This window comes from Dendropsophus ebraccatus, chromosome 13 (genome assembly GCF_027789765.1).
Source record: "Dendropsophus ebraccatus isolate aDenEbr1 chromosome 13, aDenEbr1.pat, whole genome shotgun sequence".
Taxonomy (NCBI): Eukaryota; Metazoa; Chordata; class Amphibia; order Anura; family Hylidae; genus Dendropsophus; species Dendropsophus ebraccatus.
The window spans coordinates 17,665,016-17,737,104 of record NC_091466.1 but is presented as its reverse complement, the minus strand read 5'-3'; the positions used below and the strand labels follow the sequence as shown (position 1 = coordinate 17,737,104).

The following is a 72,089-nucleotide window of genomic DNA, read 5'->3' as shown; positions in this document are numbered from 1 at the left end:
GGTCCCCCTATACAGGGCCGATTCAAGGGTTTCTGCCGCCTGAGGCAAACCTCAGGCGGCCGCCCCGAGTGATAGCCGGCATCTCCCCGGACCAAACCGCCCCCCCCCCCCAAACCGCCGCCGCCGCAGCGGCAGCAGCCATCTACTCACCTGTCCCACACCGCAGCCGGCCCGCGATCTCTGCTGTCTCCACATCCCGTCAGGTCCCACGATGTCACCCTGCAGCTGTCACGGACCTCCAGGCTGTGGTGAGTGAGTGGGGTGATCGGGTCGCGCGGGGCGGTCCCGCGCGACCCGATCACCCCAGCGCGTCCCCCACCGACCCCCGGCACTCACCACAGCCTGGAGGTCCGTGACAGCTGCAGGGTGACATCGCGGGACCTGACGGGATGTGGAGAGCGCGGGCGATGGGACAGGTGAGCGGCCGCTGTCATTTTTTGTTAAGTGATACTTAACAAAAATGACAGCAGGGGGGACATAATGCCGCCCCCTGCCGGACCGCAAATTCTGCCGCCTGAGGCGGAATGCTCATTCCGCCTCATGGCAGAAGCGGGCCTGCCCCTATACAGTATGTGCACCAGGCTAGTCAGACAGCAGAGCAGTCAAGCAAGATACTGGTGCACTGCTTCACCAGTAAGTATTAAAGGAGAATTCCGTCCAAATTAATAATTGGAGGGTCGGCAGATGTAGGGGGAACATGATAGATAACCTATACTAAGCGGTCCCTGGGCCTCATCCCAGACCTCTGGGACCCTGTTGGATGTCATTATCTCTCTATTCCTGACTACATGACGACCCGGAGGGAAAGGGTAGGAGTCGGGGAGTCAAAAACTTAGGGGGAGATTTATCAAACATGGTGTAAAGTGAAACTGGCTCAGTTGTCCCTAGCAAAAACTCAGAGTCCACCTTTCATTTTCCAAAGAGTCCGTGAGGAATGAGAAGTGGACTCTGATTGGTTGCTGGGGGCAACTGAGCCAGTTTCACTTTACACCTTGTTTGATAAATGTCCCCCTAAGTTTTCAGGTTAGGAGAGATCTTTCTTATTTCTTAGACATCTTGGGACAGACTCTGCTTGCTATGAAGTTAGAAACTTCCAACCAGATGGTATCCTCCCCCCAAATAAAATAAAAAAAACAAACATAAAGAAAATAGAAATAGATTAGAAAAAGTTCAGTATCTGACTCTAATCAGTAAAAAACTATCTAGGTGATACCTTCTCTTTAATGTCCATATTTCATCTTCATATAAGTCCAGAGAGATAGGGCATCAGGGCACGTATAGGCATAATAACGCATCAAGTCTTGAACCAGACCCCTGGTTTTCCATAAAACATCTCCAGTGTCTTTACTCAGGGCTGGCTATTGAGCTCTGCTCCTTGCAAGCCTTTATATCTGTCTTCTGCCTATCTACCTGCCTTGTCTCTCAAACCTAGCCTGTTACTTTGACTACTATTGTTTGCCACCTGCCCCAAGCTACTTGCCTGTCTCTGGTTCTGCTTCTGATGAAGATTTTATACTTTTGCTGCCAACATTGTGACCCGGACTGTTCACCCCACTTTATTGTGTTTGTTTGTTTTGTCTGTATTTTATGTGCCACTAACATCAGGGACCGTCACTGTGGTTGTCCGCAGCCGCTTAGGGCTGATAGTGGCAAGTAGGCATGGACAGTGGGCAGGGACTAGCACACATGTCTTTCCCATATCTTCCCTGACTGAGTGTTATTACTATCCTTACATACATTTTACATCACATCTTTCTCACATCTTTCTAATTTGCTCCTGCTGGAAGTGTCTGAGAAGATCAGAAAGGAACCGGGTTGTGGAGAAAACACTTTATATCCCCCCCCCCCATAAATCTGGCCTTGGCTCCATTTCATTGCGTTTGTGTAAACAAGTCTGGGGTCGTAAACTTTGGTTGCGGTCATTGTTTTCAACCGAACGGGGATCAGAGGCACAAAAAAGAAAAAGCGCGAGTGACAGTATGTTTCGGGTGTATTCCAGCATGAGTCGTTGCGTGCATATTTATTGTTACAGTGTCTCAGTTATGATGTTTCATTCAATTTCCTTATAGAAAAGCTTCTCCTGGGTAAATGAGGCATAAACTATTGCAAAACAACATGCATTGTTAAACTGGCCCCAAACATGTTGCTTCTGTGTGTCCTCATTCTTTCCATCCATGTTTACTGATCCAGAATTAGAGTTTGGCACAAGTCAGTGCAGTTTGCTTGTCGCACAGATGTTAGTGGTATGTTACTTAATTGGTAGATGTGCACCAAACAATTCCTTGGAAATTTTCCTTTTTTTTTTCTTCATCCGCCACTTACAACTTCTCCAATCTCTAAAACTGATCCTATTGTTTACTCTTCACTTTTGGAAAACATGACGCTGTTTAGCTAACAAGTATCAACTGTTGATGTGGTTAGAATCACAGATAAGGGCGTCAAAGCTCCACGCTCCATTTCTTCTTTCTTTTCTGTTAAATAAAAGGGTCACAGAACTGAAAACATTGGCTTATTGGAGAGAGTAGCGTCTCATACATATGGCTGTGTTAGCATACAGTCAGTTCTATTGCAGAAAAAGAAGCATGTGCTTCCCGCCAAAAACAATCCACTGAGATTAATGGAACTGATTTTCACCTGATTATCACCTTGCTGTACACTGCAAATTGCTGGAGTGATGTAGACCTGCAAAAAGAAGTGAATTTTTTCCCATATTTACTCCATATAATTTTTATTTCAAATGATCTAAACGTCAAAGAAAATTATAAAAAAAAAATCTTATCCTAGGAATATGTTATCGGGAGCCAGAAAACATAAGGGGTTCAAAATACATTAGTTCTCAACATATACCTAGGATAGGATTTTTTACAATGTATTTGGTTAAATCCAAATAAATTGTAAAAAATCCTATCCTAGGTATATGTTGAGAACCAATGTTGAAAAAAAAATAAAAAGTTGTTGAGTGTGAGGCTTTGTTCCCTCTCAGTATTTTTGCTCAGTATTTGGTCAGTATTTTTCAACCAAAAAGAGGAGTGGATTAAAAACACAGGCTATGTTCACACACTGTTGAAATGTGACTATTAAGTCGATGGCCGTCATTTAATGGCAAATAATTGCTGTTTTAAAACAATGGCCGTTGTTTTGAAATAACGGATGTCCACTATATTTTAATTTCAGTGTGTAAACATAGCCTTTCTGGGTTTTCAATCCACTACTGGTTTAGGTGGAAAAATACTGACCAAAATAAAGACCAAAAATACTAGAAGACTAGACCAGTAAAGATCTATGCGGCCCTGTACATGCAATTTTAAAGGAAAAAAACTCTCCATTGTACAATTTTTTTTAAATAGAATATTATAAATAGATAAATAGAAAAAAAAGGGCAAATCACAGTAAGGTTGGGTTCACACTGCATTTTTGCAGTCCGTTTAACATATACATGTTATGAAAAAAAGGGATGAAAAAATGGGTGCAAAAATAGATGCAATTGTGTGTAATCCGTTTGGATCCATTTTTTCATTAAGGGTGGGTCCACATTGAGGAATTCTCGCGGAAAAACTCCGCGGAATTCCGCCAGCTGTACGCGCTCACAGATGTGCGCCTTTTTGTCGGCTCCATAGACACCATTCTATGGGCCGGCTGATTCCGCCGAAAGAACTGACATGTCTGACTAAGGTCTGAATAGACCGAAACATGTCAGCGATTGTCAAGATTTTATTGTTTGTTGTTTTTTTTGCTATGCTACAATAAAGGAATTGGATTTGGACGACTGAGTGCTGGAACTATCCTTGCTGCCTGTATTGATATAACCCCGGTTATTTAGGCTTATTGGGGTACCCTTTAGCTTACTATGTGAGTATTGATGTGGCCTTTTCTGTATACTGTATAATGGTATACAAGGTGTGGTTTGTTCAGGGGTGTACACAGACTGTGTGCCGCCCCCACTTATGGACCGCCACTCTGTACTTTACGTGTATTGTTTGTATACCTAAATAACAGTGGAATCTCCTTTGAGAATATTATTATTTGTAAAAAAGGAAAAAATTAATAAGAAATATTAACAAAAATAAATTGAGGTCCATACAGAGTCTTTCCACGGTTTTTAGCGCTTGCTCTATAATGAATATTTCAGGAGTGTTGACATTCCTGCAGATAAAGTCATGTTCTGGCTGACTGAGGCGGGCTACATAATACTACCCCGCTCCAAGGTCAATATTTTCATGTCTCCTCCTGTACTAACTCTCCTGCTGGAGACAACTCAAATGTCATTTGTCAAGAATAGTGATCACATCTTTGTTACTGAACCCTGGGTGGATCAGAAGGAGAATTAGCTTCTTTCAGGCTCCTGTTCACCTTACCAAGGCCTTTAATAATCATGGCTTAGAAGGCTTAATGTTGGGAGCATGCTGTTTATAGCTGTTCATAGCTAAAGGACTACAGCACTCAGTGAATGTATGATTCTTATCCTGCCATGAAATTTATAGACCTATCTTATTACCAGAGCAATGAAGGTTGCCATTGAGTCTTGCATGCCTTATGAAAATATTACTCTTGTGCTATGTTGACTAAGTTATACTTTGTTTTTTCCAACCCTTTAAGAACATGGTCTAGTTCAATCCTTAAGCTGGGTTCACACTATGTATATTTGAGGCTGTATTTGTGAGGCTGTATAGCAACCAAAACCAGGAGTGGATTGAAAACACAGAAAGGCTATGTTCACATAATGTTGTAATTGAGTGGATGGCCGTCATTTAATGGCAAATTTTTGCTGTTATTTTAAAACAACGGCTGTTATATTGAAATAATGGCAGTTATTTACCGTTATATGACGGCCATCCACTCAATTTCAACATTGTGTGAACAGAGCCTTTCTGTGTTTTCAATCCACTCCTGGTTTTGGTTGCTATGAGGACCTGACTTGAGGACCAAATACTGCCTGAAGTATACAGTGTGTGAACCCAGCTTAAAGTGTATCTCTAGTTTCATAATGATTTTGAAAAAACTGCATGGATCTGTTAAATTAACCCTTCAGGGTGGCTCCCTTACGTCTCTTGTTGAAAGGGTTATCCAGTGCTACAAAAACATGGCCACTTTTCCCCCTCTCTTGTCTCCAGATTGGGTGGGGTTTCAAACTCAGTTCCATTAAAGTAAATGGAGCTTCATTGCAAACCGCACCTGAACTGGAGACAAGAAAGGGGAAAAGTGGCCATGTTTTTGTAGCGCTGGATAACCCCTTTAACCCATAGCTGCACCAGGACGTTATTGAACGTCCTCGTGCCGCTATGGGAGTTCAGAGGGGGGTCACGCGGCGACCACCCTCTGAACTGCCGCGATCCCGGGTGCCGCGTGTAGCCCGGGCTCGCGGCTGTTAGCAGGCACGGTCCGATCGCCGTGCCCGCTAATTAAGTACTTAGAAGCAGCTGTCAAAGTTGACAGCTGCTTCTAAATACTTGCTGTTATACATCCCTGGTGGTCTAGTGGGGGGATCGCCCCCCTGCGGCGCGATTGCGGGGGGGCGATCCCTGCATCCATCCCGGGCCGGGGTCTGCTCCGTAATGGCGCTGATCCCGGCTCGGCATTCTATTGCTTTTGGCTGCAGCAGCCAAAAGTAATAGAACACCGATCTCATGGATTCATGCAGTATAACTATACTGCATGGATCTCTATGAGAGATCAGAGTACATATACTAGAAGTCCCCCAGGGGGGCTTCTAGTATATGTGTAAAGTAAAAGACAAATGTATTTTTAATAACACAAAACCCCCTCCCCTAATAAAAGTCTGAATCACCCCCCTTTCCCCATTTTATAAATAAAAATAAATTAATTAATTAATAAACAAACATGTTTGCTATCGCCGCGTACGTAATCGCCCAAACTATTAATTAATCACATTCCTGATCTCACACGGTAAACGGCGTCAGCGCAAAAAAATCCCAAAGTGCAAAATTGCGCAATTTCTGTCGCATCAAATCCAGAATAATTGTAATAAAAAGCGATCAAAAAGTCATATATGCGCAATCAAGGTACCGATAGAAACACCTCACACAGACCCATAGACCAAAGGATAAAAGCGCTATAAGCCTGGGAATGGAGCCATTTTAAGTGACGTATATTTGTTAACAACGGTTTGAATTTTTTACAGGCCATCAGATACAATATAAGTTATACATGTTACATATCGTTTTAATCGTAACAACTTGAGGAACATGCATAACAAGTCAGTTTTACCCCAGGGTGAATGGCGTAAAAACACATTTCCCCCAAATAAAAGAAATGCGTTTTTTTTTTCAATTTCACCACACTTTGAATTTTTTTCTGGTTTCCCGGCACATTTTAGGCAAAAATTACATCTGCCATAGCAAAGTACAATTAGTTGCGCAAAAAATAAGGGCTCACTTGGGTCTCTAGGTGGAAAAATGCAGGCGCTATGGCCTTATATACACGAGGAGGGAAAAACGAAAACGCAAAAATGAAAACTGGCTGTGTCCCCTAAGGGTTAATGAAAGGACAGCACCTACTTAATTTTTTTTAAATTTTTTACTATTGTATGGCATAGTGCTGGGGAAAGTGCACTGGACTGAACTGGCTGCATTGTGCTGGGGAATGATTTGCACACTGCACTACTAAGAACTGCATGTAGAGAGAAAATTAGGTATTGATGCACTGGCTTGGAAGGGTTAGTATAAATGGGATGGGAGTAGAGAGGGGAAACGAACAACAACAGGATCTAAGCAAGTAACTGCATTTCAGTAGCAGTGACCTGCTGATAATGATAATAAATAAAGAGATAAGGGATTACTTTCAGGAGGCAGCATTGTGTACGCAGTATATACACAGGTATTTACACAAGGGACAGCTGCTCAGAACTTTATAGGTAACTTTAGGTAAAAGTAAGAGGGAAGCCTTGATTTACCTTTCAGGCACAGCTGCTCAGAACTTTATAGGTAAAAGAGGGAAGCCTTGATTTACCTTTCAGGCACAGAGTGGACTCAGTGTCTCTCTCTCGCATTGTATCCATATACTAAGACATAATGACAAAGGAGGAATATAAGAACCAGGCACAGAACAGAGAGTCCACATACAAACAACCAGAAAAAAAAGAAAAAGAAAAAAAAAAAAAAAAAGGTCTAAAGTGCAGACTAATGGAGCAATGGTACCAGCAATGGGTAAATGGGTTTATGGGATCTATCGTCACACTACTGCTTCTTCCAATGGAATTTGGGGTTCACATAGTGGTATATTATTCTATGACACCCCACTGAGCTCAACAATTCACTGCTAAACAAAGATCTATTTTCCAAAAATGAAAGCAGACATAAACTTGATACAAAGTATACATAGAAAACAATGGGACTGTCCGGACATGGGCTGTGAGTGATGGCTGAGATCATTACATAGATAATTAGAAACCTTGGATAATGTTACCAATGCTGTAATTGTAACCTGTAACCCAATTAATATTGGCACTATATCCGTTTCATTGGATATATGAGTGTATTTCTCCTCCAGGCCTTTTTATACAATACACCTTTGTCTAGCAGACTCTTGCTGACTTCTTACTTACTCCTTATTGGTCTCCACATGTCTGTGCTATTCTGGGCATAAAACAAGAAAAATTTATTTTTTTCCATAGACCTGAATTAATTTTTTTTTTTTTGTTTTAAAAAAGTCTATTGTTTATTCAAGCTATTATTCATTGGTGCATTAAGTCAGGAAATGAATAATTTCCTATTCAAGTATGTACCATGGGTTCAGGTCATGTCACTACTATGGGACCCCCAGAAGAGAGGGTCTTGTCTAGTGGGTCCTATATATAATGGGTGGTATGATCCAGTGCGCCAGGGGTGTGGTAGCGTTAATAGAAGATAATTCCAGCACACGCCAAAGAAAAATTTAAAATTTCAAAGCTTTATTAGCATTGTAGTGTTGAGCAAGGCTAAAAGAGATCCCTGTTTGCTATGGTGAACCCTCACCTCTGTTTACAGCCCTGTCTTTATTGTTTATAAGCAAAGGCATACATAACATAGAAGCAGACCATGCGGTTACTCGATGGTCCTTAGGGGGCTATTACACGGGCAGATGATGGCCCAATCAATACTCTGCTAGATCGGCGCTCGTTTACTGGGCCTATTACACGGCCCGATAATCGCTTAGCAAAGTTAGCAACGTCCATGCAGCCTTTGCTTAAACAGTTTATGTGTAATGCGTGGACATATATTGCTCAGTGGTTGGTCCCATTTCTTTTGCTACTAGTTTTGGGATACAATTTTTAAGAACTGCATTGTCATCAAATAAAGGAAAGGGGGTATTGACCCAAGGAATGGAAAGGGGAAAAAACACCAGGCCATCCTGCCATGAGGCAAAATAAAATAGGAGGCCTATTTTAGTCTTTTTGGGCCCCTTTTTTTTCTTTGTACATTACTGATTTTTTTAAATTTATTATATTTATTTATTCCAAACAACAGTCGGTAACATTTTCAATAATTTTCAATAATTTACATTATTCTCATTTATACTTCTATTAAAATAGTATTTTTCCGCTGTCTCCACATCCCGTCAGGTCCCGCGACGTCACCCTGCAGCTGTCATGGACCTCCAGGCTGTGGTGAGTGAGTGGGGCGATTGGGTCGCGTGGGGCCACTGGGACGGGGTTTGTGGTTTGATGCGCCACCCGCAGCGCATCAAACCGCAACAACCCCCCGGAGGCCCCGAGTGACCCGATCGCCCCAGCGCGTCCCCCACCAACCCTGGGCACTCACTACAGCCTGAAGGTCGATGACAGCTGCAGGGTAACGTCGCGGGACCTGATGGGATGTGGAGAGCGCGGGCGAAGTGACAGGTGAGCAGCCACTGTCATTTTTGTTAAGTGATACTTAACTAAAATGACAGCAGGGGGGGGGGGGCATAATGCCGCCCCCTGCCGGACCGCAAAATCTGCCGCCTGAGGCGGAACCCTCATTCCGCCTCATGGCAGAAGCGGGCCTGTCCTTAGGGGTTTGCCGTGATAACCAATTTCGAACAATTTCGAGCCACCTATTGAGTCTGGTCTTTTTCTCTCTCCCATCTATTTCCAAGTTTGCATCTTCCCCCAGGATACAAATCCACAGGCTACTGGGCAGCCTAACTTCTAGACACTTTGTTGTTTCCTTTCTAACTCCTTCCCAGAAATCTCGTGAATACGGCCAGGCCCACATCATATGTTCCCAATGTAATCGCGATTACAAAAATGGAGGACTTGTGACCTTCATCCCCTATAAATCATGGTAGAGGGAAGAGTGAACTGGAGAAAAGACTGAGGGTACTGTATGTGAGACATACTCCATTGTAGCCTTTAGGAGTCCCTTAGACTAAAGTATTGCATGTTATGCACATAATTTATTAACTTATTAAACAATAATTAGTTAAAAATAAAATGATTTTTTTTGAGTATTTGCATGACACTAGCGGAAATGGGAAGGCTCAAACTCAATCTGGGAATCGAGAGATTAGGCACAAAAATATCAGATTGGAATTTCGGGGCCAAACGAGTTTACAAAATGCGTCCTTTATCAAATGTTCATGTGCTTAGTAATGGAAAAGCCCCATCCATCAATTCATTTTGTTTAGTGACTCATACTGTTAATATAGAGCGGTTACTCTCATATGACATCATCCGAGTCTTGTTACTATTGTCTGTGACATTGCACAGGGCAAGCCAGGAAAAAAGAAGCCCTTTCATACATTATCACCCCTGCCAACCGCTAGTTCCCTGGCATCCTTTGTCTTATTTACTCTTGTGTCAGAAATGTACAGTGATATAATTGATCCCGCAACATCACAAATGATGGGAAGAAAGTCCTGAGGACTAATAGTTCCATTACCACCCACAGTCATGAGCAGTATACAAGGATGTTGCTAGAATTCATGAGGCTCCATAGCAAAAAAAACTGTACGGGGCCCCATGAATCCTGAAGGCCCCTCCCCCCACATACTCACCTGGCCCTGCACAGTGCCTGCATTTTATTAGCTTCCTCCCACACAAGTGACATCACTCGTGTGCCGGTGAGCTGGGAGAATGAACACCAGGCAAGGTGAGTATGTGTATGGGAAAGGGGGGGGGCTCTTATGGCTAAAGGCAAGAACGCTCACAGTTAAAGTGCCAGTGTCTGGCTCTATGGTAGCTATGCCACTGGCATTCATAGTCCTTGGAAAGCTGAGTTACAGCTCATCTGCTCTTAACGCATTGCGTAACTAGACTGATATTTTATTTAGGATCATTTTAGAGCTGAGGGCATGTCACTAGACAAAAAAATTGTGAATAAAATCAAGAATTGTCTCAATTGGGGGTAAAAAATTGGGATTTTATTGTTAAGCCATATTGCCCAGCCTTCTGTACAAATACACATACAATTTTGGACATGGACTTCCTAGACCTACATCCGCGAGACATGAAGGCAACACCTGAAGACCACTGGAAGATGGCCGGTGCTCGTGCTTTACTGCAGGTCAGCGTATTTGTGGGATGGACCCAGGAACCAGAGGCCCCTTTGTAGCTGCTAATGGGAGGAGATCGGGGAATCTCCACCATCACCAGAGTCACAATCCTCCAGTTCCAGTTCCAGTTCTGCCCAGAAGATCGGAAAGAGCAAGCCTTCTCTGCGACTGCCTGCATGAAGATATCATCTTCCCTCATCCCTCTTGAGTGAGATTCAACCTGAAGAAGAAGACTGCCAGCGCTGAAGGATCCCCTGGTAATGAATAATATCTGCACCTGCACTACATACCTACTAATGCACTACATGTTACCTACCCCAACACTACATGATACCTGCCCCTACACTACATATCTGCCCCCACACTACATGATACCTACCTCTACACTACATATCTGCCCCCACACTACATGATACCTACCTCTACACTACATGATACCTGCCTCTACACTACATGATACCTGCCCCCACACTACATGATACCTTCCCCCACACTACATGATACCTGCACCCACACTACATGATATCTGCCCCCACACTACATGATACCTGCCCCCACACTACATGATATCTGCCCCCACACTACATGATACTTGCCCCTACACTAAATGATACCTGCCCCTACACTACTATCAGCCCCCAGCTAGTTATACACATTGGCAGCTTTGTTCCAGAGTCTTCGGACCAATCATCTTTTTTTGGGGTCAAGAAGGAATTTTCCCCATGACAAAATTTGACCCTGATGTGCAGAGGTTTTCACCTTCTTTTGGATCAATAGCTTAGGGATCCCATAACAGTAACATAATACTGTGCCAATAAAATTCTGCATTATACCCCTATCTTATGTGTCGTCTCGTTTTTTTCTCCCTAAAATTATTAAAATTTTAACACACTGACATGTTTCCTATACAGTTATGGGAATCGGAATCAACAAGTTAGATGAATCCCTATAGCGCACAGGCACTGAGGAGAAGAGTACGTATTTTACCTTCATCCTCGGCACTGTTCCTGTGCTGTTTGTTGTGAAATCTGCTGACCAATGTGTCCATTAGGAGCAGTGGGGGCTGGGCAACTGCCCCACCCTCCGTAAGCCGCCCCACCTCTTGTAATCATTATCAATTAAGCAAGCTGGCCGGGGAAAGCCGGATCGGTGCTCAGGGCAGTAGCCTGGCCCCGAGTTCTCCTAATGGACTTACCAGGCAGCAGATTTTACAACAAACAGCACAAGAGTGGCGCCGAGGATGAAGGTAGGAGACATACCTACCTCCTTGGCGCCCCATGCGCTATAGGGGGATATCAGCAAGTTAGATTTGTCTGACCTGCTGATAGTTCCCCTTTAAAGGGACAGAACAGGATAAGAATAAATGTCTCTCTTCTCCCAAAAACAACACCGCACCTGTCTTGGCTATTCATACTGTTCACAACAGGGGTGGTGTTATTTCTAGAAGAAAGCCACCATGTCTTATAATCCTGTACAGCCCCTTTAAGAATTCACATTTTTGTCTATGGGATCTATAAGAGTTTCTTTTCCTTTACCCATAGGATAGGGGATAACAAGCTGATCGCTGGGGATCCAATCCAGTGGGGACGCAATCATCCCTGCAATGAATGGAGCGCTGACCGTGCCTGTGCGGCTTGTGCTCCATCCATTCTCTACAGGGCCACTGAACGCTTCCAAGAACTCAGAAGTGTTTGGTGTCCCCATAAAGAATGAATGGAGTGAAGGACAAAATGATTCTCCTACATACATATCTCTCCACCATGAGCTCCCTCTAGTGGTCGCTCTAAGCAGACAGAATGTTATGGTTTTCCAGGATTTTTGATGGATGATTCATCCTTCCTTAGTTATCATTGTATAATAGCAGAAAGCAGCGGCACCCCCTTCGTGATAATGTATGAGGGGTACACGTAATAAAACACACTTGGAAGACCCTCTCTAAACTACATAAGGGTCACACAGTGGTACACAGTGGGGCTGGAATGGAACTGATAACGTATAATAAAGGCACCAGTGGGAGAACTAAGTGTGCTGCAGTGTAAAGCATGGAGGAGTCTAATATAAAGAGGAAAAACAATACATGGGAATGATTGTTTAAAGGGTTAATTCTGATATGCACAGATCCTTACTCACAACTGTGACAGCTATAGCCCCCCACAATACACACAGCTATAGGCCACAACAATGAAACCAATAACCCTCCAAGAGACAAGTATAGACCCCAAAAACACACACACACAGCTAGACCACTATAACAGTGAGGGCCAATGATCCATCTCCATAAGAATAACAGCTATAGCTTCTCTATACAGCATCTCCTACATAGAGAGTGACAGGACCCCCAGTAGTGTAGCAGGGTCCCCATAACATGGCGGCAGTATCAGGGAGCACATACAGTATATCACCTATAGCAGCCTTTCCCAACCGGGGTGCCGCGGCACACTGGTGTGCCGGGAGAACCCGCCAGTGGTGCCGCGGGATCCCAGTCGGAAATGTGCGCTGTCTCTTTAAGCATCCCGAGAAGCTGCGGGCGCGCAGCTTCTCGGGATGCACGGATCACTTTCATGTTCCGCCCGCATTATGAGCACTATGAGCGGAACATTAAAGCGAGCAGAATATAGGAGCAGGAAGTGTCAGCGTCCTGCTCCTATATTCACTCCCATACAGCCCATTCACTTCATACCAGCAGCCTATGGGAGGCCGGGACGTGACCTCTCCGGCAGGCGTGATGATGTGATGTCATCACGCCTGCCGGAAGTCCCGTCCCCGCGGCTCGCAAGATGGAGCCCGAAGAGGAGGAAGAGCTGCTGCCTGCAGCCACAGCTCGGATTAGGTGAGTAGGATGTTTTTTTTTTTTTTAGGGGCAAAGCAGGGGGCATTATTAGTTCATGGGGGCACCTCTGGGGGCATTATTAGTTCATGGGGGCACCTCTGGGGGCATTATTAGTATATGGGGGCACCTCTGGGGGCATTATTAGTTCATGAGAGAACCTCTGGGGGCATTATTAGTATATGGGGGCACCACTGGGGGCATTATTAGTATATGGGGGCACCCCTGGGGGCATTATTAGTATATGGGGGCACCTCTGGGGGCATTATTAGTTCATGGGGGCACCTCTGGGGGCATTATTAGTTCATGGGGGCACCTCTGGGGGCATTATTAGTATATGGGGGCACCTCTGGGGGCATTATTAGTATATGGGGGCACCTCTGGGGGCATTATTAGTATATGGGGGCACCTCTGGGGGCATTATTAGTTCATGGGAGAACCTCTGGGGGCATTATTAGTATATAGGGGCACCACTGGGGGCATTATTAGTATAAGGGGGCACCTCTGGGGGCATTATTAGTATATGGGGGCACCTCTGGGGGCATTATTAGTATATGGGGGCACCTCTGGGGGCATTATTAGGATATGGGGGCACCTCTGGAGGCATTATTAGTTCATGGGGGCCACCTCTAGGGGCATTATTAGCTCATGGGGGCACAGCAGGGAATCCTACATACAGGGGGCACAGCGGGGGATCCTACATACAGGGGGCACAGCAGGGAATCCTACATACAGGGGGCACAGCGGGGGATCCTACATACAGGGGGCACAGCAGGGGATCCTACATACAGGGGGCACAGCGGGGGATCCTACATACAGGGGGCACAGCAGGGGATCCTACATACAGGGGGCATCCCACATTCCTATTCGCTTTACTGCACATAACACCAAACAGTGCAGTTACTTTGGGAGCCGACAGGAGGGAGAAAGGGAAGGAAGTTGCTAGAAATGTGCGGAGCCTAAATTGTTTGTCTCGCAGGTTCTAAAGAGATGACAAGTAGCTGGAAGGAATCATCATGGAGGATGGAGAGGAAAAGGGAAAGTGACTCCTCAGATCAAAGAAGACGTCACCTGTGAGTCACTGTATGACGGTTTTCTTATTTTGTAAAACATTATTTAGTAGGGGTGCCCCGAGCTAATTTTTTTTTCCAAGGTGTGCCCGGAGGTGGAAAAGGTTGTGAAGCACTGACCTATAGGATCCACTCTGAGGAGGAGGGAGCATCACCACATGTGGTAGGTGTGTGTTTGTGTGTGTGATACTGCCACCTGCTGGCCACCCCAGTCACACCTCCATCAGCCTGTAGGTGTATATTAGAATAAACAAACACGAGATCAAAACCCGACAGACCCTATTGAAGTCCATAGGCTCTCTCAGGATTTTATTTTTTCCATTTTACTATATACTCAAAATTTTTTATTGATCTTTAAAGCTTACCTGTCATTAGAACAAACTTCTGACATGTATAGTAACATGGGAGCCGAGTGCTGAGACCCCCACCGATTGCTAGAACAAAGGGGCAGGTGCACTTAGCAGCATGTGCACTGTTGTAATTGACGGAACCTTCGCGTTTACCAGAATTTCCATAGGCTCCATTATAATTCTGTCAATTGCCAACCATCATTTATCATAGGAACCACATACACGCTAGACTGGCGTTTGGTTTGGCCGATAATAAAGTGTACAGGGACATTTAAGTAAACCCCTAACAGTGTAGGACCATAATAGAAAATCTAGGATCTGCCCACTTGGCGAACATGGCCCAGATTGGCAAAAAGTTGCAACATTTTTGAGCAAACCAGGCACAGACTTTATTAAATTCTCCAAATGTGAAAATGGAAATATTTAATAGTCATGATAGAAACCCAGAGAGAATAAATCCCGTCAATTATATAAAACCTTAGAACAGGGGTCCTCAACTGGCGGACGCCCGGACCCAGGTGAGTATAAGTGTTTGTTTTTTTGTTATATGCTTTACGGGAGGGGGAAGCACACAGGGGGTCTCTATACAAACGGGGGGAGCACACAGGGGGTCTCTATACAAACGGGGGGAGCGCACAGGGGGTCTCTATACAAACGGGGGGAGCACACAGGGGGTCTCTATACAAACGGGGGGAGCACACAGGGGGTCTCTATACAAACGGGGGGAGCACACAGGGGGTCTCTATACAAACGGGAGGAGCACACAGGGGGTCTCTATTCAAATGGGGGAGCACACAGGGGGTCTCTATATACACGGGGGGAGCACACAGGGGGTCTCTATACAAACGGGAGGAGCACACAGGGGGTCTCTATACAAATGGGGGGAGCACACAGGGGGTCTCAATACAAACGGCGGGAAGCAGACAGGGGGTCTATTTACTACTGGGGGAGGGCACAGGGGGGCTATATGGGAGGGGGTGTACATACTACTGGGGAACACAAAGCGGCGCCTATATACTAATGGGGGAGTGCACAGGGGGCTATATACTACTGGGAGAGGGCACCAGGGGGCTATATACTACTGGGAGAGCGCACCGGGGGCTATATACTACTGGGGGAGCACAGGGGGGCTATATACTACTGAGGGAGCGCACAGGGGGGGCTATATACAACTGGGGAAGCACAAAGGGGAGCTATATACTACTGGGGGAGTGCACAGAGGGGCTATATACCACTGAGGGCGCACACAGGGGGGCTATATACTACTGGGGAAACACACAGGGGGACTTTATAAGGGCTGGTGATAGAAAAAAAAAATTCCAGTTTTCCCACTAAAAAGCATCAATTCTGTATGTAAATAGTTCAACAACGTTTGGAAAACGTTAACAAAATAACACATTTACTACTGATGTTCAGCTCGGACCTTCACCTGACAATAGACCCCGGTAAGTGGACCTTCACTAAAAGTTCTTGAGTACCCCTGCCTTAGAATAACCAGAATAAGAGATGTCTATATACTGGCCGTACCATGTCAGCTTTTTATCTTGCACTTTTCCCCCGTCCATTCAGACATGAAGTCACCTTCTGTCTGACTTTTTTCAGCGGGATATCAGTTCCTTTTTTCCATTTGCTGTACGATATTGAATGGATACGCTTGTCCGCCCTCTTGTGATATGGAGGCTATATTTAACTTATATGATGGCCACTAAGTGTCTGGTGACACTAGAAAGTACTGTATGTACCAATAAGGCTGATTTCCTTTCTTATGTCTGCAGTTCAGGCCAGGTTTAGTACATCCCGTTATTTCATGTGACTATTTCTTCCTGTTCAGCAAGATTTCATGATGAAATGTCTACACTTTTATCGTTCATAATCATCAGGGACAACAATATTTTATTCTAAAATCTCTTGAATTTACAATTTAGGTAAAGTCCGGTCAAGATGCAATGATTCTGCTTTAATTTGAAAAAGGTAAAAAAAAACCTTCTAGAAAAATGTAACAGTATATGAAAAAAGTTTTTCAAAAATTTTCTTCACATTTTAAATGGCTGGCTTCTACATGTGCTTCCAGTGCCAGCCAACTAAGACTGTCTCCTCCCCGTGGGACCAGCCACAAATACCAACCAATCACAGGGCTCACCAGTCACATGCTTCTGGACTCACTAATCACAGGCTTGAGGAGTCACCATACACAGGCATTAGGATGTACCAATAACAGGCCTCGGAGCTCAAAAATCACAGGGCTCACCAATAACAGGCTTTAGGGCTCGCCAATCATAGGCCAGAGTGTGCACCACCAAACACAAGCATTACATCATACCAACCACAGGCCTCAGGGCTCACCAATCACAGGCCTCAGGTTTTCCCAATCACAGGCATCAGGGTGTACCAATCACAAGCCTTAGGGCTCATGAACCACTGGCCTCAGGGTTCACCAATAACAGGCCTCCAGGCTCATCACTCACTAGCCTCAGGGTGCACCAATCACAGGCATCAGGTCTCAACAAGAAAAGGCCTTGGGGCGCACCAACCACAGGCATCAGGGTGTATCAGCCACAGGCCTCAGGAAACACCAGTTACAGGCCCCAGAGTTCACCAATCACAGGCTTCAGAACTATCCAATCTCAGAGCACACCAATCACAGGCTTCAGAACTCATTAATCACAGGCCTCAGGGCTCATCAATCACAGGCCTCAGAACTTACCAATCACAGGCCTCAGTACTCACCAATCACAGGCTTCAGAACTTACCACTCACAGGCCTCAGGGCTCACCAGTCACAGGCCTCAGAACTTACCAATCACAGGCCTCAGTACTCACCAATCACAGGCTTCAGAACTTACCAATCACAGGCCTCAGGGCTCACCAGTCACAGGCCTCAGAACTTACCAATCACAGGCCTTAGGGCTCACCAGTCACAGGCCTCAGAACTTACCAATCACAGGCCTCAGTACTCACCAATCACAGGCCTCAGAGCTCACCAATCACAGACCTCAGAGTTCACCAATCACAGGCCTCAGGGATCACCAATCATAGGCCTCAGGGATCACCAATCACACGCCTCAGTAGTCACCAATCACAGGCCTCAGAGCTCATCAATCACAGGCCGCAGAGCTCACCAATCACAGGCCTCAGAGCTCACCAATCACAGGCCTCAGGAATCACCAATCATAGGCCTCAAGGCTCACCAATCACAGGTCAAGGTACTCACCAATAACAGGTCTCAGGACTCACCAATCACAGGCTTCAGAATTTACGATCACTGGCCTCAGGGATCACCAATCATAGGCCTCAGGGATCACCAATCACAGGCCTCAGGGATCACCAATCATAGGCCTCAGGGATCACCAATCACACGCCTCAGTAGTCACCAATCACAGGCCTCAGAGCTCACCAATCACAGGCCTCAGATATCACCAATCATAGGCCTCAGGGATCACCAATCACAGGCCTCAGGGATCACCAATCATAGGCCTCAGGGATCACCAATCATAGGCCTCAGGGATCACCAATCACAGGCCTCAGGGATCACCAATCATAGGCCTCAGAACTCACCACTCACAGGCCTCAGAGCTAATCAATCATAGACCTCAGAGCTCACCAATCACAGGCCTTAGGGCTCATCAATCAAACGCTTCAGAGCTCACCAATCACAGGCCTCTTCTCCAGCTCATGTGGGGTGTCAGTCCAGGGATCATGGTCACTTCCTTCCTCCTGAGAGCAGTAGTTCAACTCACAAATCATCCATACATAGGTCTAAGGCAGAACATTAAGAAATGATGCCCAAATATGAAAGGGGTACCAATGAATCTACTAGGTCGCTATGACAAATGCCCTAGTAGGGAATCGTGATAAATGGACAAAACATATTCCGCCAAGTAAAATCGCCTAGAGTGAAATAGAAAGTCATGTATTGTAGATGCATTCCTCATCGCTGCAAGTCTGGAAAATTATAATATTATCCCAGGTGTTGAACTTAGATTCACTGCGCAGCACATTCGATTTACTGCGGGGAAAATACTTTGTACGTGAAGTTCTGTGGTTTGCTTGAGCCCTGAGAGAAAATACAACCATGTGCATTATACAGAACCACCTTGAACCAAACAGAACTCACATTAAGGCCAATCCCCCAAATGGATACAAGTCTTTCTTGTCCCCCGAAGGTGAAATTCTACATTCTACATTATCACATATAATCTAATAGAAAAAAAAAACGGAATGGAAAGAAGTAGGTCATGGCGTGTCCTGTATCGGGTGGGAACATTTTCTTTCCAGGTCTTATTTTATACCATGAAAAACTTCACTTATTTCAGATGTGCCCACCCCAACTTTTTATGTTATACAACCTAATATAATCTTGCGCCATCCAGTAAAAATGTAGATCTTTACTGTATTCATTTTGTTAACTTGGAAGCCTATGGCTAACAGATGGCTGACAGATGACATCTATCTAAGGTATCCATCACGACCATCCATTATAAATCATATACATTAACATAGAAATATTTTCAACCTGGCAGCTTATAGGTGAGGAATAGCTGGCTGATGGCATCTATATTTCTTGGAACAGCAGCCTTCAGCCTCTGTGATGACACATTGAACATCCCCTTGAAGCAGCCAAAGACTTCTTTACAATTTTGTGCTTTATAATAAAAGCTCTATATATGAGCTATACCTGTTTGAGGGTTTTTTTTTCCAGAACTTTCTGGGTGAGCAGTTGCTCAATACTACAACTGCATTGCTTTCCCTTATCTGCTCATCAGAGTCTGTCTACCTTTCTTACCTGATTCCTGCTAGTTTCTTGCCCAAACATCTAATTTCACTGTAGGCTTTTGCCCAATCAGTGAAGTTGCAGCACCTGCTGCATTTACTCCCGGTCTGATCTTTCTATAGCATCATTCATCACAAGGCAGCATGCTATAATCACACCACACTCTCTCTAAATGTCCCAATAAAGATATATATATGTATCTTTAAGATCTAAAGTATCTAAAGATATATATGTATATGACAGGGGGACGGTGATGTAGGCTGGAGGGGCTGGTCGGAGATGGTGAAAATCACCCAGGGAGGTAGGGATGAGACATGACAGTGAGCCCTAGGCCTGAACCCGCCCACTGTCCCTACCTACTTGCCTCAAATGGCCCTAGGCAGCCACGGACAACCACGAAGGCGGTCCCTGCTCTGTTATAAGTGTAACACAGAACGAGACAGACAAACAAACACAAAAGGAGACTCAACAAGCCAAAGTCAAAACCAAATGAAGTACAAAATCAGGAAACAATCGGATAGTCAAAGGTCAGGCGGGAGGTCAGGTAACAGGTCAAGCAATCAGAGGAATTTAGGAACAGGGATCACAGGAATAGATAGGGGGAGCTGGAATCAGGGTATGAACCTTAATAGCCAGCAGAGAAGGACTGTCTCAGCTTTCTTTTATGAGGATCAAGAGCCTGCTTCCGGATCCCCATTGGACCGGCGCTCTGATCTTCAAGGTTCCAGGCAGGCAGAGGAATATGCCAATCAAAAGACTTGCTCAGCTGCAGCAATCAAGTCTAGCAGAGCTCAGTGTAACTCCTGCATTTCTGGAAGCTGAGAAGCAAGCGAGTGTGTAAAAACAGGCTCAGTTCACACCAGGCTACTGCACATTCCTAACAAACACTATATTAGTACGGGAGTTAGTATGGTACATGGGTATATAAGCACTATTTATATACAGGAGGGAGAAATGCATACAGTGGCCTAAGTAGAATTCATAGGGGGAGTAAGGAGTGCATCTTCACCTGGTTGACATTAAAACGAACTATGGTAATAAAAGTGTAGCTACTTTACGCGAGCAGCAACCAAAGGTAGCCAGTGTCTTATATACATCTCCTCATAAAATGGAACAACATGCACCTGAGAGGGCCCCACACAACCTCTGAAGTGATGCCCATTGATCTCTATGAGACCTCTCTCCCCTGTGATGTGATGTCCTGTACTGGAGAACGGTATATTCTAAGAGGCCCCCAGTGTGTAACAGAGAACAGACAGATCTGGTAAAATCCAGATACAAGTAGAGAAAATGAAAAATTTATTCAACTGGAAAAATAACGCTAAGAATGTAATGCAAAGGTAAGAGTAACCAAATAAAGAACAGACACCGCATATTCAGTATGTACAAGCAAGGTAACAGATGGCTACACAGACATGATACCCTCACAAGAATTAAAAGCTGCAGAAGAAAATGATATTTAGATTATATTTAATCAGTGAAAAGTTATTATCCTATGGTGATAGTACCAAGAGAGGTGGACATATTGCATATTGTAATCTGTGGTGTTCCTATAGGGGGTGACTAGTGGAGAGCATCATAACCTGTTTCATTGTCTATACCTATCTATCTGATTCCCTTCCTCGGTTATCCCGGCCTAGAAAATCGTGGCAACTTTCTTCCAGAAACAGCACAACTCTTGTTCTCAGTTTGGGTGTGGTATAGCAGCTCAGTTCCATTGAAGTGACTGGAGATGACTTCCCCAACATCACTGAAAGAACATAGACTGTAACCTTGGATATATCAATGGTGATAGTCGGCCTTATCAGTTGTCTCCAGCATCCATAGGAATTACCAGCCTGAGGATCATCTCTCAGTTCTGGCTCCTTCATTATACTACCACAGATAAGTGGTCTACTTATCTGTATATAACACTTACTACACATTGTGTATCTGTCTTTTTGATGTAGTTAACTTCCTATGATGCATGGGGACAATAGGTGACAACCATCATACTGTATATACCCCTTTGGGCTACTCACGTGGGGGGCTTTACATTGATACTTTTTATCATCTGCCTTTCTACCATCATGACCTAAGTTAGGTGTTGTGTATATACATTTTGGCTGACTATATATCAATTTATCAGGTATTGATTATTTTTACTTTTCTTTTTGGGTTACGCTTCCACCCTGAAGCACGTGTGCCAAATACGCTCTGACAGCTTTATCATAGCACAATAAGGTATATGTTCCCTGATGAACCTGTGACATTCCCTCCAGGGGAAACGCGTTGGAACAATGTGATATTTCATTTGAATATAGTGTAATTATGGTAAATGGACATATTACCCATCAGGGGTGGATTAACTTTACCATAGGCCCCGGGCTGTTCACCAAGCCTGGGCCCCCCCACCCAGTAGTGGATTATAATAGGGGCGTTTCGGGCGGCAGCCCGGGGCCCTGAGCTCCTGGGGGGCCCATGACCACCCAAAAAGACTTATACTTTCAGTGGTGTACTGTCTCCTGGCTACACTTCTGCCATGATTTGCAAAAAAATCTGTTTTTTTATGGCAATTTTGCACAAATCAGGACATCATGACATTATCTATACTGTACTATGAAAGCCAGGCTAGTGCCACCATAGTTACAGTGGGGTGGGGGGGCCCAGGCTTGGTGAACAGCCCGGGGCCTATGGTAAAGTTAATCCGCCCCTGCCCCCACCCCACTGTAACTATGGCGGCACTAGCCTGGCGTTCATAGTACAGTATAGATAAGGTCATGATGTCCTGATTCGTGCAAAATTGCACAAAACTGTGCAAAAGACAGTGATTTTTTTGCAAATCATGGCGGAAGTGTAGCCAGGAGACAGTACACCACTGAAAGTATAAGTCTTTTTGGGTGGTCATGGCTCCCCCAGGAGCTGCCGCCTGGAACGCCCTATTATAATCCACTACTGTTACCCATTCATTTTCATGTGTATATATGTATATAGAGTTTAGATTGTAATTCGTCATTTGGAGCACTTATTAAAGAATAGGGACTGACACCGTGGTTGGGGCCACCCTTTCAAGGAGGTGGGTTCCCCAAAAGGCAGGGAAAGATTATATGTACATCAGAGCAGGGTACACTCCCCCTGTGTCTTTTCCCTCCTGTATAATCCACTAATCTTCATCTGAGATATACTCCCCCTATTCTCTGTCTTTTGTTGTATAGTACCGTTATTCATGATTTACATACGTGGATTATGTGAGGTGTATACGTATTTTAACTGTATCATTATAAAGGTTATGCCTTAGTGTTATTTGACCTACAGTGATCTTTCTGCTACGGTGATTATTCTTCTCCAACATCACATAAAGAACACAGACTGTAACCTTGGATATAACAAAAAGATTATTATATATAGTATATAGTGGTAATGTTCACCCAAGGCCACCCAATGGACACCACTCCCGAGCCTGGGACTTGACATTTTCACGGGACCAGTCACTTCATGACATTTCCACAGGACCAGTAACTTTGTGATATTTTCACAGGACCAGTAACTTCATGACATTTTCACGGGACCAGTCACTTCATGACATTTCCACAGGACCAGTAACTTTGTGATATTTTCACAGGACCAGTAACTTCATGACATTTTCACGGGACCAGTAACTTCATAACATTTTCACGGGAAGAGTCACTTCATGACATTTTCACAGGACCAGTAACTTTGTGACATTTTCACGGGACCAGTCCACAATCTTGCTCATGGTTTCCTTTTAATTAAATATTAGATATCAAAGGAAACACTTAGGGTCCTTTCAGATGGACCGTTGAAGGCCCGATCAATATTGTAAATGAGCACTGATCTGCTAGATCGATACTCGTTTACTGGGCCTAATACAAGGCCCGATAAGCCTTTGGCAAGGGCTGCACGGACATCATTAGCAATTTCCGTGCAGCCCTTGCCCAAACGGGTAGTACTTTACCTGTTCACCCTCCAGGCCTTCTCCTGCGCTCTGTTTGCCCCCCAAGACATACCTGTTAGGGCAATCAACAGCTGTCGGCTGCACATCGGTATTACACGCAGCAATGCACGCTCAGCATGATTTTAGGTCTGGGCCTAAAGAAACCATCAGCACATGATAGTTTCATCGTCCGATTGTTGTCTCTATTGCACGGAGTAATAATCAGCCGATTCGGCCAATTAACGCTCCATGTAATAGGGCCCTTAGTACCATTGGTTGTACAATATTTTATACATAAGGCCCATTGTTCCCAATAGAAAGAATCAACTGGGAAATCACCCTAGTTATTTCCCATCTCTGCGGATGAAATAACCATGGACTCTGTGGAGGTAGACGGGTCATGTTAGGAGAAAGTACATCTTTATCTGCCCGTGGATTGTGAAATGTATTGTACATTATGTTTATGCTAAGCTAATAAATGAACATTCTCGATTCTCAATAATATCCCTCCCTAACCTTATAGAGCTTTTACAGAATTCCATAAATCACCTTAAAAGAGCTGAAGTAGAAAATACGAATGGGAAAAAACTCACCGTCTCCTTTTCTCCTCACTATTTATTTACCGAGCGTCAGATATATTACCGTTCACTCCTCGGCTGCCAGGACGTCAGTTTTTTTATATTTATAGATCGAATTTAAAAATATTCCCAAACCCACGTATTTATTTTACCTTTCTTGACTGCTCTTTTTGGAAAAATCTAAATAAATATCCCGGGTAACCATGGAGACGACCTTACCCTACAGACCTGGCTTGTTGGATTCACCAAGTTACTATGGAAGCGCATGATAAACAAAAACAAACCAACCAGAAGATACCGGGGACCTTGTGACTGAAACTTGTTCAGGAAAGAAGACAGTCCTAACTCTTTTTTTTTTACTATTTATTTATTTTTTCTTGTATTTTTGTAATTTTTTTCTTAGTTCACCCATATTTATTGCCAGTGTGCTTGTTGATTTTCCTCCTTCCAAAGGCGTCTGGTGAGCACATTGCTGCCTTCCTCTTTCTTACAGTTTCCTCCGTTATTTCCACTGGTGTTGAAGACATTTACTACCTGAATTACTTTCGTATTCCTTTTAACCCCTTGTTACTGCAATATGCCCCAACCTGCGACTTGACAGCCATTGCAAAACTACCCAGCATGCACGGGCCATGCACGTGCCAGGGTGAAGGCCGCCCGTTCCCCCACTAGAGCCCCGGACACTTACCCCATCTCGCCAAGTCCCGCTCCTGGAGCCGGTCCCAAGACAGAGATATCCTTGTCGAAAGCCGGCACACAGAGATGAGCCCGATGCAGAGATGAGTCCGACGCCCATAGAGAATGATGGCTCCATTCATTCTCCGCGGGCGTCGGACTCACCTCAGCAGCGCGCGCGGCTTCCGACAAGGATATCTCCGTTCCAAGATCGGCTCCAGGAGCGGGACTGGGCAAGATGGGGTAAGTATCTGGGGCTCTATTGAGGGGTTGGGCGGCCTTCACCCCGGCACGGGGGGTGACAGGTTCCATTTGGGGCCTCCACACCTACTGTACTACACCTTTGCTTGACCGATAGGTTCCCTGGTGTTCACAAAAAAAAAAATTTGACACGTCAGAGAGACATGTCAAAAGTTTTGAATCGTTGGGGTCTGAATGTTCATCCAGAGAAACAGCCGGGAGAGGTCTAAATGCAACTAATTCTCTCCCGACTCTGTGTCACGTTACATAACGGCCACATAATGCAAGTCTATGTAGAGCGGGAAGAGGAATGTACAACGGTACCTCGACTTGTTGACTACTCATTCTATTAATCAGTCAGGGTCTCAACACTCAAATCCTGGGCAATTTAAACTTTTGACTTGTCTCTCTGACCAAACGTATCTTTTTTTCTGTGTTGGGGGGCCTCTACTACCCATCCCACCTTGGAGGTTATTTTGATCAGTATCAGTTGGATCCTGCATGCCCAGAGTACAGGCTTAATATTAGCCAAGGAGAGGCCACAGTATAGTGTAGGCCCATCCTGGGCATGAGGCCACCTTATTGTGGTGGGATGGTACATACTATTTGCAAATGGTATGCCAGGAGCCTCATTATTTTTAAGGAGATTTTCTGTAGCAGTTGGGGGCAAAGGGGCGCTTTTAGTGATTTTCATATCTGTATTGGGTTTATGCCTTGCCGTTAGCAGTGAGCTGTTGAATTTTTTTGTGTCTGCAATTTCAGCCATAGCAACGTGCCCCTGCTAGTGTGAATGTTGTAGGAGGAGAGCTTACCAAATTTGCCTTTTTGTCTTTATGTCTCTCATGTAAGGCTATGTTCCCAGTAAGTAAGGTGGCCATCTTGTACGATTTACAGCCACTAATAATGATCATTCATGATCATTATTAGTGGCCATCTGTTAAACAAGACGGCCGCCTTCACCAATGTTTTCCCAAAGTGGGAACATAGCCTGGTTATGTTTATGCAAGTTTACAGGAAAAAAATGCAGAAAGTATTTGATGCGTCTTGGACTATTTTTGTTGTTTGACACTTTAAGGTCTCCCTATTAGTGTGTGCGATATCCTATGTTTAATGACTACTTTGCTTTCTCTGCCTGATTTGTTATCTGAATAGTGAATGACCTGGACTGTTGGCCATAAATCTGTGCTGCCTGCCACAAGCATTCTGCCTGCCTCTGAACACTGTTATGCTTCCTGCCTATGACTTTGGTCAGAGCCTGCCTGATGCCTTAGTGCCTTGCCTGGTTCACTGAGTCAGCTACCACTAAAACCTAGATCACTCTCAGAGGCAGTGACCGGGTAGTTTCTGGCAGAGAGGTCCAGATCCCAGTACAGGGCTTAAAGGGATAAAATCTAGGGTGAAGCGTGCATGCGCGCGAAACAGCTGTCATAGCCTGTACTGATAAGTGTTTGGCGTCCTGGCCCAATATGAATATGCCTGCTTAATTTTAAGTTTTCCATATGAAATAAAGATTGTAATAAAGTATGGTGAGTGCCCTCAAGCTTATATCTTTGTCTTGGATGTTCCTGCACTATATGCTATATATTTATGAAGAGCACCCCGTGTAGCAACCTCAATTTGTCTTCTGTAAAAAAGACATTCCGGTATACATTCTCATGAATAGTGTGATAAAATCTAGGGGCTACTAAAACAGCACCCTCGAGATTGGCCAAAGCTAAATTGGTTGGGAGGCACAGTGGGTCCGCACCAGTTACCTTAATGGGCAATGAGACACTGGTAGACCTCCAAGACACATGTAAAGAAACTTCCTTCAGGATAGGCATAACACACTGCCTTTCCAGAGCACAGGTGCAGCATGGGAGAAGTCTCGGAAGTCATATATCATTGCAGTCTAGGGAGTGTTGCAGAACGTATTCTGGATTCTGGAGTATTAGATTAGATGTGTTTGGCAGCTGTGTCATCTAGAACTACAAATTTCTAAAGCTTTATAGAAAAATGCAAGAAAGAAGCCGCTTCAATAATTCTTTAGTTGGATAATTTTACAATACAAAAAAAATAAGAAAAACTGTTGTCAAAAATACTGTATATGATGGACAACAACTGCTTCCTAATCTTATAATGCATATTAATGCCTAGTAGCACACATAAATTACCGATAGCTATAGCCACCATATGAAAGCGGATTGTTGATTCAGTACAGATGCTTGTGTATTGCGGTTATATTTATACATGATAGAACAACAATCCCAGATGGAAGTTGTTGCTTCCTGGAATAACCTACTGGGCCTTGTTGCTTCAAAGCTCAAGGATGGTCCAAATTCTAGGAAGAGGAGATGGAAATGGGCTGCCTGTTACTTATTTACCCCCACTGCACGACACATGATAAGATGGAAATACGTGCAAGGAGACTTAATATGGCCATAAAGAAAGTAGAGATATCAAAAAACCACAGATTGTGTCATATGATATATTACTTAGAATTACTTAGAATACCATTAAAGCCATTAGAATCTATGGAATGACGCATACTGTAGTAGGTATAGGGTTGGGATTGGAAGGTGGTCCAGCATTGGGGGGCCTGCAGGGTGGCATGGGAAAAGCTCAGATTGGTGTGCATTTACTATGTTATAGAATATATATATATATATATATATATATATATATATATATATATATATATACATAGTCAGTATAATTACTATTTTGTATTGTTCATGGTATGTATTACTACTTTAAAAAATGTTTGTTTTTTTAACAAATTGGATCTGTATTCTGACTTTTTTTATTTTCTATGCTGTGGCAGGCTATATATATGTGTGTGTGTATATATATATATATATATATATATATACAGTGTATATACAGTGTGTATATATATATATATATATATATATATATATTTTATTAAATTTTTTTGCAGGTTTTTTTTAATTTTTTTTTAATTGATACTGTCTTTGGAAGGTTTGTTGGATTTTGATGGCTTTTTGTAGGGCGGTGAGCTGATTAAAAAACAGTCATTCTGCCATTGAGCATTATCTTTCTCTTATACAGCAATGCAAAAGCAGCAACACCAATTGTGTTTATTTATTTATTTTTATAGCTTTATGATAAATGGTGAAAATTTGTGTTTTGAAGTTTTATTACTTTAGTTTTTTTCAAAACTTTTCTATGTTTGTTACTGTAACCTTTACTTCCCCTAGAAGACTTGTTCAAACTATTGGTTGTCGGAAACAGTCGTCTCTGATCATTGAGCAGTGGGGACCACTTGTAACTGCAGCTCAAGTCCCATTAAAGTGAATGGGAGCTGAGCTGCAGTTATACATCACCATTACTACACATTGAGCAGAGACAAACTCTGTTGACTGTGTAGTCTGACGCCAAATAGCCAGGAGTCGACACTCGCATGTGGGCAGCTCAATGGTACATTTTGGGTAATTTACTTTTATTTAAAAATCTCCAGTTTCCAGTACTTATCAGCTGCTGTATGCCCTGCAGGAAGTGGTGTATTCTCTCCAGTCTGACACAGTGCTCTCTGCTGCAACCTCTGTCCGTGTCAGGAACTGTCCAGAGCAGTAGCAAATCTTTCTTGCTCTGGACAGTTCCTGACATGGACAGAGCTGGCAGCAGAGAGCACTGTGTCAGACTGGAAAGAATACACCACTTCCTGCAGGACATACAGCAGCTCATGAGTATTGGAAGACTTAGGATTTTTAAACAGAAGAAAATTACATCAGTTGATCTAAAATAATGTTTTACCCCTTTAACATGCTGGAGCCCAATAGTTCTGCCTATTTAGTGTGCAGATACGGTGGCGGATGCGTGTAGAGAAAGCTTTAACAAACCATACAAATAAATAATCTTTTCTGAGAACGAAACCAATTATGTTATATGGTGGATTTACTTTAAGAGTCCCTGTAAGTGTTTTACACACTAATAATACGGTATTACTAAGCCAGTGAAAATATCCCCATAGACTTAAAATACCTCCGACATTCCACGGATTTCATCACAGACTGGAGATTTACTGGGCCATGTGACAGGTTCCTGCTGTATTTCGGTGTCATACGCCTGCATAATGTGAAACATCTAGGTCTGAGGACAACACAGATATATGCTGGAGAAATGTTCCTTCTAGTAGGAAGGCATGCAAGGGGTCACTGACTAAGGGCAAAGGAGCACATCTGTGTGCACATACCATCCGTGTCCTTGCATGACATCATTCCTTTACAAGATGCGGTGTGTGGGTCTGACATCTGACATGTACTCTGCTTGACTACCCCAGTCACCCTGGTGGATCCCATCATGTCATGGAATATTTTAGTATGGCTATTACTATAGTATTACTATGTAGTTAGAAGAAATGCAAAAAGACAGGTATAAGAAACATGCTTGACTTGAAGGAAAAGGCATGACATGACCGTTCTTACATTCCGTCATTTCCCGACTCAGGGTACACAGTAGTCTTTACGCAATATAATGGAATTCATGATAGGCATTACAATGTAAGGGGTATGCTGTGTCCCCATAACAAAGAAGGTCCCCCCATCAGCCATGAGGATGGGGTACAGCTGTACTCGCGTAGGATATTCCAAAAAGCACAATGAACCCCAACACCATGTGACTTCCATTTGTAGTAAACGAATGTGTGACATGTCATACCCTATTCTGGTTGGGTATTTTAACTATTGCCTGGGGTAAAGGTGATGAAGGTCCCTATGAAGTAAATGGTGGGGGGCCCCTTAGAAGTAAGGCAAAAATATTGCAGAGACAACATCACTTGTTTCTCAACGTCAGTGAGCTAGCCAGACATTCCTCCGGGAAGGAACAACCAAGCTAAGGAAGGAGTCCGGTCAAGGAAACCACCAAAGCAAGGTATTCATCCACTGACAGCTGTTTCATGGTGTTTGCCCCTCATCAGTGTGGAGTAGGATTCTGGATAGTGGAAGCAATGACTAGTAAGTACATGAATGACGAAGAAGTCCGGGTTTGGTGAATGCCAGAAGAACATTACCTGTCTGACTGCACTGTACCTGATGTAAAGTCTTGTAGAGCTGTTTAGCAGGGGTCGGCCTAGGTTCCTTAGATACAGTGAAGGGAAATCTTACAGCTTCAGCACCAAGACATTATGGACAATTGTTCCTTCCAGCTTTGTGGGATCACTTTAGGTTTGGTTCTTTTCTGTTCCAGTATGACTGCTTCTCAGTGTATACAGCAAGCTCCATGAAGACATTGAGGGTGAATCTGGTGAGGAGGACCCAAACCCTGACCTCAACCCCATCCAACTAGAATGTAGACTGTGATGCCAAAAAGATGAAGGATCAGAATTCTGAGGAAGGGGAAATGAAGCTTAAGCTAATGTTTCCTAGAAAAAACTGCTATACTATTGTAGATATACAGTACAATACTGTAAAAAAAATAGAAAAGAAAAACCTTTCAAAGTATACTGTCTTGCTGCCAGGAGTGTCTGGGAAGTAACATTGGGAACATCAGTGCTCTTCTCTACTTGCTGACTGTAGGGAGATGTTGACTATATCATCCATTGCTAATAACGCGTGGTAGAATGCAACCAAGGACCATGGACTGGAGTCTAAGGCTGGGTTCACACTGCATTTCTTTCATTAGTTTTTTTCATGCATTTAAAAAAAATGGATGAAAAACTGATGCATTTGGGTGCATTAATTTTGATGTTTTTCCATTGACTTCCATTATTTAAAAAAATATCATTTTTTTAAATGTGTACACAAAAATGTGGTTGACCATGTTAAAAAAAAGTGTTTTAGGGTGCGTTCACACCTACCGAATCCGCAGCTGATTTTCTTGCTGCGAGTTTGCTGCGAAATCAGCTGCGGATCCTGTACTGTAAAGCTCAATGGGTCCCATACACGCAGCGGATCCACTGCCTGCATGGGACCTGGCTCCTTTAACCCTTGCGCTGCTGCCGGCCACCCGCAGCTTACAGCCCCTGCCCCCTTAAACCCCCGCACGCACGCCCCATCGCCGCCCCGGCCCCCTTCCCCGCACGCCCAATCGCCCCCCCCACCCACCCATTGAGCATCACAGTACAGGATCCGCAGCTGATTTCGCTGCAAGCTCGCAGCATGAAAATCAGCTGCGGATCCGGTAGATGTAAAGGCACCCCTAATCAGTTTTTATAATGGAAGTTACTGGAAAGATGGATGAAAATGGATGCACCCAAATGCATCAGTTTTTCTATCTGTCTTTTCATAGTTTTTTTGGCAAAAAACATAGTGTGAACCAAGCCTTAGGGATATAGTGCCAATCTACTCCAGGTTCTTCAGGGACTAGACACTCCTGCAGCATTGGGTAAGGACACGTTTCAGTCTATCTAGAACCATATGGTGGTCCACTGGGATCTGAACCACACAATAAACTCTGATAAATAATTATTTGGCTGTCCATTACGTAGAGCGGAATATAACAGGTGTCTCTCATAGCTGAATATAGTGATTACTAAGCAGTTAAAGTGTATAATGTTTTTGGAACCGTATGGGGCTCCGATATGATGGAGTGCATTCCATTGGCTTTGCTTTGGGCTCTGGGTTAAGCGTGACCTAGAAAAATGCAGATACACTTAAAGGATTTTTACATTTTTGTGGTTTCGGTGGCGTGATAATATATCATAAAGGCATAACAGCAGCGCCCTTCTAAATTCGCCCTAATGATAGCTCGGAATCAGGAATATGACAAGAGGGCTTGCTCTTTCAAAGACTCAGACAGGTATCGCTTTACTAGTGCCTAGAGCAATATCCACATTGTCTGTTCAGCGCTGCATCTGTGTAACTCTCCGCTTTACTATCTCATTATTTTACATGGTTTTTATACCTTGCTGATTCACAAAGAGGGCTCCCATCTGATTTATGTGTGTTTCACAGTCCGTTTGATTGCTATTATTAAGTATTGGCTATAAACCTGCTTTATAAGGCTATGTTCACACTATGTAAATTACGTAGTGTGACTTACGTAGTGCTGCTCTCTATGGAATCCTGACTGGAGTGTATAGACATAGTATACACTCCTGCTGGGATCGCTGGGATCGCTGACATGTCAGTTTTCTGCGGCCGCTATTCACTAAATAGCGGCCACAGAAAATCAGTCAGTGCACACAATGGAGTGAGCCCCCTCCCCTCTCCATAGGCTACACAGGGCCCGACTGATGAAAAGAGATTTCCTGATAATGAGCGGTGGATGAGAGAGAGGAGGGGGGGGGACCTGGGGAAAGTCTTTTTTAATGCAGATAATGGCATATTTGCCTAATAAACCCAATTACAAAGTTTCTTAAAATCGCCCTGACTGTTGATTTTTTTCTTATATGGTAAAAAAATTTGAGCTGATTTTTTTTTTCAAATTGTGCAGAATATATTATAAAATAGTGTAAAAATAGTGTATCATATAAGTTAAAACAATTGTGTGATTGTGATGGGGAGAGGTTAAGCCAGTGTGTAGAGTAGATCACTGTTATGGGGTTAATACATTGCACAAATTGGGGATATAGCGGCATTCAGGATAAGGTGACATTATTATTTGCTATATACTATGAAGCTATATGATTGAGCAGCTCATTGTCTTCTTTGATCTGGAGATGCAGTGTAAGTAACATAACCACATTTCTTTGAAGCTCAGTCACCTAGAAATACTGCTTATAGTCGGCTGAATTTCTCCCTCGCAGGTGTATTCTATGGAAATATTCAGCCACATTCAGCTGATCTGTGAAGTTTACTACACAACGTGGCACAACTGTCCTGCTGCGTGCCACCTCTTGTAGGAGCCAATTGGACTAGTATATGTATTTGAGGAGCGTGGAAGGAAACTGAGGAAAACTGCACAAACACAAGAGAAGCATACAAAATCTCTGATAATATCTATCTATCTATCTATTATCTATCTATCTATCTCCTATCTATCTATCTATCTATCTATCTATCTTCTATCTATCTCCTATCTATCTATCTATCTATCTATCTATCTATCTATCTCCTATCTATCTATGTATCTATCTATGTATCTATCTATCTATCTATTTATCTATCTATCTATCTATCTCCTATCTATCTATCTATCTATCTATCTATTATCTATCTATCTATCTATCTATCTCCTATCTATCTATCTATCTATATATCTATCTCCTATCTATCTATCTATCTATCTATCTATCTATCTATCTATTATCTATCTCCTATCTATCTATCTATCTATCTATCTATCTATCTATCTCCTATCTATCTATCTATCTATCTATCTCCTGTCTATCTATCTATCTATCTATCTATCTCCTATCTATCTATCTATCTATCTATCTATCTATCTCCTATCTATCTATCTATCTATCTATCTATCTATCTCCTGTCTATCTATCTATCTATCTATCTATCTATCTATCTCCTATCTATTATCTATCTATCTACCTATCTATCTATCTATCTATCTATCTATCTATCTATCTATCTATTATCTATCTATCTATCATCTATCTATCTATCTATCTATCTATCTATCTATCTATCTATCTCCTATCTATCTATCTATCTATCTATCTATTATCTATCTATCTATCTATCTATCTCCTATCTATCTATCTATCTATCTATCTATCTATCTCCTATCTATCTATCTATCTATCTATCTATCTATCTATCTATCTATCTATCTATTATCTATCTCCTATCTATCTATCTCCTATCTATCTATCTATCTATCTCCTATCTATCTATCTATCTATCTATCTATCTATCTATCTCCTGTCTATCTATCTATCTATCTATCTATCTATCTATCTATCTCCTATCTATCTATCTATCTATCTATCTATCTATCTCCTATCTATCTATCTATCTATCTATCTATCTCCTGTCTATCTATCTATCTATCTATCTATCTCCTATCTATTATCTATCTATCTATCTCCTATCTATCTATCTCCTATCTATTATCTATCTATCTACCTATCTATCTATCTATCTATCTATCTATCTATTATCTATCTATCTATCTATCTCCTATCTATCTATCTATCTATCTATCTATCTCCTATCTATCTATCTATCTATCTATCTATCTCCTATCTATCTATCTATCTATCTATCTATCTATCTATCTATCTCCTATCTATCTATCTTCTATCTATCTCCTATCTATCTATCTATCTATCTATCTATCTATCTATCTCCTATCTATCTATCTATCTATTATCTATCTATCTATCTATCTATCTATCTCCTATCTATCTATCTATCTATCTATCTATCTATCTATCTATCTTCTATCTATCTCTCTATCTCCTATCGATCTATCTATCTCCTATCTATCTATCTATCTATCTATCTATCTCCTATCTATCTATCTATCTATCTATCTATCTATCTATCTCTCTCATATCTATCTATCTCCTATCTATCTATCTATCTATCTATCTATCTATCTCCTATCTATCTATCTATCTATCTATCTATCTATCTATCTATTATCTATCTATCTATCTATCTATCTCCTATCTATCTATCTATCTATTATCTATCTATCTATCTATCTCCTATCTATCTATCTATCTATCTATCTATCTATCTATCTATTATCTATCTATCTATCTATCTATCTATCTATCTCCTATCTATCTATCTATCTATCTATCTATCTATCTATTATCTATCTATCTCCTATCTATCTATCTATCTATTATCTATCTATCTATCTATCTATTATCTATCTATCTCCTATCTATCTATCTATCTATCTATCTATCTATCTATCTATTATCTATCTATCTATCTATCTATCTATTATCTATCTATCTATCTCCTATCTATCTATCTATCTCCTATCTATCTCTTATCTATCTATCTATCTATCTATCTATCTATCTATCTATCTATCTATCTATCTATCTATCTATCTATCTCCTATCTATCTATCTATCTCCTATCTATCTATCTCCTATCTATTATCTATCTATCTATCTATCTATCTATCTATCTATCTATCTATCTATCTATCTATCTCCTATCTATCTCCTATCTATCTATCTATTATCTATCTATCTATCTATTATCTATCTATCTCCTATCTATCTATCTATCTATCTATCTATCTATCTATCTATCTATCTATCTATCTATCTATTATCTATCTATCTATGCATTGAAAGAAAGAAAGGGGAAGGATCAGCTTATCTTGCTGGTAAATGAAGCAACTCTGATATGTTCATGGAAGGGGGGGGGGGGGGGGGGGCGGTGTCGGAGCATGTCATAGAAGAAACAAGGAATAATGTGAACAGTCCAGCACTCTGAGGTGTTCAAAAGATCAAACTTTGGACTGTTCACATTATTCCTTGTTTTTTCTATACATATATATATATATATATATATATAGCTTAATACAAAATCATATGATGACTCCAATCTTTGCATAATGAAATTTGCAGGGTATCTAATGCATATTTGTGCAATAAAGGGGAAAATCTTCTCACTATACCAAAAAGAGTGTTTCTACTTTACAAGTACAGAATCCCTTTAAAAAGTGTTTCAGCATATATGGAGGCCATGTTGTTATAGGTCCAAAAATTATAGCAAATGAACCACCCACTGGCCTTATTCTTTTAGCTGCAGCCCTCTGCTGGGCCAGTTTAATCTTTTACTACTACTACTACTGCTTCCTTCCTTCTCTTTTATAAGGGTTTTCAGGATATAATATTGTCGGACTATCCTTACAATGTATAATTGTGGGAGCAAAGAGGTAGTGAAAAGTGTTCTGTGGCCCCTCGTTGCATAGCGACATCCAGGTAAGAGTGGCCGTGCTTGGTATTGCAGCTTCATTACATAGCGACATCCAGGTAAGAGTGGCCGTGCTTGGTACTGCAGCTTCATTACATAGGGACATCCAGGTAAGAGTGGCCGTGCTTGATACTGCAGCTTCATTACATAGCGACATCCAGGTGAGTGTGGCCATGCTTGGTATTGCAGCTTCATTACATAGTGACATCCAGGTAAGAGTGGCCATGCTTGGTATTGCAGCTTCATTACATAGCGACATCCAGGTGAGTGTGGCCCTGCTTGGTATTGCAGCTTCATTACATAGCGACATCCAGGTAAGAGTGGCCGTGCTTGGTACTGCAGCTTCATTACATAGTGACATCCAGGTGAGTGTGGCCGTGCTTGGTACTGCAGCTTCATTACATAGTGACATCCAGGTGAGTGTGGCCATGCTTGGTATTGCAGCTTCATTACATAGCGACATCCAGGTGAGTGTGGCCCTGCTTGGTACTGCAGCTTCATCACACTCAGATACTTCTGATGCCGCTTTCCTGGATATATCCACAGAACTTTGTATAAAGTTTGGAAGAACCTAAAGCAAGGTGGATGACACACATAAAACTTTAGTATTACATTAAGATTTGTGAAGGAAATGCTCATGAAGATGAAGTTTATGCAAAAATAAAATCTCTAATTCTGTCTTGTAAAAAAAAGTATCTATGTGTAATAGAATATACGATACTGATGACGAAACAATACATTCTTTGTGAATAGCTGAAAACATCTCCAATAAATCACAACTCTAACTAAATCTTCCCCTAAATTCCATGTTTATTTGACAGGACGTGTATGTGCTTGGCTGGATGTTGTGTTACAGCGGAGGCTACAACATGGGCTCCGGGCTACATAGCTCCTCTATTCTGTCTGGGAGTGAGAGGAGGACCAGATAGAGCGAGCCAGGGTGACCCTATATATATAGCCAGTGATAGCTGACGCTGCTCATAATGTAACTATAGTGCTGGATAATCTGTATCAGCCGTATCAGTGGGCCCCTCATCCATTCACTATGTACAATGACTTTAAACGCCACTAATATCCACACACATTACTGACACACACATATTACTGACACACAAACTTAATGACACACACATTACTGCTTGACACACAAACTTAGTGACTGGCACACTGACTGACTGACTGTAGTAGTGAGGACCTGCGGGTCATGTGATCAGGTCCTTCATCCCCCTCTCTGTCTGCAGGACATTCACAGGTCCTGCTCCTGTCTCCTGTGTCTTCTGTTGTTCAGCCTCTCTCTCTCTCTCTCTCTGTAGGCGCTTGGGCCCCGGCACTTGCCCGGTTAAGCCCTATGCTGATGTCGGCCTTGAATCATACAGAGGCACTGTGATGACGCTGTGTTGTGATGCAGTAACCTGCTTTGGCCAGTTTGCGATCCCCAATGGTCGGTAACCTCCGGGACTGTTTAGGGTCACTTAGGCACTTTTTACGGTAACCTGGAGTGGTAGCAGACCCACCCGGGTTGTTGGTACCACCAGTCACAGAAAGGGGAAATAACAGAAGTATATAGTGTATATAGAGTCCCGGGCGTTTATTCAAAATTATAACAGTGCAAATCTTGACACTGAAACGTTGGTACTGACGCAGAAGTAAATGGTGCTTGTGGAAGTTGAAGGTGCTTTGTAATAGAGAGAAGGAGAGGAGTTGCCAGAGGAGCCTTGCCCAATATAATGAATGTGCTCTGCCAAAGCAGGTATATAGGTAGAGATAAGAAGATACTCGTACTCACTCCCAGTAGTGGCTCTAAACTGCCTTATGCCCCCTAGTTGTGAGATACCCATCTTAGGTGGGTAATACAAGTCCCAGTTGTCGGTTATCTGGGTGTAGCAGACTTCCGAGGTTTCCCAGTCATCCTGCACTGTGCAGTAGGATACGTAGACCTTGCATCATAGCTTTGTCCTACTGGAGTCAGTTCCTCTTGCTTCAGGATACTGCTCTGCACTTTTTAAAGAGGTTGTCCGGCGCTAAAAAATTATTCACAGAATAACACACATTACAAAGTTATACAACTTTGTAATGTATGTTATGTCTGTGAATGGCCCCCTTCCCCGTGTCCCACCACCCCCACCCGTGTACCCGGAAGTGTGGTGTGCTATACATACCTGTCACGTGCCGACCACGGTCTCCGATCCTCAGCAGTGACGTCTTCTTCGGGCGGCCGGCGGATCTTCCCGAGTGCCGGCCGCCCTCTGCAGCGTCATCCGAAGCTCAGCCGCGATTGGCTGAGCATAACTGTGCTCAGCCAATCGCAGCTGAGCAGCTGTTGACGTGGCCGCGTCATCAGCCGCTCAGCCGCGATTGGCTGAGCACAGTTATGCGGCTGAGCTTCGGATGACGCTGCAGAGGGCGGCCGACACTCGGGAAGATCCACCGGCCTCCCGAAGAAGACGTCACTGCTGAGGATCGGAGACCGTGGTCGGCACGTGACAGGTATGTATAGCACACCACACTTCCGGGTACACGGGTGGGGGTGGTGGGACACGGGGAAGGGGGCCATTCACAGACATAACATACATTACAAAGTTGTCTAACTTTGTAATGTGTGTTATTCTGTGAATAATTCTTTAGCGCCGGACAACCCCTTTAATGAGGTTCCTGGCATGGGCAAGGGTTATTCCTAGGTGGCTTCTCTCCTCCAAGGTGAGCTTAGCAGTGCATAGTTGCTTTAGTGTCTAGTAGGAAAAACTTTGTAAGGAGGTAGCCTCTCAAACATCCTCAAAACTCCCATGTGCAATGTTGCCTCAGGCTTAGCATTGTGATAGGTCAGATTCTCTCATACTGAGTTTTTAGACTAGCTTAGTAAATAGTGGTGTATGCCATAATAATTTTGGCTCTTGAATTATTGTGTTGTGCTTATTCCAAAGTGTAAGGGCTAAGAGTCTCTAGAGGTCTAGGATGTGTTCTCCTTAAGATGTTCAATTCATCCGCTCAAGGGAAAACACCTTTTTAATGTCTGCTACATTTACACCGTCCTGTATTTCTGACATGGTAGGATATCTCTATGTTGTGACATAGATCCCTGTGGGAAGTAGATTAAGTCGACCTATCTGACAGAAACGTCTCTTTGGTTGTCAAGTGACACAGTCAGTTCTTCTCTGAAGTACATGACAGAGACGGGAAGATAAAAGCGAGAAGCTGAATGAGGCTCTTCACAGCCCCATTGTGTTACATTTCAGTCCATAGAGGTGCAAATAGGAAAAAAAAACGAAGAAAAACTGGATCTCAACCCATTCAACACTGGGAAATGTACACCAGAGGAATGCTGTAATGCTGATGTTATATACACTAAAGGACAGACATGTAATGCCTGGGGATGAAAGACATAGATCATCCAATACAGAAGGTCACTCGGGTGCCTATTCGTTTTTATGACACAATGACTGTAGCTATAAATTGTTTATATACATATGTGTGTGTATGTATATATATATATATATATATATATATATATATATATATATATATATATATACACACACACAAGGTAGTCCAAAAGTAGGTGGACAGTAGGTGTAATAGCGTTGAATTCAGGGGAGATTTATCAAACATGGTGTAAAGTGAAACTGGCTCAGTTGCCCCTAGCAACCAATCAGATTCCACCTTTCATTCCTCACAGACTCTTTGGAAAATGAAAGGTGGAATCTGATTGGTTGCTAGGGGCAACTGAGCCAGTTTCACGTTACAACATGTTTGATAAATCACCCTTCATAACCCTATTACACATACTGTCCACCTACTTTTGGACCACCCGGAATATATACACATATATACACACACACACATATATATATATATATATATATATATATATATATATATATATATGCAGATTCTTCCATATTCAATGGGATACATCAGTGATATCTTTGGTTGGTTTGGCTGACTGTCCCATTTAAGGACATCCTTTAAGTAAGAAGAACGTCCCTAAGAGTGTATATTCCTCTGGAGGGTCCAGAGAGTCCATATGTTACATAGATGACCTGTGTCTAGTCACACTGATTTCCTCTGTGTTATAAAGGGGGCAATGTTCTAGAATACACTGACGTTGAGACACGTGATGGTGTCTCTGCGGTGTTTTGGTTGATCTCCCTGAGGTCAACCAGCGTCCTTTTGCATGCACTTACTAGTCATTGCTCCCACTAGCCAGAAACCTACTCCACACTGATGAGGGGCAAAAACCCCGAAACAGCTGTCTGTGGATGGATACCTTGTTGAGGTGGTTTCCTCGACTGGAGAATGCCTTTGGCTTGGTTGTTCCTTCCCGGAGGAAGGTCTGGCTAGTTCACTGACGTTGAGACTTGTGATGGTGTCTCTGCAATGTTCTTTTGCATATTTGATTTCCCAGGGGGCAATGTTCTAGAATACACTGACATTGAGACACGTGATGGTGTCTCTGCGGTGTTTTGGTTAATCTTCCTTAGTTCAACCAGCGTCCTTTTGCATGCACTTACTGGTCATTGCTCCCACTAGCCAGAAACCTACTCCACACTGATGAGGGGCAAACCCCCCGAAACAGCTGTCTGTGGATGGATACCTTGCTGAGGTGGTTTCCTTGACTGGAGACTGCCTTTGGCTTGGTTGTTCCTTCCCGGAGGGAAGGTCTGGCTAGTTCACTGACGTCGAGACATGTGATGGTGTCTCTGCAGTGTTCCTTTGCATATTTGATTTCCCAGGGGGCAATGTTCTAGAATACACTGACGTTGAGACACGTGATGGTGTCTCTGTGGTGTTTTAGTTGATCTCCCTGAGGTCAACCAGCGTCCTTTTGCATGCACTTACTAGTCATTGCTCCCACTAGCCAGAAACCTACTCCACACTGATGAGGGGCAAAAACCCCAAAACAGCTGTCTGTGGATGGATACCTTCCTGAGGTGGTTTCCTTGACTGGAGAACGCCTTTGGCTTGGTTGTTCCTTCCCGGAGGAAGGTCTGGCTAGTTCACTGACGTCGAGACATGTGATGGTGTCTCTGCAGTGTTCTTTTGCATAAAGGGTTTTCTAGGCTGAACACAAAATGACTGTGGTTGGCTACAATGTCCAGCACTAATTGTATGGAAACATCATTGGGACATTATAACTGGGAACTCTGGAGCAATGGAGAACTTTGTTTCACTGTATAATACACCCTGTCCACCACCACCAAATGCACACTGGCTGCAGTGTTCAATGCTGAGCATGGCACATTTCACACCGAGCAAAAACGGCAGAATCCGTCTGTGCTCAGTGTCCTGTAGTATCTCCATGGAAGGCCATGTGCGCTCCGCTGCCGCGATCTTCCCTCAAGGAATCGACATGTCAATTCTTTGTGCGGAGAGGGGAGGAAGCAGAGCGGCATATACGCTTCCATACAGATAATGCAGGACACTGAGCACGGCGGGGATTCTGACGTTTTTGCTCAGTGTGAACTGGGCCTATATGGGGATATTATCAAGGTACTATTACTGGGAACTATTAAGCAGCCGAGATGCTGCATCGAAAACAAGTGGAGGGGTGTGTATGAGAAAGGCAGATTATTGATGTCTGCACCTTCCCATGCCTATCCTTAGGACAAAGATGGAAATAAGAAAGGAAGGTTGTGTTCTCTACAGGGAGAGGATGGATAAGCTGCTGCCAGTCAGCTCTAATGGCGGCTTATTTCTCCAAGAACCAGGATAGGGCAGTTGAAAGCCAACATGCCAACCCTTTTCTCCCCTTATATCATCTCTTGGGGAAATTTAGAGACAGTTGGCCTATCCTGCTATAGTTACTGCGGGTTCAACTAAAGTCTATGAGGGTCCCAGGCAGCAGCTGTACCTCAAAACAGGGCCTTAAGAAAATGGGATTATGCAGTATGATGTCTTATAAGTTAGCCTTGTTGCCTTACAGTGCTCAGGTTCTTGGTAGAACCTTGATCACACATAACGTCTGCAAGGAATTTGTATGTTCTACCTGAGTTTGCTTATCTAGGTTATGAGCCCGTTGGGGACAAGGACCAATAAGTGATGAAGATTTCTGTACATCGCCACAGAAGATGTTGGCACTTTATATATGAATAAAATAAGTTGATCGACCACTTTAATGAACTTAATACAACATTTCTTCTCTGCCTCTTCCTTAGCTAATGGCTCTGGAGTTCACGTAGGTTTTATGACCCATTCATTTCATTTCAACCTAAATTCGAAAAACAGCCCTAGTCTCATTCATAGAATATGATCTCAGCCGGATAGCTATGTACCCTACCGTCCTGAAGTAGTCTGACTTCATATATGACTAGACCCAGGGTACAGTTAATTGTGGACACAATAACCACAATGTGTTTTTAGAAACTGTAGACCTTAATTCATCGGATTTCCGAACGTCTTCTATGTCCAGTATTTCTAAATTATAAACTATGAACAATAAAACAAAAAAAGTACATTTCTAATTGATCCAAGATGTATTGTAGGATCTACTACATCCTGGTCAGGTTAAAATGGTCATGGTAAGGGAAGGAGGTCTACAACCTTTAGTACCTTGGGAGCTGCAATCAGTTTTGGGTTATGGTTGGGGGCCACATTAAACTCAGAAATAGAGGAGAAAGAAAGTCATCAATTTGTACACTATGATATGCCAATGCCTGTAGTCATAGCTCTTACAATGAGCCTCACAGCATGGGGTTGATGGCCTCAATTGGCCCCTATCCACTAGGAAGTAGGTGATGACAATGGATTTTATAGCTTGTACAAATTGTCTAAATGCCTGTTTTTAATGTGGTCTAATAGTGAACTAGAGCAACCCCCCACCCCTCTTAAAATGCATATGTACCCATTGACCACAATCACCTGATGGAGTGACACAGGGTTTCTCTGCTAGATGGAATAGTATAGATCTTAGAGCAGGATACTGTAAAAAGAAAAAAACAGTATACTGCAGTGTCCTGGAACCCATGTGCCCCTGCTGGGTTCTCCTTTAGGTCAGTCGGCACAGAGGTATATGCTGTAGTAGGGTTTCTCTATGCAAGTCTATGAGTGTTGTTATGCTACTTTATGGCCACCAGATGCCGCCACTTATTTTCTCTACTATTTTAGCCAAGTGCATTGCATCTCTACTATGTTTTAATTGTCAGTGTGAGAGAAATGGTTGCCAGCAGCCTCCCACATCTTCAGCCTATCAGAAGTTGATTCTAGAAGCTTCCTACCTATCAGTTTCTCATGTACTTCAGGCTGTTCTCCTCCAATAAGAGACTAGCCCACCTTCTTAAACTAGTTAGTTCTTGGGTGTGGGGCGTTCTGGTGAACTATAGTTTAGTCTAGTACAGTCTACTGTATGCTCCTTAGCAGTTTTTCTTTCTACGATTTCCTGCCAGCAGGATTATGGCCTGCTAAACCTTCGCAGGGGCAACTACCATTAAAGCAGGACCCAAACCTGTATATGTCAAGGGAGACAATGCTACCGTTTCTCAGGAAGTCCTTTCTGCTGACGCAGGACTATTCGCAATGGTTGGAGAAGTGCGGTTGTGTGTTGGAACCTAAGGAGGGCTTATACCTCTCGGGGCCCTGTGACAAGTGCCGCAGCGGTACTGCAACAACTAGTTCTTTCAAGCAACACCTCGTGTGGTGTTCCACCACAGGTGTTACTAGTTTATACACCCCTCGCAAAAGCCTGTACTGTAAGTAAAAAAGGTAATGAAGTAGTACCTAAGTTTTGCCACTAGATGTCGCTAGTATGTATGTCTTGTATCTAAGTATTGCACAGCTCTAGTACTCAAGGGGTTATTGTTTTTGTGATTTGTGCACTAATGAGAGCTTCTTTTCTCTTCTCCACCTACCTCTGTTCTCTTTCTTCTTTTGCACTCTCTTCTCCACCACTCAAAGCAGGTATAACATACCCTGTTGGAAGTTGTCACATGGGAAGAGGAAGTATAGTCTCACACTTAGTCAGTTTTAGTCTTGTTCCTGTACAGCGAGGACACAAGCCAGAACGGTCCCTACAGCAGTTAAGTTGGGCCCTGGCTTATGCCTGGTCCCCTGTTAGAGTACAAGTCCAGTGTAGTAGCACTTCTACACACTATGCAGTGCTAAACACTCACAGAGGGGGCAAAGTCAGAGATCATCCCAGCCCATGCCGAGAACAAGTCTTAAGGTGCAGGACATTATCCTGCCACAAAAGGAACTGATCTGGATAGAGCAAAGTTGCTAGAAGCCTAAGTACTCTATCTCGCAGAGTGGCTAAGAAACCTTGCTCAACCCAGGTAACAAGGTCTGGAGCATGTGTCACCCTCATAGGTCTGGTCACCCGACACTGGGGGGGGGGGGGCAATAGGTGGTGCAAAGAATTCTCTCTATTCTCAAGTATTCTACTTCTCCTATCTCTAAAAGTTCCGGAAGAGCACATCACAACTTGAGTTGGGACTTTCGTGACATCCTCATCTCTACTCCTCTGAACCTACTCTATTTCTCAGCACGCAACCAAGCCAACACGGCTATACTACCTCTCCAGCTCTCAGCACAAGTCTTGTCAGTCAAGTCCAATGTATATTGTCAAGTAACAAATCTACTGTATACCCCTGTATCAAGTATTCCTGAAGTAAAGGATAATTTACTTATGGTAACAGGACTCAGCGATTATTACCTAAACACCGACACACTAATTGCACCTTCCTTGGGTCATCTCCCCTTTCTGTGGGTGGCGATACCAATAGTCCGGGTGGGTCACAACTCCACTCCGGACCAATGTGATAAGCACCCAAGGGACACTCTCACAGCCTGGCCAATCACCACAGTAGTGGCATCACACAGTACCATCTGGCAAGTGACCGGTCGAGCCTCACAGCAGTGCACCACACTTGCACCCCTGGGTTACAACACAGCTGCATGGTTTACATCTTTATATATATATATATATATATATATATATATATATATATATATATGAGTCTACAAAGGCATCACTACATATATTAAAGATATACTGCATGTCAGGTGGTCCCCTGATGTATACCCCTGGCAGACACCACATGGCGCAGTCAGCTGGATCCAGATCTCTGTGGAGAAACATGGTCTGTCACATGGGGTGGGTTCATAGTGAGGAATTCTCGCGGATAATATCCGCGAAATTCCTTCGGCTGTCCACGCGCACGGCTGCGCGCCTTTCCGCCGGCTCCATAGACACCATTCTATGGGCCGGCGTATTCCGCTATCCGCCGAAAGAAGTGACATGTGACAGCCGACGGAATTCCGGGGATATTATCCTTGAGAATTTCTCAGTATGAACCCACCCTAAGGGTGCGTGCACACTACGGAATTGCCGCGTATAACCCGTATATTCCGTCGCTCGTCCCCGCACGCGGCCGTGCATTTCTGCCCGTGCCATAGACACTATTCAAAGTCAATTCTTTCGACGGAACGCGGAATCCGCCCGTGCCATAGACACTATTCGAGCCGCCGCATGCGGGGACGAGCGACGGAATACGCCGTGGGTTATTTGCGACAATTTTTAAGGGTGTCCTCTCACATCCTTTTTGTGTGAGGCAATTTTTAGGCGTCCAAAAAAAGAGAAAAACTGTTGATGCATTTTTTTTCCATGCATTGGCATTTTTTCTAGTGTTTTTGACTTTATGTGTGAATGATCTTCTTTGTGTTTTTTGTGGTTTAGGTGTTTTTGTGTGCTGAACTTTTTTTTCCCTCCCTCCATTACATGACTAAGCTGCTGGACCAAAAAAAAAAAAAAAAAAAAAACCATACGCACAACAATGGCGTTTTTGATACAACCAGAATAATTCCATTAAAGTAAACCACAGTTTGGTGGTTTTCCAAGATATTAAAGAGGTTATCCAGCGCTACAAAAACATGGCCGCTTTGTTCCAGAGACAGCACCAATCTTCTCTACAGTTCAGGTGCGGTTTGCATTGCATCAGAGACCCTGTTCACACTGCACTTTTGTCGCATGTTAAACTTACACATAATACTGGGTCCCCATTGCTTCAGATTCTCAGATCAGGTTCTCCATTTGCAACAACATGGAACAAAAATAGATTAATAAAAAAAAGAACAACAACAAAAAAAAACTGAACCATTTTTATTTTTTTAGCATACACAAAAATTTTGGTAACCATGTTTTTGTGTGCGTCAAAAGAAAACATTTAAAAACGGATCCGTTAAATGCGCTGCAAAAACACTGTGTGAACCTACCCTAACAGACATGAACGGAGCCCAACAGACTTCATTGACTTTAATGTGGTCCATTCATGTGCGAAGACGCCTCTGATGCTGTGTCCACCCAGTTTTATGTATATGAAAACGCATCTAATGCTGTGTGGACCAACCCGTATGTATATGAAAACACAGTGTGAACAGGGACTGATGCCTCCTGTACAGGCTCTTCTGGTTGTTCTGTGTGGTTCCGCCCACCTATGTCCAGGTTCTATGGCCGGGGCACCTGGTCTTCAGGTGTGCAGCTCCTCAGTCATTGGATTTTTACCCTCCCAAGGTGGATATAAGGCCTAGGAGCAGGGTGTGGATTAGAGCCCAGGCAGTTTGCAGGTATGTGTAAAGTGTATATGTAGTTTGTGCTGCTGCAATGATCTGTGTATGTAGTTCTTAAAACCTCCAAGTATTTGTTCTCCCCATTCTGAGCCATGTGACCATATGTATGTAGGCTTTGGTTGGAAAGTGGATGTAAATGTAATGTACAGTAAAATGGAGGCTTTAGTGCAAAGGGGGCCAACTTTAAATTGAAATGTGTGTGCAGTGTTCCTGGCACTGTCAGAGTGACTTGTATCTCCAGTTGCTGCACACTGACAAATTGAAAGATGGCACTTCCCCCCCCCCCCCCCCCCCCCCCCCCATATACCAGCAGTTAATTTCTTTTGATATTGTGCAGCAGTTATATGGAAAATAACAAAGAGCCTATTCTCATCTTGCTGTGCTTGGTATCCTCCTGTGATGTCCCCTGCTGCTGCCACTTCTGAGGTGTACTTATATTGGCAATGACAACCCACAATCGGTGGCTGCTTGGCTGTTCCATTTTACTCAGTGACTGGTTGTGAGAAGGGGGGGGGGGATGTGTCTGTAGGATGGCTGTACAGATTCATTGCATCCCTACAACTTGTCCTTTGTCTGATCAGTATAGTGTAGTAAACATTTAATGTGTAGTGGAGGTATTAACATGTTGTCTTGCTTTCTCTGCAGCCATGGGTCAGTTGCCGGTCCTGAGCCTGTGGGCCATGCTGGTGTTCCTGTCTGGTGAGTATGGAGGCCATAACTGTCATCTAATCTGTGCCTCCATCCCCTCTGTCCAAAAATCCCTACCACCCCCTATATCTATAGATATGAGCCAACCAAGGGCCTACAAGCTATTGGCATTAGTCCTTGTATAAACTGATACTTCTACCTGATCCCCAGGAGCTGCCATCCTAACATTGCCCAGGTACCTGCTGATCAGCCTCTCCGCTGCCCCAACCTCACACATTGTATTTGGCAGTGGTTCCCTAATTATAAAGGTTAGGACTTCTCAGCTAGCCAAGCCTCTCAAACACTTACAGTCCTTTTGGGCATCTTCTCAAGTCATGCTGTGAGGTGAAGGTGTAATGTTGGGTTAACTTGCTATGGTGTCTTGTGTCCCCTCAATAGGAACCTGTATGGCTGGTCCACTGGGCACAGAATTTGTTACAGTCTTCATGCAGAACTATCTGTTAACATACAGTACAGCTGATCTCAAGCTCTTCATCGCTGGCTACAATGCTTCTACGACGGTCACAATATGGATGAAAAACTCCAGCTTCGAACAGGTTTTGACAGTGAATGAGCGCTCAACGGTTACTGTCAAGATTCCTGCAGACGCAGAGTTACCCGGTACTACTAAGTCAAACAAAGTGATCGTCATCAAGGCTGATAAACTTATATCGGTTCTGTCTTTCAATGACAAGCAGCAGAGTGCGGACACCAGCATTGTGTATCCGATTGAAGACCTTGGTAGCGATTACTATGTGGTGACACCTTTAGGGGGCCCTCCTGACACATTCAAAGAGTTCTCTGTGGTCACTTATGAAGAACCTACCAATGTAGACATCAACTTGACTGGATCTGTCACCTACCAAAATAAGAACTATACAGCTGGTAATAAGCTCACTGTCCTCTTAGAACCATTTAGTGCTCTTCAGCTCCTCAGTAAGGATGACTTGTCTGGTACCCATATATTATCTGATAAACCTGTGGCAGTACTAAGCGGTCACACATGTACATGGAAGAACACAAAGTGCAACCATGTATATGAGCAGCTCCTGCCTGTGTCTAGCTGGGGCACAACTTTCATCATCCCTCCAATTTCTGTGCAGTCGAACCCTGATATCATATTTGTAGTGGCGGCTGAGATGACAAAAATTGACTATCAAGTTGACACTAAGAACGCTAGCCAGAAGCTTAATGCAGGTCAAGTAGTTCAGCTGGAAGTACCTGTCAAGACTGTGGTCTACCTCAATGCCAGTGCTGGGATCCAGGTTATTTACTACTGTACCGGTTGGAAAGACTGGCTTTTCCCTTCGCATGACCCTACTCTTGTGACTATTCCTCCAATCAGCAGATACTGTTCCTCTTACAATATCTATGGTCTGCAAGGATTTGACAACTACGGCACCCTGGTAGCAAAGACCAAAGATACCTCAAGAGTCAGTGTCAATAAAAGTCCAGCTGCTGGTCTGACCTGGAGTGAGATTAAAGGAACAAATTATTCCTTAGCGACACTGATCTCTGGAAAGGGATTTAGCTTCAAACTTTTGGAGAACCCATCTTCACCTTTCTTGTTGCTGTCCTATGGATTTATGACTCAGAACAGTTATGGATCTCCGGCCATATGCATTAATGGTGAGTTTGTCATTTCAATAGGAATACACCTCCAATAACAAATGGTTAGGGTGCATGCACACTACGGAATTGCTGCGTATAACCTGCTGCATATTGCGTCGCTCATACCCACACGTGGCCGCGTGCATTTCCACCTGTGCCATACACTATTCTATGCACGGGCAGATTACGTATTCAGCCGAAAGAATTGACATGTCAATTCTTTTGGCTGAATGTGTAATCCGCCCGTGCATAGAATAGTGTCTATGGCATGGGCGGAAATGTGCGCCGCCGTGTGTGGGTACGACCGACGGAATATGTCGCGGGTTATACGCGGCAATTCCATAGGGTCTGCCTTGAGTGATTTCTCATTTACTGAATTTTCTGTCAATTTCAGGTTCATCTTGTAGCACTGTAAAATGCAGAGCTAAAGAGAAGTGCCAGATAACCAATGGGAAGCCAGTATGTGTCCCAGACTCCAAAGCCTTCTGCCATGCCGTTGGTGACCCTCACTACCGCACCTTTGATGGTCGCTCTTATGACTTCCAAGGCACTTGCACTTACACCATCGCTAAGACCTGTGGCAATGATAGCACTCTCCCAGTCTTTAACATTGAAGTTAAGAATGAAAATCGAGGAAATACTCGAGTGGCCTATGTTAGCTATGTCACCCTTAAAGTTTATGGGCTTTCAATAGCCTTAGTGAGAAACAAGTATGGATTTGTAAGGGTAAGGTATTTTTTTAAAGTAGATTAAATGTATCTTTCAATGATGTAACATACAATACAATAACCTATCTTCTCCATCTTTCCAGGTGAACAACCAACGCCAACGTCTCCCGATTGGTCTAAATGATGGTCAGGTTCGCTTGTATCAATCTGGTGGCTCTGTTGTCATTGAAACAAACTTTACCTTAAAGGTTTCCTATGACTGGAACTCAAACCTTCGAGTAGACATTACCAGTAGCTTCTTTGGAAGTGTTTGTGGATTGTGTGGAAATTACAACGGAAACCCTTCAGATGACCTGATGACACCAGCCGGTACCCAAGCTGCTGACTTGGTTAACTTTGGCAAAAGCTGGAAAGTTGAAGATGGAGACAGGTTCTGCTGGCACAACTGTAATGGGGAATGTAAGACTTGTCCTCTGGAAACTCAACAAAAATACTCCAGTGAGCAAAGCTGTGGCTTGATCTCTAAGGCGCTAGATGGTCCATTCCGTCAGTGTCAGTCAGTCATAGATCCCAGAATGTACCTCGATAACTGTATCTATGATCAATGCATGAATGGAGGCTCCAAACAGATTCTGTGCCAGAGCTTAAAAACCTATGCTGAAACCTGCCAGAAAGCGAACATCTCAATTGGAGAATGGAGGCAACTTTCTGGATGTCGTAAGTTACAATCTTTAGTGTTTAATTGTGTGCATATACTGTAGTATGAGATTGGAAAAACTGGTCTGATCTGTCCAGGGGCTGCATCTGTTCTGAAAAGTAACTCTATACACAGGCTGTGTCCAAAGCTAATACTCCAGGTGTTGTGCTGTCACTGATTCGATGTAAAAAGAAATTAAACATATATATATATATATATATATATATATATATATATATATATATATATATATATAATTTTTTTTTTTTTTTTTTTCTAATCTCATAACATGTATAATTAGTAGGCTCTCTAGCAATACTCCTAAAATATTATTTTGGAGACAAATGTAATTCTCGAAGTATAATTAAATCATAAGTAAATATGTATATATAACACTTTATCTAAATCAAAATTAAAATTCATAAAAACATATAAACGAACATGTAACTACACGCTTACAAAAAAAATCTCTGTATATAAATCTCATGCGGTTGCAAATGGTATAATACAGGATATAGACTTGATTATTTGTGGAAATCCACCTCACACCGGTCTGAATCCACCGAATCTATTTTAACGGATTTCCACCGATCTATTTTAACATTTCTGTGAAAACGCTAATAAGCGCCACTAACTGTTGCAATTTATATTGAACTGATAAACAGAACAGTGATAACTGACTTGATCAAATATAGTAGTAATAAACCACGGCGACTTGCAAGGGCCCTGCACTAGTCGCATGTGGTTTTAACCGCACCGTATGCAACAACTACATGCGGACTTAACCGTACTATAAATTTTAACCGCATTATATGTATTTTAACCTACAAATCAAGTCTATTTCCTGTATTATACCATTTGCAACTGCATGAGATTTATATAAAGATTTTTTTTGTAGGCGTGTAGTTACATGTTTGTTTGTTTTTTTATGAATTTTAATTTTGTTTTAGAGTTATATATATTTACTTGTGATTTAATTATACTTCAAGATTTACATTTGTCTCAAATAATATTTTAGGGGTATTGCTAGAGAGCCTACTAATTATACATACTAATTAGGTCATTTGGTGCCAGCCAAGTAGTGCACTCGCTATACACCCATTCCATAACTGCACTAGAGGTAGAGTTCTTACACCAGAGTTTTTCTAATCTCATAACATGCATTTACCACAGTTTTTTATCAGCAAACATTAACTGGAAATATCTCTTCTAGCATTGTCGTGTCCCGAGAACAGTGAGTACAAGCTCTGTGCCCAAGCCTGCCCTGCCACCTGCAATGATGATGCAACACCACCTATATGCTCTTCCTCATGTGTGGAGTCGTGTCAGTGTAAGGCTGGCTATGTCCTTGATGAAGGGAAATGCATACCCAAGTCTGCATGTGGATGTGTCTACCAAGGGAAGTTGTTTGCCCCCAATGAAACCTTTTGGGGTGGTGATAAATGTGAGAATCAGTGCATATGCAACTCTTCCACCAAAAGAATTGACTGCAAGGCCACCAGGTGTAGGTCCTCAGAGCAGTGTACTGTGGTGAATGGAATCCAGAATTGTTACCCTGTCTCTTATGGAACGTGCTCAGCATCAGGAGATCCCCACTACACCACCTTTGATGGTGTCAGATATGATTTCCAGGGAACATGTATCTACCAGTTTGCAGGACTTTGCAAGAAGTCAGATACACTAGTGGACTTCCTGGTCCTTGTGCAGAATGAAAACAGAGGAAGAAAAGTTGTGTCCTATGTCTCAGCTGTGCAAGTCAAGCTCTTCACCTATGACCTGGTCATCGACAGGAGGTACAAGAACAGAATTGTGGTGAGTTTGTTACAAACTTAAAACCCCATCCATGATTTGTTCGTTCATATGAAAGTCTGCTCTAATCATGGTTCTTTCTTTCAGCTTAATGGAGTCCTAACCAACCTCCCCTTTGTGGTTGAAAATGGTAAACTCTCAGTCTACAAACAAGGTTATCTTGCCATAATCCAAACAAGCTTTGGTCTACGTGTTTCCTACAACTGGGACAGTCATGTTGCCATCACCCTTCCAAGCAGCTATGCAGGAGCAGTCTGCGGCCTCTGTGGTAACTTTGATAATGACAAGAGTAATGATCTCCTTATGAAGAACAACCAGTTGACCACAAAACCAACAGCCTTTGGAAACAGCTGGAAGGTGCAAGATGTACCTGGTTGTTATGAGGATGACAAAGGAAACTGCTCAAAACTGGCAGAGATTCAACTCCGCCAAAATAACAACCAAGAAGGATGTGGAATATTAAAACAAAAGAATGGACCTTTCAGTGAGTGCCATGCCAAGATTGACCCAGAGGGGCCCTTCCAGAACTGCGTATATGATGTTTGCTTCTATGAAGGTAGACGGGATGTAATCTGCAAGATGATAGCCAGCTATGCCACCTTATGTCAAGAGGCTGGGATCACCATAAGTCCTTGGAGAACCTCAAAATTCTGCAGTAAGTCTTGATACCACTTAGTGTGCCACATGCTTGTGTATTTTCAGTAGGAATGTAACCTTCACAATCTTCTACCACAGGTCCAGTTTGTCCAAAGAACAGCCACTATGCAATATGTGCCTCTGGTTGTGCTCCAACATGCCTATCGCTCTCTCCTCCATTGGGCTGCAAACCTCAGTGCTCCGAGGGATGCGAATGTGACGACGGCTTCGTTCTGAGTGGCGGAGACTGTGTACCGATCTCGCAATGTGGCTGCAAATACCGGGATATATATTACAAGGCTGGTGAAGTATTTTTCCCCAATGGTGTCTGCAGCCAGCAGTGTGTGTGCTCAGCCAATGGAGTCGTTGAATGTAAAGCTTTCAGCTGTGGCCCCAATGAACAGTGCAAAATGGTAGATGGAGTCCAGAAATGCCAAGCAGTTGGCTCTGCTCAGTGCTCGGCTGCAGGTGATCCTCACTACATGTCATTTGATGGTCTGGCCTTTGATTTCCAAGGCACTTGCACCTACACACTCACCAAGACCATTACAAAGAGAGACAACTTGGTACCGTTTTCCATCAATGTGAAAAATGAGAAGTGGGGTAACTGGAAGGTTGCAGTCACTAAACTGGTCTCCATTGAAGTCTATGGATACAACCTCCTCCTTCGGTATGACGTTCGCAATAAAATCATGGTAAGAAAACCTCTTTACCAGAACAGGTTGTCTGTAGGACAGTGGTTTACAAGCACTTGGTGGGGAAGAGGGGTTGTTGAACTGTTAAATCCAATACCATCCACACTTCAGGCACTTTATTTCAAGAAATAGTACTGGGCTTCCTAAAGCAATGGCTTTTACATATTGGCCCTAAGGGTAGCCTTCCTGAACATATTGCTCTCTAGCCTGCAGGCATATTCCCCTTTACCCCATATACAGGTTTTTCCTGAGGCCTAGTCCAATATGTGTTCTAGAACCTCCAACCTACCATGTGGCACTTGTATAAAAAGAAGGATGGGCATGTTGGATTTCTACTGCTTGATCTTGTTCTCTGGGAGGTAAACCACAAGCAGAGGTGTCTTGCAGCTGTTGTCTTCACACTGAAATGCACTTAACCAAGCATTTTGTGTAGAGATCAGACTAGAAGGCTTTTGGCAATCAACTATGTTGTGTATGGCAGCTGTAGCCTTGCATTTAGTAGGTGCAAACTAAAGGAAACCTTAGTTGGGGAACACAGCTTGAGCTCTGCTGCACTATAATCTGGTGTAAGTAAATTTTCTGTATCCCACAGGTTGATGGCATATACTTTAACCTCCCATTAAACTTGGAGGATGGAAAGATCCGTATTTACCAGCATGGAGCAAGAATCCTCATCGACACAGACTTTGGCGTTCAGGTCAATTACGATCTTGTCTACAATGTCATAGTCACTGTTCCCGGAAACTACAAGGAGCAGTTGGGTGGCCTCTGTGGTAATTACAATGGTGATAGGAGAGATGACTTCCGGTTACCCAACAAGATGCTGACTACAGATGCCACCAAATTTGGAGCCTCCTGGAAGGTCCAGGTTCCCGGTGTATCTTGTGATGACGGCTGTGGTGGCAGTGGAAACGCTTGTCCAACATGTGATGAAAAAAAGAGTGAAATCTTCAAGAACGAAAACTATTGTGGATTCCTGAAGAAGCCTGAGGGTCCACTGACTGCTTGCTATGCCACCATAAACCCTGATCCCTACTTAAACAACTGCATTTATGATCTATGTGCCAATATGGGTGATGGGAACATCCTGTGCAACAACATTCACAGCTATGTGGCTGCATGCCAGGCAGCTGGAGTCACCATCCAACCATGGAGAACCGAAGCCTTCTGCCGTAAGTATTTATCTGTAAAACTACTAGATCATAGTTCTGTTCTTCTAAAGCAAAAAACTTGTTTGGGACAACCTCCACCTTGTCAAGGAGTTGTCCACAAAGATTGACTAATGGGTTCCTGATGCATTTGTTATATACTTGGGTATCTGACATGGCCATCTTGGATTCAAAGAATCTGTCATTCAGATGTCCCCTCTATATGCCCTAACTGTTCATGGTTGCTTCAGGTGAATGTGGGCCCTTTGTCAAGGATCAGCTGTAGTTCCCCAGCCCCCATGTGCATGCCTACTTGGCTTGCCCTAAACAAGAACCTGGCATCTGTTTAGACTGGAAACTGCTTCAACACTTGGGTGGGGACCTTCACATGACTTAAGTGTGTGTGGGTGTGTTTTTTTACTACCATAGAGCAAAAGGCTATCGGATGGGATAAAGCATGTAGGCAAATGGTTTAAGATTATCCTGAACCAGGCTATACAGAAACCAGAAAATTAGAAAATATAAAGAATCCATGGTGTAGAGGTCAACATTGGCATGGCTAAAGTCTGTCAGCAAAGTTTTATGCTGGGCCATGATTTAGCTATTGTCACTTTCTATTCTCAGCCATGAAGTGTCCAGCCAACAGCAAATACAAAGTGTGTGCTGACGTCTGCTCTGTAACCTGCACCGGTGTCACTGATCCTACAAAGTGTCCCACAACTTGTTCTGAAGGCTGTGAGTGCAACGATGGCTTCTTCTATGATGGCAAAGACTGTGTGTCCGTGGATAAGTGCGGCTGCTTTGAAGATGGAAGATACTACCAGGTGGATGGAACATTCTGGTCACTATTTCAATGCATTTACTGTATGTTGGGGGTCACAGTTTAGGGGGAAAAAAAAAAAACTTTTCAAAATTAACCTTCTCCTACCTACAGGATAGGGGCAAAAAGCAAGATTGCGGGAGTCCAACCTCCGTGACACCTAGCTTCTGTTATGAATACGGTACGTTACCCGTGGCTCTTTATTCCTATGGAGGTGCTGGAGAGAGCAGAGTAAGCCAGAAGAGTGCTTGCTTGGCTCTCTGCACCTCCTATAGGAATGAATCCACATCCACGGCTGTATTCATAACACAGCTGGGGGGCAGATATGGAGATTGACAAAAAGGGTTTGGACGAACCCACCGTGATCTTCTACTTGTCCCCTAGTGTGTGTGTGTGTGTGTGTGTGTGTTATAATTTTACACAAACCCCTTAACACTTTGAGGAAATGCACTGGGATTTGTCATGACTGTAAGGACCCATCTGCTGCTACACCCCCAACACTTGTCCATTAGGTACAAGTGCCAATGGGCTTCTTTGGTTCTAGGGTCTAGGTATAAGGCTACTTTAATTGACGATTTCTTTGTCATTGTTTTGGTCTTCTGTTTCAACAGCCTAATGAGACCGTGTTATCCAGTGACTGTAATGAAACGTGCACCTGTAGCCCAGTGGGTGGTCTCATCTGTGAAGACAATGGGTGTGGGGCTAATGAGATGTGCCAGATTAAAGATGGTGTTGTGGTTTGTGTTAATCAAGGTAAGACTTTTTGTTTATAGTAAAAAAAAAAAAAAAAAAAAAAAGGCAAACGAGAGCTACCCGAAATTAACCATATTACACAGAACAATAGTCGCTAGTTACGGTACTATAGTTTATTCCATCTGATCCCAGCAAACTAATGACCGATGAACCATGGTTTTAGGTTCGGCTCAAAAGGTGCGATCAGTGACAAATCCACACACACCCACCCACCTACACCTAATCTTCTGTGGTCCTGTCAATGAAGTCCCTTTTAAATTCTTAGTCCATTAAACAGTATTGGTGATAAAGATTTCCTATGCTTATAGTAACATGTAAACCTATAACACTTCTGCAATTACAGATCCATGTAAGTCATTGAACTGCAGGAATAAAGAGACTTGCAAGATACAAGATGGGAAACCAGTCTGCATTCCAGATTTCACAGGCAGCTGCTGGGCATGGGGCGACCCCCATTACCACACTTTTGATGGAAACAACTACGACTTCCAGGGAACCTGCACATATATAATGGCTAAATACACAGGTGGAGATGACAGGCTGGTTCCATTTACGATTGAAGAGAAAAATAACAATCGAGGAACCCAGGCAGTATCCTACGTCAGAACTGTGACCATCTACATGTACAGCTACAAGATCACCATTATGAAGGGGGAATTTGGCAGAGTTAGGGTGAGTCTGAAGCATATTAGAAGTGACCTCGTCTCTGAATAGCTTCCTATAGTACATATGTATCCTATATTTTATTCCAGAGCTGCACTCCCTATTAGTTGAAACCTGCCTCTTGCATTATGGGAGCTGTCTACAAGATTACCAACATGTAGCTCTGCAATAGAAGACTAGCTTGTTCAGTGTCTATACAGACTTAGCTTTGGTGTATAGACCGCAAATTACAAAGCCACTCTGTACAGACACTGAACAAGCTGTTGCCAGAGCTGCAGTCACTATCCTGCAGCTTTAAAAGCTGAACAGGGATGTGATTTTTCTTTAAAAATTTTTTATTTTTTTTTATTTTCCCTCAACAGGTCAATGATATTGTAACTAACCTGCCGGTGACCTTGTTAGATGGGAGGATCTCTGTTGGTATCAGTGGTCTTGGTGCTGTGATTCGTACAGACTTTGGCCTCCAGGTGACCTTTGACTACAACTGGCACATGGTGATCACTCTTGCCAGCAGCTACTTTGGCCTCATACAAGGTCTATGTGGAAACTTCAACCAAAAAAACAATGATGAGCTGGTGACTGCCAATAACAAGACAGTCACCTCCATTGTAGACTGGGCCAAGAGTTGGAAGGTCAATGATGGAGATCCCTTCTGCTTTGACTCCTGTCCTAGTCTAAACTGTTCAACTTGTGATGATGCCAAGAAGACCCTGTACAGAGGTGAAAACAAATGTGGTCTCATTAAAAAAGTAGAGGGGCCCTTCAGGGAGTGTCGCCTGAATATTAACCCAGACACTTTCTTTGATAACTGCTTGTATGATGTCTGCATCAATGGTGGTGCTAACCAGTTCTTGTGCCAAGCCCTCAATGCCTATTCCAACACCTGCCGGAGGCAAGGAGTTAAAGTATATGATTGGAGAACACCATCAGGATGTGGTAAGTGAGGAACACTAGATATTATATAGAAGCAAAGATGTATCTCTGTACTGACAACACATGCTGTGAGGAGCAGAATTGGGGATGCAGCTGTATTCATACCCCCCTTCCCCCCCAGTATGTGGTCTTTGACAGAGTGGAAACTTACATGAAAAATTTTACTAGCCTGTTGGGGTGGTAATATAATTTTTCAATGGTTCTTTTTCAACAGTTTTACCATGTCCAACAAACAGTCACTACGAATTCTGTGGAAATGCCTGTCCGGCTACTTGTACTGACCCCACAGCTCCCTCGCGATGCACTGATGACTGTGTTGAGACCTGCCAGTGTAATGATGGCTTTGTCCTTAGTGGTGAGAAATGTGTTCCAGTATTGGGCTGTGGCTGCACTTACAATGGTGCCTACTACCAACCTGACCAAGAGTTCTGGGCTGATGACAACTGCCGTATAATCTGTAAATGTGATCCAAGTGTTGGCATGGTGGTCTGTAAGGAAAGCAGCTGTAAAGCCAGTGAAAGGTGCATGATCGTTAATGGAGAGAGAACCTGTCAACCCATCAGCTTTGGCACATGTTCAGGCTCTGGAGATCCACACTACACAACTTTTGATGGCAAAAGATTTGACTTTATGGGTACCTGCATATACCAACTTGTTGGTGTGAACTCTAACACTTCGGTTCCTCGTTTTAATGTGACTGTGCAGAATAACAACCGTGCGGGCAACAAAGCTGTGTCCTACACCAAAGTTGTCAACTTGGAGATTGATGGTCTAGTTTTGACTCTTAGCATGGACTACCCTCGCCGTATCTTGGTACGTATGAAGTCAGTGTTCTCATTTCAATACAATAGTGTCACCCTGCCGTCTCATTAGATTTTAACAACCTAAACCTGACTTATGTGGATGGGGTCATATTGGAGGTGATCACATAAACAATGGCTGCAAAGCACATCCCAGATCTAGTATTCCAGATACCTAATGTTGCAATGATTTTTCCTTTTCAGGTTGATAGAGTGGTTACTGCTCTTCCATTCTACTTCCAAAGTAACAAAGTTGTAGCCTATATCAGTGGCAGCACTGGAATCGTGAAGACTGATTTTGATGTCACCATTACATATGACTGGAACAGTTATGTTGCAGTGACTTTACCCAGCACCTATGCAAATGCTGTTGGTGGACTGTGCGGCAACTATAACAATAATCCCAATGATGACTTTGGTATGAAGGATGGACAACCAGCATCAAATGTCGTCCAGTTTGGGAACAGTTGGAAGGTCGGTGAGGTTCTCGGCTGTTCCCCAGAGTGTACTGGAAGCTGTCCTCTGTGTACTGAAGCTCAGATGCAAGAGTACAAGAATGAGAAGTATTGTGGGCTGATCAATAAGCCCAATGGGCCCTTCAGTCAATGTTACTCCATTGTGGATCCAACCCCATTCTTTAGTGATTGTGTTTTTGATGCCTGCCAATACAAAGGACATCCATCATCCTTCTGTAATGCCATTAGTCTTTACGTGGCTGTTTGCCAGAAAGCTGGTGTTAGGCTACAGGAATGGAGATCACCTGTTTTCTGCAGTAAGTCCTTTTGTTATATCAGTAAATGTTCTTTTCATAGATTACATTCCTTGCACCCTGTTCCTTCTACTTCATTGTTTATTTCTCTCCTTCTAGGTCCCTCATGTCTGCCAAATAGTCACTATGAATTGTGTGGAAACTCCTGCCCAGTGACTTGCCATGGGTTGTCTTCACCAACTGGTTGTGACTCTCCGTGTAGGGAAGCCTGCTACTGTGATGACGGATACATCCTGAGTGGTCACAAATGTGTTCCTATTGCTGATTGTGGTTGTGTATATCAAGATAAATACTACCAGAAGAACCAAACCTTCTATCCCAAGGGTCAATGCAGAGAGAAATGCCAGTGTGGAGCTGATGGGATTGTCAACTGTAAATTTGAAACCTGTGGGCCTGAGGAAGAATGCAAACTGCTCAATGGAGCTTGGGGCTGTCAAGCAAGAGAGACTGGCCAGTGTGTAGCTTCTGGAGATCCACACTACATATCTTTTGATGGTGTCAGATTTGACTTCCAAGGTACTTGCACATACACTTTGGCAAAGGTTGTTGAAGATGATCCTCGTCTGGTGTCTTTCTCAATCTCTGTTAAAAATGAAGCCTATGGAGATGGTAATGTTGCTGTGACAAGGCTCGTGGTGGTGTCTGTATATGGTTACACAATAGCCATTGGAAGAAACCCTAGATCGAAAGTGAAGGTTGGTAGAATTTACTGGAATATATTGATTCCTTCATGTTGTCATTCTTGAGAATCACTCTCATTTTGTTTTATGCATTTCAGGTTGATGGAGAGTTCTACAAACTGCCCCTGGTGTTGGGCGATGATGAGATCACAGTGAATCAAGAAGGGAACAATGTGGTCTTGCAGACAGACTTCAGGCTGAAGATTCTTTATGACACAATTTACTATGTGGTCCTACAAATTCCAAGTACTTATCGTCGCAAGATGGGTGGCCTCTGTGGCAACTTCAATGGTGACAAAAATGATGACTTCCAGCTTCCTAACAAGCAAGTTGCTGAGACTGTAAATGAGTTTGGGTTCTCCTGGAAGGTTAATGTTTCTGGAGTGAAATGCAGTGATGGTTGTAATGAAGGAGACTGTCCAGTATGTGATGAGCCCAAGGTTCTAACATTCAGTGCTACATCCTCCTGTGGTATGATCACAGACCCGTCTGGACCATTCAAGTCATGTCACTCAAAGATCAGCCCAGCTGACTATTTCAACCACTGTATCTATGACTCATGTGCTGTCAGTGGAAAAGATGACATTCTGTGCAAGAACCTGCAGGCCTATACTGCTGCTTGTCATACAGCCGGGGTTACTCTTGGTTCTTGGAGAACACAAATGTTCTGTCGTAAGTATATACCACAAAACATACTGCAACCTTGTTCTGTTAAGGTCAATCCAGATGTTTTTCCTATTCCATGATTAATGGTCTGAATTTCACTTTTCTTCTAGCTTTGTCCTGCCTAGCAAACAGTCACTATGAACGCTGTACCAGAACTTGTGAGCAAACGTGCTCTGGACTGGTGGTGCCAATGAGATGTACAGACCAATGCTTTGAAGGCTGTGAATGTGACACTGGATATGTGCTGGATGGGGACAAATGTGTCACAGCTGACCGATGTGGATGTGTATATAACGGAAGATACTTAAGTGTGAGTATAATCCTATCCTTGTATGGGATGTCAGAAGTAACCTAAGGGGAGACTATAGATCTGGGACCTACAGGAGGCTATAATATGAATGGGCCTTTGTCTTCCACCTAGAATGATCACTGTAGAAATTCTTAGGGGAGCTCCTGCTCTGGAGGACCCAGCATGTCTATACCTTACATGGGCGGACATCCACTTGGCCTTAAAGGGGTTATCCAGGCTTAGAAAAACACAGCCTCTCTTCCCGTAACCACACCAGTCATGTTCTCAGTTTGGGTGTAGTTTTGCAGCACAGTTGCATTGAAGTGAATTGTAATACCCCACACAACCTGAGGACGATGGTTGTGCTTTTTTTCCCTAAGAAATCTTGGGTGACCACTTTGATGTTGCAGTTATAATTCCCTTGTAGACGTGGACCTGTGGCAGTTTCTTGGGTTGCCTTGAAAATATTTTCAAGAAATGAGCTGTAGTGGCGTGGCATCTACACTAAAGTCAATTTTCTTATTTCTTAGGAGGGTGAGGACTTCATCACAGCAAACTGTAGCAGTCAATGTAGGTGCCAGGCTGGAGGTGTAACTTGTACTGCAGTAAGATGTGGGGATAAGGAACGTTGCCGTCTAGTAAATGGAGTCCGTGGTTGCTACAAGACAGAAGCGGAATGTTCTGTGACTCTGCTGAAGTTGGTGACTTTCGATGGTCTCACTGGAGGACCTATTGGGGACGGTCCAATAGAGGTGGCTTCTTTATGCAATGAAGAGGCTGATGGATGGTTCCGTGTTATCGCTGATATCCAGAGTTGTGGAAATGCTACAGCGTCAGTGGCCAGAGTTCACATCTTCCTTGATGGTTCTCTAGTGACAATCTCCAAAGACAAGAAAGTGTGGGTGAGTAATAAGTCTAGAGAGACTACCAACTGAAAGAATATTAGAATGTAACATCTTACTATGTTTATGTAGGTGACTGGACGTTCGAGGAGTCTCCCGTATGGTTCTGGTATTGTGTCGGCCAACGTGGGGTTGAACGCTTCTGTTTCTGTTCAGCTTGGAGAGGACATAAGGATGGAGTTGTCTGACAGCGGAAACCTTGTTCTCCGTGCCTTTGAGAAATTGTCCGATGCTATCTGTGGAGCGTGTGGAAACTTCAATGGAAACCCTTCTGATGACCTCAAGACTCCAAATGGAAACTCTACCACTGACCTTTTACAGCTCGTATCATCTTGGAGAGCTCACGACCTAACTAGTTGGTGAGTGACTTTAATTTTCGTCTCAAGCCTTCAACCAGTCAGAAGTATGACTTGACAAATATTAGAGGAAGTGTTGTCCCTATTGAGCGCCCCTTAGGGAATATGGAGGGATTCCCCTCTAGGCATGAGTAGTTTATCTAGTTTACTGAACTCCACTCCACATATAAAAGTGTATAATCTGGGGAATGGGACTACCCCAGACTTCCACAGAATAGTCACTAATGAGATGTTGTACCTGCTGAATCGATGGGGAATAACCAATCCTTGTTACAACTTTCCTATGAAGTGGTTTGCAGCATGGAGGAAAATAGTATTTTAAAAGTGCTGAAATAACTGTAGCCAGTGAGTGTAGGCAGACTCTGATATGGCACTACTGGTGGTATAGCTTGTCAACACATCTGGATGTGGTGACTGCTGGTGCTAAGAGAAGTGGGCAGCTGGGTATAGGACCCATAGTACTTGCCTTAGGTGGCAGGTAAACTTCATGCAGACAGGGCCAACAGGCTACAGAAGTATTAACCCTCAAAGGGAAATGTTAACAAACAAGACCTTTGTCACTTCCAAGAAACTGCCACCATCTTGGTTGTACAGTATCTGGAAAGGCTGGGACAACAATTGACTGCTGTCAATTGTCTTCATGTATTTTTTTTAAGTCAATCACTGGATGCTCTCAAAAGATAATTGGGTATTTTTCTTTTTCTTCTCAGTAACGTATGATGACTAAACCTAGAAACTTCTGGAAACCGATGTGTATTTTATGCAGGATGTGCACAATCTTTACTATGAATATGCTGAATACAGAACAAGAAAAACTGCAGCAGAATGTCAATGTATTGGGATTGCCTGGGTATAATGGAGATGCTCTGTTCTGGAATATTCTGTCTCATGAGAGGTCCATGCTAACTCTAACTCAATGGTTTGAGAATAAAAAAATTTATCTGTACAGTTGTATTGACTCCAGGTTATTTACAATAGATTTATTTAACCAGGGAAAGTAAATGGTGGGAGCTTATCTTTCAACAGGGGAAGTTAAGGGGATTTGTCAGCACCCAGGCCCTTTCTAAGGTAACGACAGAGTGCTGTAGCTGGCAGTCCCCTAGTGAAAATAGTGCCTATTGGTAATTTGTCCATGCAGTGGATTATGCACAATATTACTGTGTCAGAGTTGTTTGTGCCATACTTTGGCATGCCTCACTACTCCTCCCTTCTCCGTTTTCATGAATAACACTGGTCAACAGCCAAAGGTTCTGACATGAAGAAAACAGTTAATCTTAACTAATTTAGGGGTGCTGAGATCAACAATGATAAAATTTTGAAATTGGCTCTAATTCTCAAGATATAGAAATACTTTCTATACTGCTCACAGCCTGTGATACAATACTGGGGAAAAGTTAGCATCAGTATTGCATCATCTTAGAATGACTAATATGGAATCTGGGTAAGGCTAGGTTCACACTACGTTTTTGCAATCTGGTTTTCATCCATTTTTGAAAATAAAAAACATTCATTGGTGTGCATCCGTTTTCCCATTGACTTCCATTATAATTTTTTTTATTTTTTTAACTGACACAAAAGTTGTGTCAGCTACATTTTCGTTCAGATATTAGGAAGAGCCGGGCACTCACCAAGTACAGTAATTTATGCTTCTTTATTGTAGTGTAGCAAACATATGGTACAAGGATGCATTTTGGCCAAGCATGGCCTTCATCGGCTTAGGGGTGTCTAAGCTGATGAAGGCCATGCTTAGCCAAAACGCGTCCTTGTACCATATGTTTGCTACACTACAATAAAGAAGCATAATTTACTTGGTGAGTGCCGGGCTCTTCCTAATATCTGAACATTTCTCTCACCTCGAGCACCACCGCCACGGGAGTGCCGTCTTCTACATATTTCTACTGCTACGTTTTTGTCTGTCAAAAAACCTGATCTGTTTTAATCCAGTTATTTTTATAATGGAAGTCAATGGAAAAACTGATCAAAACTGATGCACACCAAACAAATGGAAAAAACTGATTGCAAAAACAGTGTGAACCTAGCCTTCATGGAACCCAGCAATGCTTGCAGATTACTGTTGGACAGTTAGTTCTAGTTAACATAAAAGTTGCATCCGTTTCTGTTTTTTCTTCAAAGATACTGACCACAACTGATGCCAAAAAGGCATCAGTTTTTCTATCCTTGTTTTTTTTTTTTTTCCTGAAAAAAAAAAACCCTCAGTTTCTATGATTTTAATCAATTTTCATACATTTATTTCATCAGTTGTCTTTTTTTTTTTTTTTTTTCCCCCTCTTCAGCAATACAGGGGGCGATCTATATAGGGAGCAGCAGGACACCGGAGCCCTCTACTGTGGGCAGCAATACATGGGGGGGGGGATCTCCTACTACAGGGATGAGGAACCTTCTAGTTTCGCAACAGCTGGAGATCCAACTCCCATCATGCCTGGATATTCCAGACATGATGAGAGTTGTAGCTTTGCAGCAGCTGGAGAAGCAAGGTTCCCTACCCCTGTCCTATAGTGCTGCACTGTAGAGAGGAGCTGCATGGCCAGGGTAACAAGGATTAATGGGGGGGAGGCAAGGATAGGGACATCTCCTATGAAGCGCCGGAGGTAAAGGCAGAAGGCCTAATGCATGCGTCTGTGCATGACGTGTCTCCGGCGCTCCATTCACTTTAGTGCCTGATAGCTGAGCTGTCTGTACGTCAGAACGCTGCGTGCATGTAGTGTTCTGACGTGCTGTCTGTCGGTCCAGCGGCATCAGTTGTAGACCGGATCATCCTAACTATCTCATTGAAAACAATGGGATCAGTTCAGAGATGCATTTTCCTTCGGTGATTCTACTGCGCTGGAGGGAAACACTGACCTATGGACGCATGTATGTAAACTAGGCTTTATCAGAGACCATCCCATGTATGAATATATAAGACATGTGTAAATGCACCGAGAAGTCATGGAATAAGGACCTACATTCCAGAGTTCAATAAACAGAATTTGTAAAGATTCTTGGATATGCTTGTAAATTGTAGTTGATTTCAGATAGAACTAAGTTTCCTATGAATATATTTTAAAAGTGTATGAACAGTAAACTTTCTTCCTTATGATTGCGGAAGTAATAAATATGTTGGCTATTATACTGTATTCTATACAATTCACAATTCACAAAACTGTATCATGAGAACTCTTCGATATCATAGAAACTAGAGCCAATTAACATTTTTTTTTTCCTTGTGATATTTGAATTCAGCACAAAAAATTAGCCATTTTTTTTTATTTTTGAACCAAAAAACTTTTGAAAATTTGTTGGCCAGTGTAATCGATGCTGCCTGATCTCCTGCTCGCTCAGCTCTCAGCCAGTGTCTCTGATTGCAGATCGGTTCTCTTCAAACAGTTTGTCTGAAAGAAACACTAATAAGTTGAGCCTCCTGAGCCCAAATGTGTTGGAGCTGGGGTCTAGGGTAGTGATGAGCGAATACTGTTCGATCGAATAGTAAGGTATTCGATCTATCGAATATCCGATAAGCGTTCAGATCTCCCAGCTTCCGGTTTTTACCTCCAAGTGGTCGAATACATGTTTTTCAATAGTCGAATATTTGTTCCCACAGACTTTAGTGGGATGGAATATTCGAGAGATATTTGTACGAGTATCAAATATTTGCTCATCACTAGTCTAGGGGTAACTCGCCTGCCAGTAGAGACAGATGAGTAGGATCACCTCCTCCTCATGGGCAAACAGTGTCATCCTCCAGCTGCAACAGCTCCCTGCTGGCTATAACAGCAGCATATATACTGACACTTCACCAGTCTGAGGGACAGTGAACTGACTCCCTGTGTAAAAAGTTTGAACCCCCCCCCCCCGGTGTAGACTATAGAGCAGGATACTGTGGGGGGAAAAGACATATACTGCAGTGTTCCAGGCATCACAGTTGGGTTCTTATGTAAGTCCATAAGTGTTTTAATGCTAGTTTTGGCCACCAGATTTCAACACCTATTTTCTAATTTAAGCCAAGCACGTATTCAGTGGTTAAAGGGGTACACCAGCAACATTCTTTTCAGCTCAACTGGCACCAAAAAGTTTTAAATTTAAAAGTCTCAGGTCTTCCAGTATTTATCAGCTGCTGTATGTCCTGCAGGAAGTGGTGTATTTCCGATCTGACACAATGCTCGCAGCTGCCGCCTCTGTTCATTACAGGAACTGTCAAGATCAGTAGCAAATTCTTATAGAAAACTCTATTCTTATAGAAACCCCTGCTCAGGTTGATTCTAGAAGCCTCCTATCAGGGTCTCGCTGTTCTCCAATAAGGGACTAGCCTGCCTTCTTGTACTTAAAGGACAAGTGCCATGAAAAACTTTTTCCCAGTAATTGAAGCACATTACAAAGTTATATAACTCTGTAATATGCTTCAATCACCTATCTGCCTCCCTTCCCTGTCTTTTCCCCCCTCCACCCCCCACCAGGAAGTGTCCTGACTCACACGGACCTGATTACTGTCGTCACCGTCACCAGGCAGCTCCTTCTTGTGAGGATGAGTCATCAGCAGGAGGGCTGCTCTAGCTCCTGTTACACCAGCTTCCCCCTCCCCTCCTTGTCAGGTGACTCTGCTTGCTCAGCTTATATTCTCTAGTGACATGACTCCTTCACTGAGTCCACGGCAGCAGGAGAGAGGGTATGAGGGGAGGGGGGAGCTACCTATGTGCTGGAGTCAGTCTGAGGGAAGATAAGCAAGTGATGGCTTGCAGTTGTTCAGCCAATGGGAGCTGAGCAAGCCTGTCACCTGACAAGGCAGGGGAGGGGGGAGGCTAGTGTAAGGCCCCGTTCCCACTGAGCAAAGCTAGCGGAATTCCACGACGGAATTGTCCGCCGCGGAATGCCGTTAGCCTCCCACTCATAATGGGAGTCTATGAGAGGCGCGCGCTCCTGCTTTGTACGCGCTGAAGAATGAACATGTTCATTCCCATAGACTCCCATTATGAGCGGGAGGCTAACGGCATTCCGCGGCGGACAATTCCGTCGCGGAATTCCGCTAGCTTTGCTCAGTGGGAACGGGGCCTAACAGGAGAAGGAGCTGAGAGAAGAGCTTGGTGACGGTGAGGACAGTAATCAGGTCTGTGTGAGTCAGGACACTTCCTGGTGGGGGGTGGAGGGGGGAAAAGATGGGGAAGGGAGGCAGATAGGTGATTGAAGCAAATGACAGAGATATATAACTTTGTAATGTGCTTCAATTACTGGGAAAAAGTTTTTCATGGCACTTGTCCTTTAATCTAGTTAGTTCTTGGGTGTGTGGGTTCTGTTCTGCTCTCGTCTATTAACCTCTTAAGGACATAGGACATACCGGTACGTCCTATGTCCTCACTTGCACTTCAAAGCGGGGCCGCGATCCCGGGTGCCGCGTGTAGCCCGGGACCGCCGCTATTAGCGGGCACGGTCTGATCGCCGTGCCCGCTAATTAGCTAATCGGAGGCAGCTGTCAAAGTTGACAGCTGCCTCCGATTACCGGAGGCAACGTTTCCCTGGTGTCTAGTGGGGGAGATCGCTCCTCCGGGACCTTGTCCCGGAGGAGCGATCTCCGTTACTGATGCCGGCCGGGGACGCGTCCAAGATGGCGCCGTCCTCGGCTCGGCACTCGTTCGTTTTCGGCTGCAGCAGCCGAAAGCAAACGAGTGCCGATCTCATGGATCTCTGCAGCATATCTATGCTGCAGAGATCTCAATGAGAGATCACAGTGTATATACTAGAAGTCCCCCATGGGGGCTTCTAGTATATGTGTAAAAAAAAAAAAAAAAAGTGTTGTTTATAGTAAAAAGCCCCCTCCCCTAATAAAAGTCTGAATCACCCCCCTTTTCCCAGGTTTTAAATAAAAGTAAACAAATAAATAAATAAATAAACATGTTTGCTATCGCCGCGTGCGTAATCGCCCGAACTATTAATTTATCACATTCCTGATCTCGCACGGTAAACGGCGTCAGCGCAAAAAAATCCCAAAGTGCAAAATTGCGCATTTTTGGTCGCATCAAATCCAGAAAAAATGTAATAAAAAGCGATCAAAAAGACGTATATGGGCAATCAAGGTACCGATAGAAAGATCAAATCATGGCGCAAAAAATGACACCTCGCACAGCCCCATAGACCAAAGGATAAAAGTGCTATAAGCCTGGGAATGGAGCGATTTTAAGGAACGTATATTGGTTAACAACGGTTTGAATTTTTTACAGGCCATCAGATACAATATAAGTTATACATGTTATATATCGTTTTAATCGTAACGACTTGAGGAACATGCATAACAAGTCAGTTTTACCCCAGGGTGAATGGCGTAAAAACACATTTCCCCCAAATAAAAGAAATGCGTTTTTTTTTTCAATTTCACCACACTTCGAATTTTTTTCTGGTTTCGCAGTGTACTTTATGCAAAAATTCAGCCTGTAATTGCAAAGTACAATTAGTGACGCAAAAAATAAGGGGTCATGTGGGTTTCTAGGTGGAAAAATGCAAGTGCTATGGCCTTTTAAACACAAGGAGGAAAAACCGAAAACGTAAAAACGAAAATGGGCCATGTCCTTAAAGGGTTAAAGTCCTAGTGTAATCTTCAAAGATGTTTTAATTTCTACAGGTTCCTGCCGGCAGGATTATGACCTTCTAAACCTTAACAGGGGCAACTACCATTAAAGACGGACCCAAACCTGTATATGTCAAGGGAGACTATCCTACAGTTCTTCAGGAAGTCCTTTCTGCTGAAGCAAGACTATTTACAGCAGTTAAAGACGTGCTTATTCTGCTGTTTACCCCACTGACTTTGCTCAATCTCCTTGAGTAATCTTAAAGGAATAGCCCCACCTGCATGTACGCTCCCGGGCCCCATATCCTTGAATCTGGCACTCTGATCTCTTTTGGCATTTGCAATGAGTATCTTTAAGTCAAGCAAGCAGGGTAGAGGGAGAAATCGGCACTACGGCTGTGATATCAGAGGTACTGGGGACACGGACTATGTGGATGCAAAAACTGCTTGACATCGGTGGTGCTCTATATCTATATGTAGTAGTGATATATCTTGTCCAAGAGAGGTATAAAGAGATATGGCACTCACCAATAGATGTCTTCATATAGCATACACTTTATTTCATCCAAGATAGGAATACAGACGGGTTACAAACAGTGAGAGGACGCCATACGCGCTCACAGCGACAGCTGTTTCCTGCCTCTCGGCACTTCGTCTAGGCTGTGTATCTTTAAGTCAAGTAACAGTCTCCCTGACAGTTCTGCACTGCTTAAACAGGTCCTCCTGGTAGCCCCCCTATCTCCTGTACAAGTCTATTATAAAACTACCCAAGAGACTTTTGCCATTTGTGTGCTTATTTCTATAGCCAAAAGGGCCCAGTAACCAAGCACCAGTCTAAAAGGGAAATGCTGGCAATTTTAAGTGCAAAAAATGTTTGAACTTGTTACCAAACAGCACTGTACTGTTGCTTTAAGTGAACCTGCAAGTAATGCTGTTCATCTGCTTAAGTACCCTGGACTTCGTGTTTACTCTATTGCACCGCTACACTGCAAAGAACACAAGGGACTTGCCTACACCTACTTTAAATTGAATCTGTCAGCACCTGGGACCTACATGAGGTACTGACCGTGTGCTGTAGTTGGCAGTCTCCTTGTGAGCATGGTACAATCTCGGGTCTTCTTCTGTAGTGAAGAGTTGTGGCTTAGCGTTTGTGCTACATGCTGGCACGCCTCACCACTCCTTCCTCCTACCTCTTCATGAATAATCTCTGCTGCCTTGCCTCCTGCTCGCTTAGCTGTCAGCCATTGTCTCTGCCAACAGAAGACTGATCTGCAATGTCTGAAAGAAACACTCGGATATAGTAGCCTAAATGTTATGGAACTGTGGTATAGGGGTAAATCAACTGTCTAGAAACTAATGTGGCGTCCCATACACATTATACACCTTAACCGTTACTTTTCCTCTTTCTGTGGGTGGCGGTACCAGTAGTCTGGGTGGGCCGATTGCCACTCGGGACTACCGTGACAAGAGCCCAAGAGAGCCATCAGAGCTCGGCAGGTCACCGACCATTTGGGGAGCACTACAAAACGGCCATACACAAAGCAGGTACCAACATCACACCTGTTTGCTGGACCAACACTGGCGTCACAACAATCACCATCACTGGCCGAGTAAGCACTAACTGCTCCACTACACTAATAAGTTTTTTCCTACTTGGTTTAATTCCCCTACTGGAAATGAAATACAGTATATAGTTTTTTTTCTAAGTACAAAGAATTTCCAACCAGGTCCTTATTAGTTAAAAAAAGAAATTAACACTAATTAGGACCTGATTGGGAATTCTTTGCACTTAATGATTTTTTTTCCATCAGGGAAATCGAACCAACAAAAAAAACTGTTATTGGTCTTTAGACAGTTACCCCTAGACCACAGCTTCAACACAATTGGCCTCAGAGATATCTGAGTGCTTCTTTCAGACATAAACTGCCTACAGAGGACTGATCTGCAATCACTGCAACAAAACAAAAAGAAAAAAATAGGGGGATAAGCTTCAATACCACACAAAGGGAATATTCCAGGAGACTGCTCACCTGGGAAGATAGTGTGTAGCCACAACAACCATTAATAGCGTAAATCCGTAGTAACCAGTCGCAGCAGAAGTATGACACCGCACACTACTCGAGGGTCTGGGATAAATAGCCAAGAGGATGGAAAAATAAAGGGTCCTTCTGCACAGGCCGTTATTCACACACACTTTATTGGTCATTTAAACTTGCAGCTTGTATTCCCCATGTGTATCTCTCTGGAGTACAGAGAGCTTGCTGTACTCCAGAGAGATACACATGGCGAATACAAGCTGCAAGTTTAAATGACCAATAAAGTGTGTGTGAATAACGGCCTGCGCAGAAGGACCCTTTCTTTCTCCATCCTTTTGGCTGGTGATCTGCAATCAGACACTGGCTTACAGCTGAGGGAGCAGGAGGCAAGGCAGCATTAATTATTCATGAAGAAGAGGAAGGAGTGGTGAGGTGTGCAAGAGCCACATGATAGAGGGGCGGGGTTTCTTGCCGATGGGGGTGGGCCGGCCCGCTTCCAGTGCTTCAGCCCCGGCCGGAGCCCATGAATAGAAGGGTACTGTACACAGGAACTGGGCTACGGCACTGGCTTCCCGCTCCGGTGCCGTTTATCAATGGCCAAAACTTAAAGGACGACACAGAGTGCTTGGCTTGGGTGCTTGTAGTGAACGTAGTAGGTGTTACTTAGGTGAAGTGTGGTGTCCCACCACTGGTGTTTTCTCTAGTGCACCTGTCCTAAAGTTGTCACTCCAGTTATAGTGGGTGATGAAGTATTTAGTTTCCCCCCTAGACGTCTCCACTGTTTATATGTCTTTCCTATACACAGCTGAATTAATGGGTTAACTGTTTTACGTCATGTGTTTTGTGCTGACCACTCACAGGTGCTCTGTCTCTCTGTTCTATCCTGTTTGTCTTCTCTTACACACACTCAGCCCTGTAGGAGGAGTTAGCTCCGTGTGGGAGGAAGTACAGGGAGTTAGTCGTTGGAGGTCTGTGAGGACAAATGTTTGAGAGACCAGCTCAGCTAAAGATTTCTTCTATGCAGACCAGTATTTCTATGATGCAGTGCTAAGTCCAAGTAGGGGAGAGCAGCATCTTAGGAATACACTAGCCCCCACCAAGAACCTCTCAAAAACGTGCAGGGCAATCTCCTGTTACTAGAGGAATCGGCCCCAGTTAGACAAAGCTCCCAGTGTGAAAAGGTCTACGTATCCTACTGCGCACTGCAGGGATACTGAGAAGTCTTGGGAACCCGCTACACCCAGATAACCGACGACTGGGGATCATGCTACCCACCTAGGAGGGTTCTATGATACTAGGGGGCCGAAGGCATTCAGACATTGTCTAAATATGAGTATGAGTATTACTTAGCTACCTTTATATCTACACTATAGTTCCGGCAAAGTACAGGATCTACACTGGGCAGGGGCTCCTCTCTCCTCTTCTCTCTACCTCTACAAAGCACTACTACTTCTACTAAAGGTCCTACTATCTTCCAGCACCTATTCCTACAAGTACCAAGTTTACTTCACTGTCAGCACTAAAGTCTGTGTCAAGATTTGCACTCTCTGCGTAACGTGTACTATCTACCTACAAAGTTATACAGTAAACGGTTTTATTTTTGTACGAAACACACGGGACTCTGTCTTCCTCTGTTTGCACCTGCACCCATACACACACC

General features: G+C 43.4%; 1 protein-coding gene and 1 long non-coding RNA gene across 2 annotated transcripts; one reads left to right on the top strand and one right to left on the bottom strand.

Annotated features, from left to right (window-relative positions):
* Nucleotides 1–2,634: 2,634 nt before the first annotated feature.
* Nucleotides 2,635–7,011, bottom strand: LOC138771297 (uncharacterized). Its single transcript, XR_011359593.1, has 2 exons — nt 6,911–7,011; nt 2,635–2,682 (listed from the first exon to the last, which is right to left on the bottom strand). It is a non-coding gene; the product is annotated as an uncharacterized lncRNA (long non-coding RNA).
* A 46,340-nt stretch (nt 7,012–53,351) lies between these two features.
* LOC138770442 (IgGFc-binding protein-like) lies at nt 53,352–62,729 on the top strand. The gene is made up of 14 exons (XM_069949545.1): nt 53,352–53,420; nt 53,654–54,233; nt 54,834–55,033; nt 55,641–55,782; nt 56,126–56,454; nt 56,808–57,381; nt 57,593–58,191; nt 58,383–58,950; nt 59,047–59,642; nt 59,726–60,299; nt 60,404–60,603; nt 61,113–61,484; nt 61,557–61,843; nt 62,551–62,729. Exons 1-14 carry the CDS (start codon nt 53,352–53,354, stop codon nt 62,558–62,560), a joined length of 5,100 nt encoding a protein of 1,699 aa, XP_069805646.1. The 3' UTR covers nt 62,561–62,729.
* The last annotated feature ends 9,360 nt before the right edge of the window (nt 62,730–72,089 follow it).

Excerpts from the sequence above, each read along its gene's own strand:
- LOC138770442 (XM_069949545.1), top strand. The coding sequence starts at position 53,352 with ATGTGGCACTTGTATAAAAAGAAGGATGGGCATGTTGGATTTCTACTG. Across the intron at positions 60,604-61,112 it reads ATAACGGAAGATACTTAAGT|GAGGGTGAGGACTTCATCAC; the intron begins GTGAGTATAATC and ends CTTATTTCTTAG. Across the intron at positions 61,485-61,556 it reads CCAAAGACAAGAAAGTGTGG|GTGACTGGACGTTCGAGGAG; the intron begins GTGAGTAATAAG and ends ATGTTTATGTAG.